This window comes from Alosa pseudoharengus, unplaced genomic scaffold (genome assembly GCF_046254945.1).
Source record: "Alosa pseudoharengus isolate Yale_2024_CS ecotype anadromous, Long Island Sound unplaced genomic scaffold, YU_APseudo_1.1 YU_APseudo_1.1_scf_24, whole genome shotgun sequence".
NCBI lineage: Eukaryota > Metazoa > Chordata > Actinopteri > Clupeiformes > Clupeidae > Alosa > Alosa pseudoharengus.
The window spans coordinates 8,503,538-8,575,626 of NW_027468689.1; the positions used below are offsets into that span (position 1 = coordinate 8,503,538).

Genomic DNA, 72,089 nt, shown 5'->3' on the forward strand with positions numbered 1-72,089 from the left:
CTTTGCTAGACTATTCATACACATCTTAATGGGCCAAGTTGAAGAGCTACTGTCCGTTATTGTTTGTGCAAATAATAGGCTGATTCATGTTCCCTTGCATTTTGCAATTATGAGGTCCATGGTTAGTCTGGCTTTCGCCAGACCAAGCTCAATCTTTTAAGAAGTCGAAAAAGAAATTGCCAGCAGATCAGGCTGAGTTCACCCAGCCTAGTCCAATAAGTCCATGGTAGGCGTCCAATAGAAATATTGTTTCATTTTGCGATTGAGATATCCACGCACTGGCGCCCCCCCTGCGACGTGTTCGCCCCCCGGTTTCAGAGCTATTCTAAATGCGAAAATGCATAGAGGGAGTTATGACAAAAACTGTTAACAAACTATATAAGGTAGGCACTAGGCCTATTACACAACATAAATGGTCACTAAGCTATGCTGGCGACCCAAATAAAATCTCCCTGGGAAACCAATGGCTTACAGTATCAAGCGGACTTAAGCTGCCATCTCTTGGCGAAAAGTTATATATTAATAGTTTTGCATATCAGTAGTAATACATTTCACGCAGCTGTGTGAATCACGGAAAGCGCAAATTAAGTGGACACTTCTAAATGGAACCCAATCCACTGTACAGTAGCTCAAGGTCTGTGGCTAAAGCAGCCACAATGAAAGCGTTATCATTGTTTGGATACTTCACACACACACACGTGTTGTTAATCGCATAGACTACAACTAACAGCATAATACTGTGTGTTTGTAATTGGGGATTTTTTTTTTTTGGGGGGGGGGGTCATCCTAGGCCCTACGGTTCTCAAGATATTCACAGAAAACTGTGTCTGCCCTACCCTCCTTTTGGGGGGGTCCAGTACAGCGGGGGGGCTACAGATCAAAACGAAAAACGATGGTTCCATGCTATCCATGTGGGGTTACATGCCCACCAAGTTTCGTGTACCCCGGTCTTTCAGTGTCCCGGGAATCCTTGATGGAAATTTGGACATGCGAAAAAGAAAAACAAAAAAGAAAATAAATAAATCTGACTAAACCTATATGACCGCCGCTTCGCTGCGCGGCGGTCATAATTATTTCTAGGCTATCTGATGATAGGCTTAAATTACACGTTATTCATTTAGTGTTAAGATGTTGTTCATTGAGTGTTAAGGCCTTTTCACACAGAGATCACGCAAAATTTGCGGGAAGAGGAGACGTCATTTTGCCGCAACATGTGTCAGAAAACGAGGTGAAAATTTGCCGGCCTTGCGATCTGTTCCCATGATGCAGCATTTTGGAGAGCCAGGAGGCAGGATCAGCTAGCAAATTAAAATGTGATGTGCAACAGGGGGCGTGTAGAGTGATAGTCGTAGGCCTTATTATGCGTGGGCCTTCAGATGCAGCAGGTGTGTGATTTCCAAAACCATGGCTGGAGAACCGACTGCACTTTGGTTAGCTTGCATTAGATTCTTGCGATCGATGTCTTCAGACAATAAAAGGTAATTTGGAAGAGAAATTGAAGAGAAGAGTTGCCCCCTGCGTTGGCCGTGATTTCCCTTTGAAAATTCACAGGAGGTTCACAGGCTACTGTGGCCTTGGTCAGTGGTGCCGCCAGCTGTAATCCTGTATGCACTGTGTGTACAATTTTTCAATGCTTTATTCATGAAATCATTCAATATTACAACAATACAAATAGCTTGTGTACTGTCTTAATTGAAACATGCTTTGCGCAAAAATAATAGCCTAGGGCAAAGAGAATGGACATCTCAACATAAGGATACATTAGGCTAGAAGATGATGATTGGTGTAAACTGGTGTAAACAGTTACAAACAAGTAATCTGTGAAGATAATATAACAGTAATGTGTTTATAACCTAAAAGATGTTAGATGCTTTGACATTATGTTTACATCCATAGATAAAGGCTATGCTTTCAAAGCTGTATAAAGCTTATTCCTGTTTCTGACTGGTGACTTAATTTAGTGCTAAAATAAAATATGTTGAAAGTAAGACGATGTTGTAAGCTATACAAATCAACTTTGACTGGCAATTATATGTGAATTACCTATAATCTCGTTTATAGTAAATGTTCATGAGTAGGCCTATGTTTTTTAGTACTCCTTTTTTTAGTATTTTAGTACATTAGCACTCCTGAATTAAGAAGTACAGTGATTTCATTGGTTCTGTTGTCTCTGCTGCATCCACTTTAGTCGTTGAAGTTGCTTCAACAAACCACCCCTTACAGTTTGCTGACTCAAAAGTGTGCTCTTCACTCCTGTTCCCTTTCATGAAGAAGACAAATCCCATCTCCTTATCGCTCTTAGAGATACACTCCAGGTCTTTCTCGCATTCCTGTGGTATAAAACAAAATCATACACTTATACTGCAAGTAGTTTTCTGTCAGTTATACGACAAATTTGCCTTCAAACCACTTTACCAGTAACCTGACTCTTGCCAAATGAATTTCGTTCTGCCTAGCTCCACACACATCCATCTGGGATCGCTTCCGTTGTATGTGATTTTGGCACCAGATTTTATGGTAGAGCCAATCAGGACACAGGGCAGGAGTTTCATAGATGTGACGTAGCGGAGAAGCGACTGTGAGACTGTTTTAATTCTATGTTTTGATTCAGGCAACAATGGCGGCTCTCATCAGCGTCACGGGTTGGCTTCAATGTGAGTGGTTGAAGTAGCACGTCAAAAAAGATGACGGACAAGTGGCTTATCCAATCATATGCAAAGATTTTTGATAAGGCCCAGCCTTCTGAAACACCTCTCCAATGGAGCAATCCCAGATGGATGAGTGGAGCTAGGCGGAACGAAATTCATCTGGCGAGAGTCAGGTTACTTTACCAGGATGCTCTTACTGAAGTTACATGGTGCCTGAACAGGGGCGCTAAGAAAATTTGGGCCCTTGACAGCAGTGCCCCTGTGCCTGAATAATCATGATTACTACATACTGTATATGAACATCCATGAACTGTATATGAACATCCATTGGGTGGGCAGCCGTGGCCTACTGGTTAGCACTTCGGACTTGTAACCAGAGGGTTGCCGGTTCGAACACCGACCAGTAGGCACAGCTAAAGTGCCCTTGAGCAAGGCACCTAACCTCTCACTGCTCCCCGAGCGCTGCTGTTGTTGCAGGCAGCTCACTGCGCCGGGATTAGTGTGTGCTTCACCTCACTGTGTGTTCACTGTGTGCTGAGTGTGTTTCACTAATTCACGGATTGGGATAAATGCAGAGACCAAATTTCCGTCACGGGACTCAAAAGAGTATATACTTAAACTTATACTTATGAATACTTATTTGAAATATGGCGTTAGAAACCATAAAGGCTATATCCGTCAATGTTGGGACTAAATCTGTCAGCTGACAGAAAAGTTTCTTGAAATTTGGCTGTCATGACACCTGCAACAGCTGATTATTTACTGGCATAATGCTCATAACATGTCAGATCGGAGCAAAGGTGAACTTTTTAAAATGCAAATAGGCTTTCACATGTGTTTTATCAGCATAACGTCAATGCTCAAGAAATAAATGTTAATGAAGGGTGAGAATGGTTGAAATCAGTCTATATGGGGCTTGGGTTTGAAGACTTACCACAACACTCAAATGTACACCATCATAAGTTTTGGAGCATTGCAGGAACAGCTTAGTGTCCGTAAAGTTCAACACAACCGGTATTCCTTCATATGGTCCGACATTAATTTGCTCGTAGTAGTAAATGGTTATATCTGCTGAGAGGGTAAAGCAAATTATGGATATGAAATTAATTTAAATATCAATCAGATAATTATCAAGACATTTCCACAAATCCTAAAAGTAAATATTTGGTACATACCTTTTTTACCCTTCAAAATGGCCTTGTTTTGTGACTTAGTTGTTTTGTAACTTAAAAACCGTTCGTAAAGTAAGTTCACGATGGCCTTGGTCTCTGTGTCTTGTCTTTTAAGATCACAGGGCTCCACTAAAAAAAGTACACACAAATCAATTGTTACACATTTTAGTCACCTAATATTACACAATGCATGTGTAACCTGTGAGTGATGTGGTTTACGTCACTCACTGGTCAAGTTGCCATAACCTTAAAACTTTATTTACTTCCGGGGCGCCCGTGTTTACATTTTGGCCTAGTAAGACCTAAGCTTCCTGCTACACACACCTGACGACACTTACACTGATTAGAGTAATTGCAGCCACACACAATAAAACCAGGAAGTAGCCGTAACAGGGCTGCGTGTTCTGTCTTTCCACTTTACTCCGAGCTGTGGGGATTTAATGGAGATCCCGGCAAGGTTGGTCTGTTTGTGTATTAAGATTACCTTTTTATAACGTAACCTAACTGCATTGTACTTCCCTACAGTTGCGGGTATCCTCTGCGGTGTTCAGCTTCTGCGTGAGCGTTCACGGACATTGATAACGACTTGCTGTTATTCCGAGAGGGGCTACATATGTGCGTGTGCTGTGCGGATGTTAAATGTAGGTACGGAAATGCAAGTATGGCGAACTGGTTCTTGAGTGGCATGCACTATACATGATTAACATGTTGATTCTGATGTATTGAGGCTGTGCTGTACTAATCTGTTTGGCTGTGTGTTTCAGGAGTTGCCATTGCTGTTTTGCCTGTTTCTGTTTGTTTAGTTTTATTTTGTTTCTTTGTCAGTTATGGATGTGCGTCTTTATCTGTGATGCTAAGACAATGATTGGGCAATGATTGCTGTTTCTCTGCATAGGATTCCATCTGCACTCAGCTTGGGTACTGGCGGTCCAAATTCTTGGTTGCATTAGGCTAGTGTCATCTCTATTCTCTCTCTCTTTGTGTTAACAGAGCCTGTGAACGTGGTACTGGTGTTGGGATGCTGGGTTGTTCCTTTTCCTGCACTGTATGAGGTGAACTAGGCATAGAGCTAATGAGCACCCCCATTCTATTTTGTAGTTTGCTGTGTAGCCGTATGTGTGTGTGTGTGTGTGTGTGTGTGTGTGTGTGTGTGTGTGTGTGTGACACATTTCAGATATTGGAGCACGTGGTGTGGTTGCTGTGTTGAACTTCCCCCATTCTCCCTACATCCAGGTAACCACTCTCGTTGGCTGTTAAACTAATTGTTGCTTAGCGTTGCTTATTATATGAGACCGCCAGTACTTCAGCCTTTACTATTGCTTGCTGCTTATTGTTGTGAGGCCTTGCTTTTATCTTTTCATACTGGAATAAAGTGATTGCTATTGATGAATTTATCTTGCTGAAGTGTTTTAATATAATCCTGGTTATTCTAAATAAACATTGCCCAGTCACTGGAATATCAGTCTTTGTCTTTCTGTTTCATACAACTGTACCTGTGTGGGAGTTCTCTACACTAATTACAAGTCTTAAGGGGCGGGGCCTTAAGTGGCGTAGTCTTTGAGGTCTTTTTACCTCAAATAGTAACCTGGGTTACACATGCATCACATACATCACAAAGAGCCTGAAGCAGTCTGAATGAAATACATAAAGACCTAAGTGTTGTCTAGGGGGGGCCCTGTAATACCTAAGTGTTCTCTAGGGGGGTCCCTGTAATACCTTAGTGTTCTCAAGGGGGAGTGTTCTCTACGGGCCCCTGTAATACCTAAGTGTTCTCAAGGGGGAGTGTTCTCTAGGGGGCCCCTGTAATACCTAAGTGTTCTCTAGGGGGGCCCCTTTAATACCTTAGTGTTCTCTAGGGGGAGTGTTCTCTAGGGGCCCCTGTAATACCTAAGTGTTCTCAAGGGGCCCCTGTAATACCTAAGTGTTCTCTAGGGGCCTCGTAATACCTAAGTGTTCTCTAGGGTGCCCCTGTCAGTGCTGCCCTCACCCCCTACCATCCACCCCTCCACCCCATTCCGGCACCCACTACCGAGAATGAAAACAGTCTCACCAGCTTCAACTCTGGCATCCTCGGACATCACTACTAAGTCTTTGAGGGAGCAGCTGGTGCTGCTGCATTTCTGGCAGGTCTCGCCATGTCCACAGCCCCGGCCCAACACCATCTCCACGCAGGTGCCCACCAGCTCCACCAGCAGACCAGCCTCCAGCTCATCCTGGTCACAGCCATCGTCCTCTACCTGCAAGTCTAGGTCCATGGCCATGTCCATGGAGAAGGTCAGGACTGTGTCCTCCTTAAAGACAGCCCTGAAGTCTCCTGTTTTCTCAGGGGCTTTCATAGGATGGTCTGCCCCAGCATGGTGGATTCTCTGATGGCAAGAAGAAATTCAACATCAGAGATAGACACGCCAAAAGGCCTCAATGATGAGCTTAACCTTAACATCATGTTATGAGAAATGTATGTTTTTCTCCTATTGTCTTTTCCTCAGAAATGTGTTTTTACGTGTATATGGACTTCTATAATGTAAATGAACTTTTTTGACTATGTTTAATATTTGAATGATAATGTATGGTTACCAACTGGCCTTTCATTTTATTAGTCTTATGATTCACTACTGTTTATCTTGCTATGTTAAAAAGTTAAATGACAATGTTGTTTTGCCTTCTTTTACTCACAGGACGTGATGGGAATGCCACTTTGTGAATGAATTGCATTATAGAGTAGGACCTGATTGGTCCTGGTTAGTCAACCAAACTATTTAAGAGTATGGTTAAATGGAATGTTTGAATTCACCTGATGAAAGTCTGAGACCGAAACATTGTGTTCTAATAAATAATTGAATGCGGAATGGACAGTGTGTGGGATCTCTTAAATTACTGATGTACGACCTTTGGTCATCTTTGACACACCTATCCCCATAAAGAGGTGTGCAAAAGCTTTGCCACTTTGTCCATGGTTATAACGAATGCATTGCTTTTTGTATTGGCCATTTTGAAGTTGTGGATGTGTCTATCAAATCTCATCCCTTCCATTATCACCAAACCACAATGCTGTATGACAATCACACATTTGGTGCAGAGTCAAGTTGTGAGGAAAGTGCTCGTTTGGGGAATACATTACATCCTTGTCATTACATCATGACAGCAGTCAGGTTATCAGGTACAGTACAGAGTCGTTCACATGTGAGATGGTTCAAATGTTTAAGGGTTTTGAGCAGTTGCAAACTTACCAGCATAGGATTGCCTGAAGACAACAGGTCTGCAAACTCTCTTGGAGTTAAATCCTGCATGTCCGAGTCATTAATCTTCAAGAGTTGATCTCCTTTTCTGGATGAGATGCAATTAATGTATTGTCATTTTATTTCATCAAAACATTCCATCATGTAAACATTTCACATGCAATGGCACACTACTTTCATGTGATATACAGTAGATGCATGGCAGAATTAGAGTAGGTCTAGAAATCAGTTTTCCATCTATGTTTTCAAAGCCTGTTATGCATATAACAGAGCAGATATTATTATTTGTCCCCCACCTCATAAAGAGCCCTGTGTTCTCATTAAAAACGGTGTCCACTTCATAGCGATGCTTCCCATCTTTGACTCTGTGAAGGATGCCAATGCCACCGGTAACTGGTGTCTTCTTCAAAACATAGAACAATATAGTCAGATCACAGAACCAGAATGGAAACAACAAAATTAGAGTCCAGAGGCCAGTGCATATGACTATTAGAGAGTGTCTGGATAATGAAGAGAATACAGAGACCCTATATACTATATAGTCTAAACTACGATGTGCCTTACCTGCATAGGACTATAGAGTGTCTGGATAATGAACAGAATACAGAGACTATATAGTCTAAACTACGATGTGCCTTACCTGCATAGGACTATAGAGAGTGTCTGGATAATGAAAAGAATACAGAGACTCTATATAGTCTAAACTACGATGTGCCTTACCTGCATAGGACTATAGAGTGTCTGGATAATGAAGAGAATACAGAGACTCTATATAGTCTAAACTACGATGTGCCTTACCTGCAGCTCCATGGTATCTCAAGCCCTGCCTGTGTGAAAGTGGCCTCCTGACCACACACTCAGTTTATATGTGCAGCTCATTTCCTTTGTGCATGTGTGTGGTTGGTTGATGGAATGGGTAGGTGGGGGATTTTCACTTCTTTGATAGATGTACTGTGACACACTTGTAATGACGCCACTTTTTTTTTAGGACCAGTGAGGGAACTGGAAGTGGTCGAAGGAAAATCGCGAAGCTTTCTGCGCGCTGTTGGAAATATAACAATTGATTATAAACCCTGACTCTGCTCAATTGTAGAAAAGTTTCGGTTCAATGTATGTAATATTGCTAGCCATAGTGGGTTGATATACCCACAATGACTGCTGAATAAAATGCCTTACTCGTTTTCTTATTACACTCACTCTAATCTAGTAATGCTTTAGGACTCTTCCACCAGTCGGTTAATTCGGGCGGTTTCTCAACATAACATGTACAGTACTAGTCTGAAAGTAGGTAAGAGGCTACATGCTGATCCGGACTGCGATACTCACCAGCGTGTTAAACAGTCAAACAAATTCCTATGCTACAGAGGGTCAGGCTGTGCTAGGTTTTCGCAACCAATCTAGACCAGTGTTTCCCGAACTTTTTTCTGGGGACCCACTTTTTAAAAATGACAGACCATTGTGACCCATCTTACTTCAGATCTAACATGCAACCTACATGCAATCATATTGTTTTAGGCCACAGGTTCTCAAACTTTTCTTGGGGGTATTCTTGCATGCTACGCAGTCGTCACTCTTCAGCATAGTAAGCTGTTCCTATATTTCTAAAGAGAGATGTTGTAGGCTACGTTGCGTTTCAGACAAATGGATCCATAACACCATCAATTCCTATGTAAACATAGCAAGTAACTCAAGTTGTTATATTGTAGCCTATTTGTGGAGGTTTCTTTATTTGGAAAGTTGAATCCTCATTTTCCTCTGGAGTTAAAAACGTTTGTTTGTAGGCCGTATACTAAGGCTGTGTATTGATGTTGTGGCAAGCTATGTTGTAAGAATGTGAAATTAATAAATATCAGAACAAGAGGCTTTTGCGCAATAGTCAAAAGATAATGCGCCTTTATTGTAGCCTAAAAAAAGATCTGTAAAATTTACGGTAGAATACTGGCAGCTGTGGTTGCCAGAACTTTACTGTAAGAAATACGGTGACAATGTAAAGGACATTACGGTAAGCTATATTCCCAGCTGTAAATTTTACAGTTTCAGACAGTTGCTTTTAAGGTAAATTACTATTAAAAACAAATATACTGTAAACCTGTTTAAGGTAATTTCCTGCTTAAAAAAATAAATAATGTGAAGCTGTTAACGGTAAACTACTGTTAAAAACAAAGTTTACTTTGTAAACCCCGTTACATTCTATCCACCATGATAACACGTCACAACTGTATCATATGTCACAGTATTTTACTGCAAAACAGCAATAATGTGAAGCTGTTTACAGTAAACTAATGTGAAATACCAAATATTCTGTGAACCCCATTACATCCTTTCACTATGAAAAACACATCACAATTGTATCATATATCACAGTATTTTATCGTAGTTTGATAGCCTACAGTAAATTACCGGCAGCTGTGGTTGCCAGAATATCACGGCATAAAATACAGTAGAACACATGAGAAAATACAGTTTACCAGCATTATTTGTCACACACAGCTACTAAATGGGAATACAACAAAACACAAAGTTCCTATTAATCAAGCCACACTTAAACAAACAAAGACATGGCTTTTGCATTTGTTTTGAATAATGCTATTTTTAACACCTCTAATTTTATTAAAGCTGTTGGTTACAGTCTGGAGAATGTTCAGAAAATCAAATTTCAGCACAGTAATTGAAAAGATGTCAGAATGCTAACATGAACTAACACAAACACTAACATGGCACTAGAATTTTCCATTTTCAAAATAATAAAGTTAGGCCATCAAAATGTACAAAATCTCACAGTTTAATTTGTCTCTCTCCACTCATGATCAGCGAGATCAGTGATGAGGGACTCTCTGGTTTACTGACAGCTGCTTCTTGTTCTTTTTTGTTGCAACTTTTGTGCCCCTCTCTGGGTTGATGTTGAAGAAACACCTTTGTGAACACAACAATTTAAATTAAAGGAGAATTCCGGTGTGTATTGAAACATGATACCGAGTGTGAACGTATGTCTCATAGCCCATCTCGGCTTGTCCCCTGCACTCCAAAATCTGGCGCTAGTTAGCCGATGCTACCAACAGCTTTTTCAATAGTGGTGCTTCGGCATCGGGCTAGCCATGCAAATAAATCAGTTTTACACCCATTTACGAGGCTCAATGTATCCAAAAATAATTCAGTGGAAATGCATGGATTCCAGTTTCTTCCAGTAGCAGCAACTGGAATCCATGCATTTCCACTGAATTATTTTTGGAATCTGATCCCTTATCATACCTGTTCATTCTTACTCGTCGCTCGACTTATCGTGACTAAATTCAAGATGGCTGCAAACGCTAAACTTCGTGAAGATACTGTCTGTATAAGTAAACTACCAGTGCTTTTTCAAAGTTCTCAATGTCTCGTTTTAAATGTCAGGGCCCTCGGAAGTCTACTAATGAAGTGTGGAGATACATTGAGCCTCGTAAATGGGTGTAAAACAGTGATTTATTTGCATGGCTAGCCCGATGCCGAAGCACCACTATTGAAAAAGCTGTTGGTAGCATCGGCTAACTAGTGCCAGATTTTGGAGTGCAGGGGACAAGCCAAGATGGGCTATGAGACATACGTTCACACTCGGTATCATGTTTCAATACACTTTAGGTCAATATCACACCGGAATTCTCCTTTAATATAGTGATTTGTTCTAAATAAGTTGGGTCATAAACCTCAATTGCCTGACAACTGATTTGACTTATATAACCCTTTCTAAAAAAAAATAGACAGCATAAAACATACTCTTTTGATCCCGTGAGGGAAATTTGGTCTCTGCATTTATCCCAATCCGTGAATTAGTGAAACACACTCAGCACACAGCAAGGTGAAGCACACGCTAATCCAGACGCCAGGGTCAGACTGGGAGCAAAATTCGGCCCTGGCAATTTTCTCCTGGACCGGCCCACCACTGGACCAACGACGCCCCCCCCAAGAAAAGAAATCCCCCCCCATAAATAACAAACACACAGTATTATGCTGTAGCAACACTTCATAAACTGAACCCAAACATTTAGATTTGGACCTATAGCCTAATCACAATAACACAGGGGTCCGGGGGTGTCTTTTTAAAAAAAAATCTGGTTGCTAATCACACCGTTTTAAAGTGATTTGAAATTGAGAGGGACAGGATTCAGGGATAGGCTAAAGACAGGCTCATCTTCTGTCTGTCTCACGTCATGTTACCCCATGCATTAAACCACATGTCAATGCTTGACTGTGAATGAAAAATATAGGCTACTGAACATGGACATCGTCAGAAATTACGTTTTGTGCCAACATGTTGTAGAAACACAAACAGCACAAACCTAACAGGACACCGTTCCATAGCAATGCTTATGAATGGTAACTATAACAACCATAGTAGGACGACGGTTGCAGCGCTCTAGAATCTTTTGGTTGCAGGCTTCCCAACAATGGAATCAACTGTAAACAAGCTAACTGTCCATGCTAAAGTTGTACAACAAGCTGAACTAGTGAGCTTCTTTTTAAACAGAACCGCGTGTTTACAGTGTTTACAGTGGCAACTGGGTGATAAGCGGGATAACGGCCTTCGAGGTGTGTCCAGTTATACGGAATTAATGGACTTGGGCGGAGGCAATTAAGGCGGAGTTTTTTGCCCCTCGCCCTCGTCCATTAATTCCGTAACAGGACACCTCGGCGGCCGTCATCCCTTACATAATGTCAATGTTCAAGAAATAAATGTTAATGAAGGGTGAGAATGTTTGGAATCAGCCTACATGGGGCTTAGGTTCGATGACTTACCACAACACTCAAATGTACACCAGCATCACTTTTGGAGCATTGCAGGAAGTTGTTAGTGCCCGTAAAGTTCAACACAACCTGCATTCCTTTATCTGATCCGCCTTTAGTCGTAGTAGTAAATGGTTATATTTGCTGAGAGGGTGAAGGAAATTATGGATATGAAATTAATTTAGATAATTATCAGATGAGTATCAAGACATTTCCACAAATCCTAAATGTACATTGTAAATATTTGGTACATAGGCTACTTTTAGTGTCCTTCAAAATGGCTTTGGGTGTTTTAGCACTTAGAAACTTGTCATAACGGCTGGACATCACTGCATCCACGTTCCGCTGCGCGTCGGGGAGTTTTTGCCCCTCGCCCTCGTCCATTAATTCCGTATAACAGGACACCTCGGCGGCCGTTATCCCTTACTTAATAGCCACCCCACCAGCCAATCAGAAAAGAGTATTTCTTATCTCCTGGTGAAAAGCTGATATAACACATGTGAAGGCCTATTTACATGTTTAAATGTTCACCTTGGCAATAAATGATCAGTTGTACAGGAGTCAAATGTCCAGCCCATTAAAGATAAGTGTCATGACAACCATATTTCAAGACCTGACATATTTCAACATTTACTGATGTAGCCTTTATGGTTCCTCATGCCATATTTTAAATAAGTATTCATGGATGTAGTCTTTATGGTTTCTAACGCCATACAGTATAGTCTTCATGGATGTTTATATGCAGTATGCAGTAATCATGATTATTCAGGCACCATGTAACTTCAGTAAGAGCATCCTGGTGAAGTGGTTTGAAGGCAAATGTGTGATATAATCGGAAAAAAAAACTACTTTCAGTATAACTGTATGATTTTGTTTTACACCACAGATGTAAGAAAGAAGAAAGTCATTCTCTAAGAAAGTCAATCTCTAAGAAAGATCTGCCATTTGTCTTTTTCATCAAGCGAACAAGGGTGGAGAGCCCACTTTAGAGTCAGCATGTGAGGGGTGTGAGGGCTGGTTTGTTAAAGTGGAAGCGACTTCAGACACCAAAGTGGATGCAGGGCCTGCGCCGAAGAACACAGAACCAATGGACTCACTGTACTTCTTCATTAAGTATCCTAAATAATGAGGATACTAAAAAAGGAGTACTAAAAGACACGCTCACAAACATTTACTAAACAAGATTATGGGCTATTTACATGTAATTTCCACTCAACGTTGATTTGTACAACTTACAACATCGTCTTACTTTCAACATATTTTATTTTAGCACCCAATTAAGTCACCAGTCAGAAACAAGAATAAGCTTCATACAGCATTGAAAGCATACTGTAGCATTTATTTATGGATGTAGACATCATTTCAAAGCATCTAACATCTTTCAGGTTACAAACACATTACTGTCATATTATCTTCACAGATTTACTTTCATTTTAATTTATTGATTTCATTATGTTTCTCAGTATTTGACAATGTGCCTTTATTCAAATAAAAACAAATGAACAAATGAAATTAGTTATTTATATCTTCTTGTAATTTGTATTTATGTATTTATGTACCTGTATGTACCTGTACCTGTCTTCCTGTCATTTTTATTCCATTCATTGTTTCTATTAAAACAGTCTATAATGACCATTTTATAAACAATTTCCTTCATGAAGAGTGTAGTGTGTTGTCTGTGTCGTAGTGGTAGACTTTAAGGATCGCTACATAAAATATTTCCTTCACGTGTTATTCATCAGTGAAGTTACATGACTGTTTGATAATCATGGTCTTCGTTCTCAAATCCTCTGTTTGCGATGCCATTTGCGCTGTCAGCATAAGGGTTAGTAACAGACTTTGTCTCTTCTACCCGCTTGGATTTCCTAGATGAAGCAGGTTATCCACACGTGCCGTTAATTTGTTTGCTTTACACATTTGATGTTTGATTTATTTATTTGAGAGACACTATACACAGGAACGGACTGGGGGGAAAAAATCAGGTCAATATCTCAAACGATTTGCCTGTGGCGTCCATTTGAATTTCGGGTGCCACGGCCCTAATCGACACATTGGAATTTCACATTTCATCTTTTGCCATTTTCGGAAGCCCATAATGTCTGTTCTAATAGTGGTAGAGGGCTGGAAACTGGTGTGGTAGTTCATTGTAGCCTGTACTACACAATTCTGCAGAATCAACATTCCTTACTGTTTGGGTGAGAGGTGGGTCACCAAAGTCCTAAAAATGTTGACGGCATGTGTGATTTTTCACTTTTTGGGTGGCCCTAGCACCACAATTAATTATCATATTTATTAACAGGATTATTTGTTATATGTGGGAATATAACAAATATGATCATTAATTGTGGTGCTACGACCACCCAAAAATTGAAAAATCACACATGCCGTCAACATTTTTTAGGACTTTGGTGACCCACCTCTCACCCAAACAGTAAGGAATGTTGATTCTGCCTCCAGAATTGTGTAGTACAGGCTACAATGAACTACAGTACCACACCAGTTTCCAGCCTTCTACCACTATTAGAACAGACGTTATGGGTTTCCAAAAATGGCAAAGGATGAAATGTGAAATTCCAATGTGTCAATTAGGCCCGTGGCACCCGAAATTCAAATGGACGCCACGGGCAAACCGTTTGAGATATTGACCTGAAACTTCAGATTCTCTCGTTTGGTAACATAAGGCATATTTTCACCGCTTTTCAGCAAAATCTGAGAGGTACCATGGACATGATACCCCGATATTGGCTGTTTTCACGTGGAATGACCCTATTCCCCTTACCTTCCGTGCATAAGATCCAATAACGTCGTTTAGACACTCTTGCTGTCCAGGTTTGCAAATCATTCATTAAGGAAACGTATGTGCGCTATTTTGTTATTATGATCACAGCACGGCCTTACTATGTTATCATGACATTATCAATTACAGTTGTCAGCATGTCATGTCACACCTACCTGCTTCAACGCTGAGTTCTTGTTACCAACTAGGCCTCAACTAGGCTACACTCTCCACCTGCTGCTCAGTGTCTATCTGCTCTGCTTGCTTGCATCTACATCTCGTTCAAATTCAATGAACTTCAACCTGTTGCTGACATAGGCTAGTTTACTTGCAATATTCAATAATAAAGGGTGGTCGCCCAGGGCGTCATATAAGGTAAGACCGCCACTGCTGATGGGACAGGTAAAGATTGGCTGGAGAAAACCCGCGAATATACCGCAAACCAAGACGACGTACTGAAGGAAAATTAAATTGAACGGAAGTACTTAGAGGGGCGGAGCCTGGCTATATTCTATCGGCTCAAAAGGGACAATGCCCGGTATGCCAGATGGCCAGTCCGCTCCTGAATACACTGCCAGCTTAGACTATATTTGCTGCATATCACTCATCACCCTTACCTTCGCCTGTCTACAATGCCCATGCTGATGAGGTAGATGCCCAGGAGAACAGACACACCCATGACCACCCCGAACACCACCAGCCACACTGTAAACGGCTGTTCTGCAGGGGGCGCCAGTGTGGCAAGGAGACCCTCAAACTCAAGGGTGTCATCGCTCAGCTGGAAAGCGCTGTTGAGGCGCCCTCTGGACAGTCTAGATAGATAGATAGATAGATAAATAGAAAGATAGATAGATAGGTAGATAGATAGATAGATAATTTTTCATCCCGAGGGAAATTTTAGGCATCCAGTAGCTTATACAACCATACAAAACAAACACATATATCTCACATACATAAAAATCACTCACAGTAATGTAAAAATTTAAGACATTGAAAAGTTGGATGGCCCTGGGGACAAAGGACCTCCTCAACCTGTCTGTTGAGCATGACAGTGACAGAAGTCTGCCACTGAACATGCTCCTCTGTTTATTGAGTATGCGATGTAGTGGGTGGCTGTCATTGTCCATGATAGCCAGCATCGCCGCCAAACGTGCAAAATGTATCCTAGGGTGTGAGGGATCGAGCTGTCGACACAGGGAGCCAGGATTGCAAATTCCGCAAAAATGGTTTTATTACCAAAAATCAATAAATTACTTTTCTAAATACATTTCTGTGCCCAAAATAAGGGTCTCTAAACAGAACAAACATTAACCTCCGATGCAAACCTCCGACATGAACACACAGCAAGAACTAACAAAAGGAGACAAAGGGGAACTTAAATACAGACTGGACAGACCATGAATAACTAAAAGGGGGACACGACAAAATCAATTAACTTTCAGACATTACCAAAACATTCAAAAAGATAACCACACATAATGCTAGCAATAAACAAACTACACAAAGACATCTGGGCATAAACACAAAATAATGCAACCAGAAAGCTCCCGTCAATAAACACGAAAGGCTTCCCCTTCCCCCATGTCAAAGACGTGAAATGGATGTGATCATTTAAACCAGCGGAACTTGCCGCTCCGTCTTGACAGTCGGGAAGTCCGCCCGGACCAAATACCATGACGCACACAGCTCCCGGAGTCGGCCGCACCAGAGCCCTTCTAAGGAGAGCCTCCCCACTCTCTATTAATCCCATACAAACCGAATTTGGCTGCAGTTCACCCGAGTTCACCTAGATGGCGATCGCGGGCGAGTCCAAAATACATGGCGTCCTATGGAGCTACATGGCTACATTTGTTGTTTTCACCTATTTAACAACTGAAACCCTCCGATTTTATTTTATTTTTCGCAAAATGGATATGGATTTTCAATCAAAAGTGAAATAATCCGGGAGTCATGTCCTTTCGTTTTCTTACAGGTTGGGTCGTTGTTGCCCATAACACGCTAGCATTGATGCTATGCTATGCTATGATCATGCTAATGAATGACGTCATTGGCACGTTTGAAAGGCTTTTTAGAACAATTAAGTGACTTTAAAAAATATAATACTCAACCAAGTGTTTTGTCTTTGCCTCCCCTTTCAAATACAATATTCAAATTACTTGAAAAAAAATTATATCCCGAGAAAAGTGGATTTTGAGGGGTACAGCTCCATAGACCTCCATTCATTCTGGACTCGCCCGTGAGCGCCCCTAGATGCAGTACCACACCGGAAGATTTCCGAGAGTGAAGGTTCTCCCCTTATTAGACATTCTCTGGCCGCACTCAAAACAGAAACGCCACAAACATGATACATGGTAAATCAACAAAATGCATTAAATAACAAACTTAAACTAATTAGTAACGGAACACAATTGATAAGTCGCGTGCACTCAACCACACAATCACATACCATTGAACTAAGCAATAAAGTCTGTATGTTGTATGAAATCAAAAGTCTATGTGTTGCGTTTTACTTGGTTGCCACGTAGTGTTGCTAAACGTAGAGTGTGCGTGAATATGAATGTAAATATGTAGACATCAAAGTGTGAGCATATAATTAAGATTTAATGAAAAAGGGAGAGTTAGTGCATTTGGTGTGTGGCCGCTATGGCGACCATCACATAGGGCTACAACACATTTCAATGAAGTACATAGCAAAAATAGTCCATTAACTATGTTCAGTTCACGTGTAACAGTGTAGGAGTGTAAACAATGTTTAGCTCATAGATTATTGCTTAAACTTGAAGTGTTTTGGAGTTTAATTCCATGTCGACTGAGCCGACACCAGCTACATGAGTGCACTGTCATTGAGGACAAGAAACTGTGCATCAAAGGGTCAAAATAGTAGCAGCAAAAGAGGATTGTTGATAACAGAACAAGTGACTGTGTAAAACGAAAATGTTTGGTGGCACTCGATTTAAAAAAATGAACACGTTATGCTTGGTCCTTAATCGTATCGCAATAGGGCGTGGGATCCGCGTTGCATTGTGGGACGTGGCGGCCATGTTGATGGCTACGCGAACGTTAAAATAACTCTGACATAACGTTGTTGAATGAAGAGATGTAGCTAGAAGTAGAGTTGAGAAAGAATAGATAGAAAAATAGATAGAAGAAATATGTTAAAATCCCGAAAAGGATCTGGAATAATCCCGAAAAGGATCTGGAATTTACCGGGACGCATTCAATAGAGAAGCCAGGTACCGGTATGTTGACAAAATCAGCATTATTAACGGCTGAGAGGGAGTACATTACGCAGTAGTCATAGGCAGTAGTCTGAGTAGCGGTAAAGGAGGCAATCAACATGGCAGAGTAATTACGTCATGACGCCCACACCCTATTAACGTGTTAACGCTGACAGCCCTAGTATTCATGTCGGGAAGTAGCATGCAATTTAAACTAAGAGCTGTCTAGTGCACCCAGGCAGTAACTTGGCAGACATTGCCCATTTTTCAGATTTTATATCCCCTCGTACCCATACTTGTTGACCGTACGTTTGTCATGATTTTCAAGAATCACAATTACGAGTTTTAAAGGTGTAATGTTTTTAGTTGTTTGTTAACAAAATCAACATTTCCAATTCATAAATGTGGCCCCATTCATGTTTAATTACCACCACCACCAATTCAAAGCATACCTATTGGCTTAGAAATCCTCATTTACATCTACATAGCGCGGGGGCAACTCTCATCGCCCTTTTGAAATAACGGTGGCCAGCAAGGGACATATGCGAAATACAGCTTTACAGTCTTTACAGTCTGCATGCATAGAAAAAATATTATCTTTCATCTATTCATCTGCAGAATTTCCCTACATTCAGCAATGTAAGTTACGAACCCATTTTCTACAAGCCACGTCTTCCCAACATTCCGACATTGAAATTATATTTTCCAACAAAATAAATAAAGAGAAAAATAACTTTGTTTGTGATCTGTCACTGTGTCACTTGATCTCTAGTCTCTAGACCCAGACAGTTGAAAAAAACTAACCTAGTTAATACACAAAATTATATTAATATTTTGTTATTGCTTATTCAGAGAAAGGTTTATGTTTTCACACGCGTAGGAGAACTAGTGCCAGTTTTTGATGTGCAACGGCTACCGTAGTTCTAAACGAGGCAGCGCTTGAGAGGTGGGTTGCAATATAACACCTACCTACCGGTACTAGATGGGAGAAATTCTTACACAGGGGGGCTTTAATGCAGGTTTTTAACACGGCATGGCCATTGTTTATCTGACCTAGCAACAGTAACATAGGGGATGTGGGATTTGACAAATTGTGAATGGTCATGAGATTTGCGTATCAATGGTAATAATGTGGACGCACAATGGATCTACTTGCTGAGCTAAAATGGTTTTTGTGGATGCAGAATGGATTTGTTCCTAAAATCCGTATTAAAACGAATGTGCTGTAGTGTAGCCAGAGCCTAAGTGACTGGGTTAGGTAAGTGGTAGAGACGGTACAGTTGACTGTCAGCGTTGTCCTACATGCTCTGATTTTGCCGTCTAAGTGACTGGGTTGGGTGAGGGACTAGAGACAGTGGAGTTGATTGTTTGTATAATCTCACCGTATGGCAGCCTCCACCTCATGTTTTGGTATGATCCTTGCTGAGTCAGTGGGATGTGTCACAACAAAGTAGAAAGACACTCTTTTGGTCTCTTTATACACGTGCACGTTGTCTGCCCTGAAAAGAACAAAGTGTAGGTCATCTGGCCTGGAAGCAATTGCAATCAGTGGAAATATATTTTTCCACAACAGCCATCTTTGCCCATATAAGGAGATCCGGGTGTTAATTGAAGCTAAATACCTATGGCAAGTTGCATTGCAAGTTAGCTTTGGGTTAGCAAAAATCTAAGTTTGCCGTCTTAACGTACCGAAGACCACAGTACCCACTCAAAGGAAGAGGACAAAAGTGAGTTGAGCAAAACATCTGCATTTCAGAAATTTCAGTAATCTATCCCTGCCCACATTGGCAACCTTGCAACCTACAATAATCTTTAGCCCCACTTTCTCTTTCCTACTACATGTCAACCACATCACAAAAACTGCCTCCAGACTCACTCGACCACTGTAATAGCATTCTATTAGCAATGACTACTGCAATAGCATTCTACTATGACTACTGCAATGGCATTCTCTTAGTACTACTGTAATAACATTCTCTTAGCACTACTGCAATAGCATTCTCTTACCACTACTGCAATAATATTCTATTAGCACTACTGCAATAGCATTCTCTTACCACTACTGCAATAACATTCTATTAGCAATGACTACTGCAATAGCATTCTCTTAGCACTACTGCAATAGCATTCTATAAGCAATGACTACTGTAATGGCATTCTCTTAGCACTACTGTAATAGCATTATCTTAGGAATAGCATTCTGGAAATGTATTTGCTCTATTGTCTACAGTTTGTATTAAAGATATTTTAGTATTTTGATAAGACTTGGTTTTGCTGTTTATTCAGAGTGGGAACCTGCACACTTCTACCTCTAAAATTCTGAGATGAAATGACATGCTATGAACTGATCTTGATTAAGAAAACAACAGTAGCCCTATCTCTCCATCATCATTTCTCAGGTGGAATGTAATTGTGAAATACTTACACAAACTTGAGCTCCTCGCCCTTCTGTGAGTAGTACCGTCGCATGGCATAGGCTATGGTGGTCTTAAAGAGGAACATCTCATCGGTGCTCCAGGCATACTGGGGAGCAAGTGATTAGTGATATCAGTACAAACTAAGAGCTAGTGATGTAGAAGTGGTGTATCTTTCCCTCTCATTGAATTTGGGATTGGTGACTTACAGCCTGCTCCCCTAAAGCAGCCTTCAAACTCAGCCTCACTTTGAAAGCGTTCTCAGAATCTGGACAGTCACAAATAGCATATCTGTTAGTTTTTGTTTCAGTATTTCAGTGTCCCCAACACATTTAAGGGTCAGTAAGGGTCGGCCTTCTGGACCCTTTCAAGAGAGTTCCATTATCAGCATCATAGTTGGCCCCACAAGGCTTCTGTTTTAACATTCCATATGTTATCTTAATGCAGAGGAAGTAGATTGGGAACCAAATAGAACGTTCAAGCATTGCTTTTGTTTTTATTGTTGAAAAGGTCTATACTTACATGGGTCCATATTTTGGTTCCATCCTCGTGTTCTGTTGTTAGCATCATTATCCTTCTTCAGCCAGTCATAGAGATCTTTAAAGTAGTCTAGAAGGGGCTGGGAATTCATCTTGGTTTCTCCAGAAATTTGTTCCAAAGCTTTGGTCCAAGACTTTGATCTCCCCAACTCCAACATCGACCTATTTTTTGTTAAGGCCACTGTTTTTCACATGTTTTTCCATGTGTGTGTACACATACTATTTTCCTATGATAATTTAAGTTTGACCAATTCTCTCTTTTGTTTTTTAATTAATATGATACTGAAACTTAGATGATTCTACAAAATTAATTTGACCATCTCGTCATGGAAAAGTGAGATATGCATAACATATCCTACGTTGTGTACCTAAGTTTGTTGCCTGCCTCTGTTGAATTAGTGATGTCACACTTGAATAGAGGACCAACATGCCCAGAAGCATTACACAGAGCTGCCTGGAACTGGAACTGGTAGATGGTCCTTGTGAAGTATCTAAATGACAGGGCATCAAGAAAATGAAGACCGTTAGAATCCAGACAGCTTTATAATATTTGAAGAGGTGATGCATTTTCCTCTTTATTATGTTATCCCCGAGAGCAATTCTGTTTCACCGGATGAAGGAGTAGTCTCCAGAGACATGAAACAGAGCTGGAGGATCACAATATGTCTCATCCCTGGGAAGAGGCTCAACAACACCGACCAACTCTCTCCTGTGAGGTGGACAGAGAAGAGAAACTCAGGTCACCACGGATAACATCAAACACTGGGAGAAATGCAATCGGTTTCTCAGAGCTCTGTCAATTTTTTTCAGACATACATATTTGTTCACTGCTTATGAGACTATCAGGGCATTCAGTCAGTACATGAAATGCGCTCAAGGGTGATGTAAGTGGTTTATATGGACCTCCCCAAATGGACCACAATGGAAATAAGTCTTAGATCATTATTATGTTATCCCGACCTTTTGTTGTAATTTGTATTGTGCAATGCTGTATTGTGTCTGAAAAAGAGATGGTGAAATAAAATCAATCAATCAATCAATCAACCAGAGAGGAGCAGCTCACTTCATGCTCCACCACCGCAGCATCCATTCGTCCTTCGGTATGGTCCCCTGAAATGCCTGCCACCTCCACTCCTCCAGCATGTAGGTGAATGGCAGCGTAGCCACGATGGTGAGAGCCTGCTTCAACAGGAAGTTGATCTCAGTGTCTGGAGGAGCAAAACCAGTTATTCCTCTAATGTGCTATTTCAAAACTTCAAGTAAAGTTAGCCAACCTGTGCAAATACATGCTTAGTCATGTCATGACAAGAACAGGATTGCTTATAGCAGATACATTTACAAAAAGGTACAGGAAAAAGTGGGAGTATCGCGCAAAAACTAGGAGGATGGATTCAATATGGTTCAGAGGATGGATGTCTGTTTGTTAAAGGGGCCATATTATGCAAAACACACTTTTGCTGTGCTTTTGTACTTCGATTTGGGTCTCTGATGCTTCTACAAACACTCCAGGTGTGAACAAATTGTGCATTGAGTTTTTGTGGGTTAGTTGAGAGAGGTTGATGTCAGAAACTATGGGAAATTTGAATGTTACATCATATCCACCGCCCAGTCCACCACCACCTCACATTTGCCTCACTGACATGAAATCATGGATGCAACAGAGTTTTCCTCAACTTTACCAGCCTGGCAAAGCAAGACATGAAATGAATAGAGTCTGGTCACTCATGATTGGGATCTGTTTACAAGCCGTTAACTTTGAAATCATTGATGTTTGCGGGCGCTTCTCCTACCGCTCACCGTTTCGAATCTATAGCGTCAAGCCACTGCTGATTGGGCAGGTAATCTACCGACTGATTGAAACGCTAGTCAGCTAGTGACCTGGTGTGGGCGTGGCTAGGCTACAACTCTACTGCAATACATTTGAAATACTCTTCACTGGCCCAAAACACCCTCACGTCCAGACCCTCTCACTCAACATCAGTGGCACCAATGTCATTCCCTCCATGTCCATGCATGGGTTATGAGCCCCTGGGCACATATGTGAAAAGCTTGGGCTTCAGAGGCCCCTAAGCCTCTTAAACGATATCCCCGCGGATGTAATTCCACCGTAGGTACGAGGCCGAAGGCCATATAGCGTCGCCTAGCCTAATGTATGCTGGGCTACCACCCGGTAATAAACAGCCAATTTCACAAACGCTTCTAAACTTTTGAATAAGCTACATCAACTCTACTGGGCTTATATACCGACCCAAATAAAGTTTTGCCCATTGTCATTTAACATTGTTAGGCCATGTTGCATCATACATGCAGGTGTCTGAATTGATTCTGCTATGGTTATTGTATTTAGCAGACGTTTCGGCTGACCCAATAACTTGACTATTAGGCCAAAACCATCAATGACGTTTGTCACACATTCTTTATTACTCCTGCATAATAAATTGCATTTTATCACTGGCAGTTGGAGGCTTCCGAATCCTCCAACACCATATCATCGACATGACTTGTATTCCCTGGCTTCTCTTAGGACAATGAAAGAGTCTGAAAGAGACTGAAACTGGCAAGAAAGGAGTTGCTGATAACGTGTAATCTGAGGGGATTTTTTTTTGCAAACAGCTTCAGGGACATGTTTTGTGCAACCCATAGGCCTATTTTGACTTGTTGAAAAAAAGTATAATATGGGCACTTTAGTAGGAAGAGGGCCGCTGCACGTCAGACACATTTCTGGTGTGAATAGACGCCACGCAACAGACACACTACGCTCACGCCACACCGGCAGTCTACAGCCAGCCTAATAATATAACGTGTGTGCGACATTAAAGTGTATGTCGCAGTATCCTATATTCTATTTAAGTTTCAGCATTAGCATCAGCATTAGTTTCAAACACTTTATAAAGTATTTGGGTGAGAGTTAAAAATGTCTTGAAGTGGAGGAAACCGCACTTTCTGTTGTGTATTACACTTTTAAAAGGATTTATTGCACCATGCCCTTGACTACAAATGAGTTTCGGCGTCAAGCCGTCTTCAGTGTGCCTTCTATTTAACCTTTGTCCTCTTTGAAGTCAGCAGGCAGAAGACCCAGGGCCAGCAGATGTGATGGGGTGGCAGCAGACAGTGACATGATCTCCCCCACCGCCTCGTGGAAGCCCTCATTGGCTCCGTCTCGCAGGGGATAGGAGAGGTTACTGTAGGCCATCTGGTACTGGTTGTGCCCCATCTCGTGATGGACAGTCAGGAAGTCGTCCATGTTGATTTTTGTACACATTTTAATTCTGCAAGATATAGAAGAAGAAGAGAGCAGCATGGATGAGAGGATGTGAGAAAGGGAAAAGAAGAAAGGAAAAAAAGTGAGAAAACCACAAGTGACGCAGAACAAAAGAGGAGGTGTGAAACAGGAAAGGACGTATGGGGAGAAGTGGTGGTGTTAAAGATTAAAAGGTGTTAAAGCAACGACAAAGCACTTTTCCTCTGTCGCACACACGCTATTTGTTTATCCAGCACCGGCTTTGAAAATAACAATGTCCACAGACAAGGTAGAATATGTTGCATGATTTTATGAAAGTATGATGTATTGCGACATCAAAAGCAAGTCAAATGTGTAGTTTTTCATGTCTCATTCCATCGAACTATCCGCCACCCGATCTAGCAAACTTGCATAGTGCGGTTATAGTTGATGGAGGGTCGCGAAGCGCATGCAGAAGTGACTTTCACCCTGTTACGAGTTGATGAAACACTGAAACGATTTTGGAAACATTATTTTAAGGTACAAAAACTCTTTGGTGTTGCTTTAAAGAAGGTGTTAAAAAATGCAGTAAACAACATGTTCATTTGGGTGAGGGTGACAGAAAAGCTTTAAAAGACACTTTTGAGTGTCTACTGTACCTGAAATCCTTGCGATTGCCCATATCCCACGCTGTTGGGTGGCACACCACCCTCTTACCATCATCTGGCTTCTCAAGCATTGAGTCGTTCCAGAAATTGTCATTCATTTTGTAAAGGCCAACTGACATAAAGAATGACTCTGCCTCCTTGAACATCCTGTCAACAGTCCATTTCTAGACATTAAAGAAACGAAAGATAGACAAGGTGAAGTGAAGGACTAGGATGATTGCCTCCACCACACCACAACCCCACCAATGGAGAACATTTTGATATTGCCAAATCCCACTAAATGAGATGCAGTTGTTAGATAATGAAGCCATTAATTAGCATGGATGCTACCTACACTGTAAGATGAAGTTTATTACCTGTGCAACCATAGCATTACTGACGTCAATATCAGGTTTTTCAGGGTACGGGACACAGAGTGAGTACAAATTTGTCCAAAACCTTCCCCACATATCACCTAGAAGTACATCATACTTTGAAAACAAGCTGTTGCCATGGTCTGTTGTGTAAAACTATGATGCATCAAAATATATAACATACAGTATATTGCTAGCCAGCTCCAAGAGTTGTTCACATCAGGACACAGTTTTGCTCTAGTTAATACAAATGCACAGCATACTGTGATGATAACAACATGAATAGCAATACTTTTAGTGCAATTTTAAGACCAAAAAGGTGACAGCCAGTTAGAATCCATTGTTGGTCAGTGTGGACACTTATATTGTTGTTGGCCTATTTACTGTTGTCTTTATAGTTATCGTTCCTTTTGTGAACAGCCCTTAATTCTGGTGGATCATTCATACAGAGAGTATTCAAATTCAGCTCGACAGCTGCACTTCCTCTTGACCTGTTTCACTTAACACTTACCCAGGAGATGGGCAGGAAGGCCTCCATCTGAGCTGATATGGCCGGGGTATGTCTGCTGCAGCTTGGATCTCACGTACGCGTGCAGTTCCGTGTACAGGGGTAAGATCTAGATGAGGAAACCAATCAATCTAAAATAGATCCCCTTTACAAATAAACTCCCCGCAATTTTTGTACAAAGAGATTTGTACAAAAATCAAAAAAAATTTCTCTACTGAAAAAAACACAGAACCAACCTCTTTATAAATTTGACGGACGTCATCCATGAGCTCATCCCGTGTGTACTTATACTTGCCATCCTCAATGGTTTCATAGTTCCATCTCCAGTAATCGCCATAGTCCTTGAATCCTTTGATAGTATCAAAAGCAGCATTGTTGTCCATGTTTTAACACCACTCTGAATGAGTACAATTTATGGATGTAGACCTACTAAGCCATTTGTTGTCATCAGCGATTACATGTTTACACTCAGGTGCGCTGCTTTGGTAGTGCTGTTTGTAGTCAGTGTTGCTACCATTCTGTTGTCAGTAAACGGCACGAAGATAATGCTATTCAGATACTTCAATGTAGACATCTGGTCTTTTCAATGGAGTCAGTTCGACACATACTGTACAGTATGTACACGTTGGGGCTTTATAGAAAAACTTTCTCTAGTTCACCACTTACATCTTTAAAGGCTGGACTGCACTTTGTCACAATGATTATCATTTCTGTTTCATTCATGGTGAAACCTGAGTTAGTGTACCGCTCATTATGGCTATGTGTGGCTGAACTGAGCTGGCTCAGCTGACTGCAGTGGCACCGTTGAGCCTGGGGTATAGGGTTAGGGTGGTTGATAGGGTTGCCACATGTACTGGATTTTTGAGTGACTGTCCTGGATAATTAATAATATTTTCCAGGACATGAATTGTCCCGTTTTTTGGTAAAAATGAACATTTGATTATAATTTGTGCTAGTTTCAAATGAAACAGCTATTCGGTTTTGTTCTTGGTTGTGTTTATCATACATCAAATCCTGTGTAGCCTACATAAACAGACATAAAAGGCATGTTTTTTGTTGATTGGCAGCAGAAATAGGGTTTACCTTATTATCTAGCAACTGTCGCGCAACCATAGTTGACCCTGTGACCCCAGTTCCCACAATGTAGTTACATGTGCGTGTCTAGTCTAGCCTAGTTGCTCTGTAATGTAGAAAGTGACAGCAGCAGGGAAAGGAGTCCAATTTTGTAAAATGATGCACTATTTAGTACAATAATACATACATCTACAGTACTGAAGTGTATTACCCAACCCCCCCCCCCCCCTTCCTTATTTTCATATCAGAAAGTTGCCAACCCTACGTAGCAGTCACTTGCTACCGAAGCTGCATGGGGAGCCCAACCTGCATAATTAAGGTCATTTTTGCTAAAATTGTTGCATAGTGCTTCTTTAATATAAAGAACTGCTTGTAACTTAGTATTATGCATAGTGTAGGAGCCTATTGTTTATATTGTTTATATATTAATATTGTATATAATATTGTTTATAATAATATGTATTGTTTATAGTAATATGTTTGTATATAATATACTTATATACAAACAAGGTTAGAGTTTATAGCCTTATATCTGATATCTGAGAGCTGATGAAAGGGCTTTATGAGAACCATTTAGACTAAGCAACCTTAAAGTGACAAAGCACCATATAAGTTAAACAGCATAATAACTTAAATTTATAACTTTTTTTTGTTGGGGGGTGTGGGGGGGGATGTCCCAGAAGTTCTCGAATCAAATGTGGCAACCCTAGTGGTTGAACTCAGCTGACTGGAGTTAGGGTTAGGGTGATCGAACTCAGCTGACTGGGGTTAGGGTTAGGGTGATCGAACTTAGCTGACTGGGGTTAGGGTTAGGGTGATCAAACTCAGCTGACTGGTGTTAGGGTTAGGGTGATCGAACTTAGCTGACTGGGGTTAGGGTTAGGGTGATCGAACTTAGCTGACTGGAGTTAGGGTTAGGGTGATTGGGGTGGTACCGTTTAGCCTGGACGCCTCGTTCTTCAGGTCCACATAGTCCTCATACAGCGGCCTCATCTTCTTCCCAACCTCCACTCGCCAGCCCTCCCAAACTTGCAGTCGCTCATAGTAGTCTCTGCTGTTGGCCATCACATGCTCCAGGCCTGTGGAATAAACATGTCACTCTGGGCTTCCCCTACTAGGGCTCATACAGATGTCTGTATGTGTACCTGCTAAACTAAATATGCTGGCTGGTTAAAAGACATACTGTTGTCCAGTCTCATTGATAATACAGAATATCGCATCACTGATGTTCAGTAAGCATTTCTCTCAGTGTACGCTTTCAGCACAGATAATATGTGTCTCAGAAAGGCATTAACTGTGGCGTGAAGTGCACATTCTAATGAATTTCTAATGTGACCTCCCATTGAATGGGCAATGTTCACCTCTTAGGTGCTGTCTGCCTGGTTCATTTCAAATCACTGTTCTCTGAGACAGACCCCATAAAAATCCATCCACTATCTTCTCATTCCTATCAGCCAAGCCATATTTACACCCTTCATGAGTCACAACCTTAAAAGGCCCTCAGTGTTGCAGGGTTGTGTGTGATAGCCACTTTCCCACAAGGAAACGATATATTATTTCCTCCTCATTACGAAGCATAACCGATAATCACAGAAAAAATTATCAAGACCTTGATCGTCATGATCACTAGAACTGTGTTTACCTGGCTCTAGAGTCATGATCATGAATGCTGTGTTTACCTGGCTCTAGAGTCATGATCATGAACGCTGTGTTTACCTGGCTCTAGAGTCATGATCACTAGAGCTGTGTTTACCTGGCTCTAGAGTCATGATCATGAACGCTGTGTTTACCTGGCTGTAGAGTCATGATCATGAACGCTGTGCTTACCTGGCTCTAGAGTCATGATCACTAGAGCTGTGTTAACCTGGCTCTAGAGTCATGATCATGAACGCTGTGTTTACCTGGCTCTAGAGTCATGATCACTAGAGCTGTGTTTACCTGGCTCTAGAGTCATGATCATGAACGCTGTGTTTACCTGGCTCTAGAGTCATGATCATGAACGCTGTGCTTACCTGGCTCTAGAGTCATGATCACTAGAGCTGTGTTTACCTGGCTCTAGAGTCATGATGATGAGAGAGCTGTGTTTACCTGGCTCTAGAGTCATGATCATGAACGCTGTGTTTACCTGGCTCTAGAGTCATGATCATGAACGCTGTGTTTACCTGGCTGTAGAGTCATGATGATGAGAGCTGTGTTTACCTGGCTCTAGAGTCATGATCACTAGAGCTGTGTTTACCTGGCTCTAGAGTCATGATGATGAGAGCTGTGTTTACCTGGCTCTAGAGTCATGATCACTAGAGCTGTGTTTACCTGGCTCTAGAGTCATGATCATGAACGCTGTGTTTACCTGGCTCTAGAGTCATGATCATGAACGCTGTGTTTACCTGACTCTAGAGTCATGATCATGAACGCTGTGTTTACCTGGCTCTAGAGTCATGATCACTAGAGCTGTGTTTACCTGGCTCTAGAGTCTGGCAGTCAAAGGAATCGTCCACTTTACACACCGTGGCCGTGCTGTAGATGGTGCTCATCTCACTCATCACCTTACTCAGCTGTGAGAGAGAAGGATAAGATCATCTCCTTACTCAGCTGTGAGAGAGGGGGATAAGATCATCTCCTTACTCAGCTGTGAGAGAGGGGATAAGATGTTACGTTTCTAAAAGTAATTTATGTCAAATGTCCTATACTTTGCTTATATAGCAGTCTCCAAATACTAGCCTGGGAGAAGGGTCTGGTTTCAACCGGGCTATCCAAATACAGTATTTGCTTACAAAACAGTCAGATAACCAGAACATCATATGTCACAACACAGACATGTAGGGCCCTATCTTGGCGATCAGAAACGGATGGTCAGAGGCGCAAAGTTTATAGACATTAAAGGCGTGGCCAGTCCACATTCACTAATTTAATGGCGTGATTTTGTGATCATCACTGGGCGCAAAAGGGTTGTTCTTATGTTTCTTATTCAGTCATGGGTGTGTTTTGGGCGTAACATCCTTTAAACCAATGAGAATGACATCTGTCATTCCCTTTAACAGCAAGCAGTGCAACTTCAAACAGCACATCAGTATTTTGATAGTCAGCGGTGCATTTGAAGGAATCTGCTTGCATGCATGACCATATGGAACAGGGATTCACCTAAACTTTGCTTTACTGAAACCTGTGTGTCACTAGCAGAGTATAGCCTACATGCATCTGCACTCGCCTATGATTTCAATTCATAGGCAAAGTGAAACTAACTTCACGTGGTCTCATTGTCAACGATGTATATACAATAATGTTTCGAATGACTGTGATGAATGACACTACTGACTTACAAGGTGTTACCATCGAAAACATAGCCTGAAAAAAGCAACACTTACCCTAATAATATTTTGAATGACTGAATAAAAATGCTAAGGATATTTATACTGCAGAGGAGTTGCTGCTTACATCTCATGACAGTGCGTCTTCAGCTGTGCTTTATATGCACCTTTTGCTATACACCAGGTTTTTCGTGGTCAGTGGCATCATCATTTTTAGAGGGTGTAAGATAGCGATTTTTGGATCATTCGCCAGACGACACCTTATGTTGTTAATTGTCACACCTCTGGGCGTAATGCTTAATAAAAGTGGAGCGCACGGTGAAACATTCCTCACTTTGAGTGTAAGATAGGAATAAGCCTTGCGTCGCGCTTTGCGCCACCTTGCGCTGGGTGCACGATGGGCCCCTGTAAACTCACCCATATGACATTGCAATATGTCACAACACAAGCATGTAAACACAAACATATGACAAACATTGCAATAGATCTTACACTGCAGGCATGCAAACTCACACATAACATTGCAATATATGTCACATCGCAGGCATGCAAACTCACACATAACATTGCAATATATGTCACATCGCAGGCATGCAAACTCACACATAACATTGCAATATATGTCACATCGCAGGCATGTAAACTCACCAATATGATATTGCAATATCTCACACCACAAGTATGTAAACTCACCCATATGACATTGCAATATATCACATACCGCACACATATAAATTCACACATAACATTGCAATATATGTCACATCGCAGGCATGTAAACTCACACATACTGTAACATTGCAATATATGTCACATCGCAGGTATGTAAACTCACACATAACATTGCGAATATATGTCACATCGTAGGCATGTAAACTCACACATATGACTAGCATTGCGAATATATGTCACATTGCAGGCATGTACTGTAAACTCACACATATGACTAACATTGCGAATAATGTCACATCCCAGGTATGTAAACTCACACATATGACTAACATTGCGAATATATGTCACATTGCAGGCATTTAAACTCACACATATGACTAACATTGTGAATATATGACACATTGCAGGTATTTAAACTCACGTGAGCCCCCTTGTCTGCGTCCAGCGCTCCTGAGCCTTTGTCCTGAAGCGTCATGAGCTGTAGTTTAGTCTCCAGATTACTGATCTGATCGAGGGGGAATAACTGAGCTTCCTCTGAGACTGTGCTGTAGAAGGCCCCCCAGATGGCCCCCTGTTCGGACTAAAGAGGGAAACAACATTTGTGTATGCCACACATATGCCGCTGTGTATGATGTTTTAGTAAGAATATTGATAGAATAGAATAGAGTGCATATTAAATATTCTTTGCACTTTCAGAAAGAGTGAGTTGAGAGTAAGTGGCACTGAAGTTGAAGTTGAATTTGAAGTGCACAGTCCTGCTGGAGCACTCGTTTTACAATTAAATGTATTTATTTAGCAGATGCTTGATCACCCTCAAGCACATTGGACTTTCTTAATTTAACTTATATAATGTATTTAGTATTTAGTTTTGTTAGTTTTCTTATCTGTCTTATCTTCTACTGTCTTTATTGTACAGTGGAGTTTAGTTATATGTTTATACTTATACTTATGTTTACCATTTCTGCTGTAAGTGCATGTTGTGTGTTATGTCTGTATGCTACTGAGACACTTGAATTTCCCCTTGAGGATCAATAAAGTATCTATCTATATATCTATCTATCAGATGCTTTAATCCCAAACGATTTACAGACAGAACTCACAGACAGGACCAATCAGCCCACATGTCTAAATTCTGCCATGTCGGTCTGCCGTGACTGGCAGATGCCGTCTGCACTCACCAGCTTCTGTGAGTTTTCGTCAGTGATGTCGGTGTTGTAGGCCCAGGAGGCCAGTGAGTACTGGTACATCAGCTCCGTGGCGTTCTGGTCAAACCTCTTCAGGAACTCTTCAGCCCGCAGCTCGAGCTCAGACTGGGCTGCCACCCCCATGGCCACGGCCAACACCAACAGAACCCTCGCAGACATCTTACAGAATAACATCCACAGCGGCGTACTGATGGAGCAGAGTTCCCAGCAGAGAGTTTTATTAGCGACCCCTCGACTACTTTACCCTTTGGTCAAAGTCACAATCGGCCATAAAGGCACAGCCTTTGGAGATTGCTTTGATTAGAGAGCGCAGTACACTTGTAGTCAAACACGCACTGTTGCGGCTTTGCCTGTCTATGGAGCGTCTAAGTGCCTACACTCAGCACTGCCATTAGTAATGTGATTACTCAGAAATATATGGTATTCAGAAATATTCAAAACACGTTCAGTGTTCTACTGTCATGTTGGCTTTGTACTGGAATGTCTGCACACACGTGAGCACATAATGGATCATAAAATCATAAAAATGTTACATTGTTATTATCCTAAGATAACAGCCTCTGTTCCCCTGTCACCATGCAGCAAGATGGCTATACCTCAGCCAGGTCTACACCTTTAGATGTTAAGAGCTCACGAGCATGTGATGTACCCTTTTATATCACTCTCAACATGTCCTTCTTGGACAGATAAGAGGACAAGAATTCGGAAAATGTCCAAAGTGACAAACAGTGTTTTCCTGCTCTATTCCTGTTCACTTGTTTTGATTGTTATTCTCTCTTTATTGCCAGTGTTGCTTAACTCAATCTGTGCCATGCACAATCCTGGTTGGGAGATTTTGGTTTCTTTCCACTCCGAGTCAGGGCATTTCCAACCATTACAGGCCAGTGTTTTTGGAGGGGTTTACCTGTGGTTTTGAACCAGGTCATGGCAGTCCTGAAGTGTCTGATGTTTCCCTACCATGTGGTCATTTTTAAAAGGTGAAAATGACATGAAGGTGAGGTGAGGTGGAATACAACCGGCTTTTCAAACTTAGTGGTTTGAGAACTTTCCAAAAAGCAAGTGTGATGTGTGATGATTCATACAGGGAAAGTAAACCACCCACGTGCCCCCAACTATAAGGTTTCAGTTTGGTGTGATTACTACTACGGCTTCCAGTGCTAAGCAAGACAGTCACGTAATTCACCAGAACTGTTCAGACTAAGTTTTTTAGAATTGTTCTAATCAGTGGCTTATTGTGTCTACCTGAGATATTTGTTATTTGTACATGTTTAATCAATGAAATATGCTATGAAATTGTCTGTGTCAATCTGGCGAACATGCAACAGACATGAACAAGGCCTGTTTTCCTTCCTTCAGACCAAACTGTTCTCAGATGCTTCCTGCACATTAATCAAATGCATTTTCTGTTGATCAGATGTACATATTTTTTTATTATTCTATTTTATGCACTTTTTAAAAACCTATTGCCCTTTTGTGCTTACTTTAATTACTATTCTTTGCTTTGGTTTATGTAAAGCACATTGAATTACCCATGTTTGAAATGCGCTATAAGGTTCCCAAAATTCCATGACTTTTCCCTGACTTAATTTCCCTGACAAAAATCCTGAATTTGGGAAATGAGTAAAAGGGCATTGAAAACACAAAGTAGGGCTAATAGTAGAGCGGCTACAAGGCCAATTTGGCAAGAATCGTGCAAATTATGATACAAGCATGAAACTTGGTAGGTATGTGCTTATGACCAATACAATCAAATCTACCTGATTGGCCACTTGAAATGGCGGCTATTTTCCAAGATGGCCGCCAAAAAAGACCCCAGAAATTGATTTATTGCATAGAATTGACCTAGCAAATTATGATACAAGCACGAAACTCAACATGTATGTGCTCAAGAGCAATACAATGAAATCTACCTGATTGGCCACTTGAAATGGTGGCCATTTTCCAAGATGGCTGCCAAAAAAGACCCTAGAAATTGATTTATTGCACAGAATGATGGACGCATGAAATTTGGCATGGATGTGATCAAGACCAATACAATCAAATCCACTTGATTTGCTACTTGAAATGCTGGCCATTTTCCAAGATGGCGTCCAAAAACACCCGAGAAATTTGCAAATTTCAAATGTGCAAATTGCAAATGTGGTGTAAATAATTGTTCACTCTCCTTAAAGGAATTATCCGGAGTAAAATGCACTTCAGATCAATTTACGGATGATTGGGAGTACATACGTTGAGTTGACATCCAAATCATGTCATTAGGATGTGTTTTGAGAAAGTTCGATGTTACCGTTTTTAGTCAAAACTCGTTAGCCTGGAAGTGACGCGGGCATGTCATTTCGCCGCTACAAAACGCTATTTTTATACCTCTTCTACAGTTCCAAACAACATTACACTTACGTGGTAGTGAGTAGAGGGTCCCTAAAGCCAAACTGAAGTATCCCGAGGTCTTTATGTGGTCGGATAGAGAGTCCAGAATGAATTTCATCAAGCCAGTACCTTTCCGGAAATGTTGCCATCTTTGCTGCCATCTTCAGGGGAAAGTCCGTAGGAGTCGATTGCTGAGTGTGGAGTAACACGCTCTGGAAATTCACAATTTCGTCGCCGTTTAAAAAAAAAAAAAAAAAAACATAGTCCAGTCCATACAACTTCATTTCAATTTCGAAAAAAATACTGGACTATGTTTTAAAAAAAAAAAACGGCGACGAAATTGTGAATTTCCAGAGCGTGTTACGGTCACACAACATGAAACGTGGCAATTTTCCAAGCGAATAAACAGGAGAACTACAATGTGTGGCGCAATATCACTGGGAGTACTTCGACCTAGTGTAGTAATATTAATTAACACCTAATTGTAGATCCTATCCACCACATTAGAATCCATGCTTGATCGACCTCTCCGCCTCCCCCTCCCTCTGAGCGAGAGAGATGCACACACACTAGAGATGCGGATTCATGGATTCTAAACTCTGTTGATAGGATCTACAATTAGGTGTTAATTAATATTACTACGCTAGGTCGAAGTACTCCCAGTGCTATTGCCCCACACATTGTAGTTCTCCTGTTTATTCGCTTGGAAAATCGCCACGTTTCATGTTGTGTGACCGTAGACATTTTTATTAACTACTCGTGCAACTGTATTTAAGTCGGGAAAATGTGGATGTTTTTGATTACTTCTACGTCTGAGCCCGATAGCGTAGCGCACCAGAGCGTTTGAGTGCACGTACCGACACGGGAGAGGTATGACTCAACTTGTGAAAGTTAAGGTAAGAACATATATTACTACTGACATTGGTTGGCGTGTTCCTTTAAGCACATACCTGCCAAATTTCATGGCTGTATCATAATTTCCTTTGTCAAATCTGTACAACAAATCCATTTTTAGAGTTTTTCATGGTGGCCATTTTGGAAAATGGCCGCCATTAAAAATGGCAAATCAGGCCGATTTTATTGTATTGATCTTGAGCACATACATGCCTAATTTCATGCTTGTATCATAATATCTTTGGTCAATTCTGAGCAATAAATCAATTTCTGGGGTCTTTTTTGGCAGCCATCTTGGAAAATGGCCGCCATTTCAAGTGGCCAATCAGGTAGATTTGATTGTATTGGTCTTGAGCACATACCTGCCGAATTCCACGCTTGTATCATAATTTGCACGATTTTTCCTGTAGCCGCTCTACTATAACCACAGCCACTCAAGCAAGCAGTAATTCAAAAAGCAAATAACCCTAAACACCAATGTTCCTTGGACATATATTTGTATTAATGTATTTTGGCAAGTATATTTTAAACAGGTACAACACAATTCCATGGTATTCCTACAGTATTAAATCTGCATTGAGACTAGGGTTGCCACATTTGATTTGAGGGGAAAAAAAAGTTCTAAATTGTATTTTGCTGTTTAAAGGTTATATCAGTGATAGCGGGGATACGTCACTTCTGTTGATGTTCAAACAAAACAGAGAGCTAGCTCACTAGTCCCTCCCCCTCCCTCCCGTTTTGTGTACAGATCTCGGAGCCTAGGCTGCCTACAGAGACACTTTTTTTGACGGCCTGCTTATGGGGCAGATAGCTAGCGGATCGTTTAGATGAATGTGATCATTCGCTTTAAGGTCGCTTAGTCTAAATGGTTCTCATAAAGCCCTTTCATCAGCTCTTCCATAAACTCTAGCCTTGTTTGTTTGTGCTACACTGATAACACAATATTAACAATACTATGCATAATATTAAGTTGTTACAAGCAGTTATGCATTTCTTATATTAAAAAGGAGATATCAACAATGAAAAGCCACCTGGAACCTGCCAGCCTCTCTCTATCTCTCTCTCTCATTTCCTGTACGAAGCTGAAGTTGGCCGCACATTCAGAATGTGGTGTAGTCAAGTTTCCATTCCACCTTAAATATTGCCATTTTCTACCGACAGGGGGCAGTGCTGACTGCAAATACGCGATGACACTGGCATTTGCCTAGTAGCAGACGAACATGTAGGCTACTCCTCACAGACGAATAAAAGCCGTTTTTTCTGGTTACTCCATTGTCGACCAATCTTTAAGTAAATGATACAACATGCTTTCTGTCAAAAAATCGGTTCATATTGCACTTGTTTGGGGGGGGGGGGGGTTACCGTCTCAAAGCGTTCATATGACACCTTGCATGCCAAATTCCATCGTGGAAAATGGCCCTTTTTCATAGATTTCATTTACATGAGCTATATTTCATATTCCACAATTTATGCACTAGATTTGATACCTATGGCCCATACATTATTTGCCGTGAAATATTACACCACATCCCGAAACTACAGTCTCTGAGCTTTCATATGACACCTTGCATGCCAAATTCCATCGTGGAAAATGGCCATTTTTCTTACATTTAAATTACATGAGCTATATTTCATATTCCACAATGTATGCACTAGATTTGATACCTATGGCCCATACATCATTTGCCGTGAAATATTACACCACATCCCGAAACTACAGTCTCTGAGCTTACACCCTGCATGCCAAATTTCGTCGTGGAAAATGGCCTTTTTTCTTACATTTATATTACATGAGATATATTTCATACTCACCACATCCCAATACTACAGTCTCTCAGCTTTCATATGACATCATGCATGACCAAATTCGTCGTGAAAATTGACCCTTTTCTTACATTTATAGCCTATTACATGAGCTATATTTCATACTCCACAATTAATGCACAAGATTTAATACCTATTGCTCACACATCATTTGCCATGAAATATTACACCACATCCCGATACTACAGTCTCTCAGCTTTCATATGACCCCCTGCATGCCAAATTTCGTCGTGGAAAATTGCCATTTTCCATAGATTTAACTTGCATAAGCTATATTTCATATTTTACAATTTATGCACTAGATTTGATACCTATTGCCCACACATAATTTGCCGTGAAATATTACACCACATCCCGATACTACAGTCTCTGAGCTTTCATTTGACACCATGCATGGCCAATTTCGTCGTGGAAAATGGGCATATTTCATAGATTTAATTTACATGAGCTATATTATATATTCCACAATTTATGCACTAGATTTGATACCTGGCCCATACATTATTTGCCGTGAAATATTACACCGCATCCCGATACTACAGTCTCTGAGCTTTCATATGACACCATGCATGGCCAATTTCGTTGTGGAAAATGGGCATATTTCATAGATTTAATTTACATGAGCTATATTTCATATTCCACAATTTATGCACTATATGTGATACCTATGGCCCATACATTATTTGCCGTGAAATATTACACCCATATTTTATAGATTTACTTTACATAAGCTATATTTCATATTTTACCATTTGTGCACTTGATTTGATGCCTATTGCCCAAACATAATTTGCCGTAAAATATTACTCCACATCCCGATACTACCGTCCCACAGCGTTCATATGACACCCTGCATACCAAATTTCTTCGTAGAAAATGGCCATTTTTCTTACATTTAAGTTACATGAGCTATATTTCAGAAAAAAAGAATAACTGCACAATGGATGTAATTACACGCTCCTCGTGATCATTGTCAGATTTTGTTGGATTCTCTGTATTGAAGATGGTCAATAAAGCTTGACGGCGGGATCAGGATAGGCGATTAGATGATGATTTATTGTAGACGGTACAACAATGAATAACAGAACACGGGCTAAGTCTCAAACAGTAAAACTGTGCAAAGTCTAACAGAACTGTTAATGGTAATGAGACTTATGAAGACTCATGAAACTCTAACTCATTTCAATATAACTTGATATTTGCCTTTAACCCTTGAACAGATTGTGTAAACAAAATAGCTATTACAACCCCCCCAGCAGGGGTCACTAATTTTTCATTTTCATGTAGTGCTTCCACAAAAAACTGTGTGAATGCAGCACAGGCCACCTACTATAAATGTAATATTATTTAATATTAACTCATTTTACTGTGAAACAACGTGTTTTTATTTTTTTTTTACGAGATGTTACATTCAAGATGGCTATTGTGTATTTTTTTTTACAGGCAAGCATCAGTTGAAAAGAAAAGGGCATCAGCGAAAGACAGGCTGGCAAAGCAACATAAAGATATACAGCGGTCCAGTGTTACTTGAGGAGTACAGAAGAAAGACAGGCTGGCAAAGCAACATAAAGATATACAGCAATCCAGTGTTACTTGAGGAGTACAGAAGAAAGACAGGCTGGCAAAGCATAGGGAAAAGATATACAGCAATCCAGTGTTACTTGAGGAGTACAGAAGAAAGGAGAGAGAGAGAGGTTAGGGGACAGGGTGATAATAGGGAAAACTTGGATTCATTGTTTTGACCAACACTTGCACTCACACTCACGGACACATGCACGCGCACATACACAGAAACACAAGTACACACACAAACATGCATGCATGTGCGTACATGCACACACACACACACACACACACACACACACACACACACACACACACACACTGATTCTGACATGCAAACATAAAGGCTGACATAATTATTATATATTATACACACACTCTTTTTCACACAGTCAAATACTCTCTCACTCTCTTTCACACACAGACATGTTTATGTGCGTGTTTACACTCACACACTCTTGTATTTATGTCAGTGCTTACTGCATTTCACCTTTCATTAATTTTTTCTTTTCCAGGTATCGGAAGCGTAAAGAAAATGGTAAAATTAAGACTACTCAGACACTAACACAACTTAAAATTGTTAAAATTTGAAAATAAATTGACAAATTATTTTCAAATATCATTTTCATCAAACCCTAATCTTAAAGTTTTGGATTTATTACATTTTGAGAGAGTGTTAACTGAATTTGGGTAAAAATGTCAATACAGTGTATCCACAAAAACATGAACCAAATAATTACACTTGCTGAAAAAAATGTGAAATTCTCTCCAAAATCCCTTCTAAAATAATCTGGCATGATCTTGCACAAGAACTTTTCTATATTGAACAGAAGTAATGAAACCCCATTGTTCTGAATGTTTTTAATTAATATGGGGAATCATGTCTGTCACATCAACCACTTGAAATTTCAAGTGGTGTAACCACCATTTAGGGAGCCATTTTGTAAGTATTATGTAACAGGATCATGTGACAGAAAATTATGTCAGAGAAGGACCCTTGAAGACCCACACTGCTATGAGTCAAGGTTATTAACTCTCTTTAAAAAGTAACAAAATAGTGTTTTAAGCCATGGTCAGGCAAGCTTAGGTTACATGTCAAATGGTATGAATTTAATGTAAAAACTGTGTTTAATGTAAAAACCAGTTTGATCAGATTCAGGGCCAAGAGTATATAATTTTAGGTGCCAATTATATTATTTTTATAATTTAAACCGTTGATTAACCGTTTAGCATGAACAGTAGCTTTAAAAGGGTTTAATCAGATTGTAATTTAATTTTTTATTTTAAATTTAAACTTCCATAATAATTGTTTTATATTTTATTATGATATATATAAATAGTATGTTTAAATTATAAATAAATAATATAAATACATTTATTAGAAATAAAGTGTACTTCTTGTCCCCCAATAGATGCCACTTTCAAGCAAGGAAAACGTGTCTCGCCACAGAGCGCAAATGAATGCAGATCCTGCTGTTAGTTGGTTGTTACGATGATGATAATCATACCCACTCTTTCACTCTCTTATTTTCTCTCTCACACACTTTGGGCCCTATTTTAGCGATCTCAAACGCATGGTCACTAGCGAATAGCGTAAATACATTTAGGGGTTTGTTCAGGCCACATTCAGGGTGGTTTTGTTATCAAATGTCAGGCACCTGGCACAAAAAGGCAGGTCTTATGCTTCTTAATCAGTCATGGGTGTGTTTGGGGTGTAACATCTTTTAAACCAATGAGAATGACATCGGTCATTCCATTTAACAGCAAGCAGTGCAACTTCAAACACCGCATCAGTATTTTTATAGTCAGCAAAGCATTTGAAGGAATCTGCTTGCATGCAAGACCGTATGAAACAGGTATTACACTGAACCATGCCTTACTAAAACCTAGCAGATTATAGGCTTCACACTCGTCTGTTATCTGAACGCATAGGCAAAGTGAAACTAACTTCATCGTGGTGTCATAGTCAACGACAAAACAGTTATACACAGTTAATTACTTTCACTATTGACCGACAATCGGTTACCATCGAAAACTTAGCTTGACAAAATAAACACTTGCCCCAATAATGTTCAAATAACTGAATAAAAAACCTAAGGGACCGTTCGTTATTTATAATCGGGATCACCGGAGGGATTTTAAGTGCTTCGATCAAAAGTTGCACGACCCTCCCCTGCCTGTTATATAATTTTCTACGACCCTCCAGCAGCATTTTTAAAATTGACATGACCCTCCCCGGCCAATTGTCATTGTCTTCCGCCGACGCTCTTACGCTATGAAAACACATCAACACATACTACAGCCCTAAATCCAACCTCTGCTTTCTGATCTTACACATCACACTTCACCAAGACGGTGGCCATTTCAGTAGATTTACTCACTAACATTGTTGTGGAAACACAATGGAAACTAAATGCACACTTCCTGCAACTGCATTAGCCTATTTGAAAAGTTACTCCTCTAGTAATTATTCACATGAAATAAAACAATAAAGCATTGAGACCATTCAACAAAGCACACTGGGTAATAACAAATTCAACACATGAACTTGTTGCTATGGACTCCTCTCTAGGCTTCCTCAGTCATTGTAAAGCTGCCGAAGCTGAACATTATCCAAAACTCAATTTCTCAGACAAGCGTCAATTTGGGAGCTTGCTACACTCCTTCCTTCTCAAATGACTTGAAAAGGCCGTTTGCACAATTTCACAAATAATCACAGGGACCGAAAAATACCTAACATGCCAACTTTTTCCGGGTTTATCATTTTAACGTTTCCCCGCTGTCCTGCCGTTTTAATATAGCCTATTTTCCCGTAGAATATCCCATATTAGTGTAATAGCCAGGGGTGAAAGTAGTTTTTATTTCTTGGTGGTACTATGATATAGAGTTATAATGCCGAAAATTTCACTTAGCCTAATTATTTATTATTTATTTGTTTGTTTATTTACTGTATTATAGTCTACTTATCAAGCATTCACTAGGACTTCTTATCACTCTAGTATCACTAGATATCTTTAACCCACCTGTATCTGTTTTTGATTATGAATAAATTGCAAACACTTAATTTCAACATTTATTTATTTATTTAACCTAGTTACTCTGCTCGCTCCCACTTCCAATCGTTTTTTTATATAGGCTACTGTATATCATGAAACACGTTTCTTTGAGTCATGCCTTTTTATTTGGGAGACTGCAACATACTGTAGCGTTTCACTATCATGAACTGGTTTATTGTCACAAAGCACACAATGCAGCATATAACACAGCGGGCCGTGTCAGGCCCAGAACCGAAAGAGGCAGAACTTTCTCGAACAGTAGCCTATATTCTCCGGGGGTCCCGCCCCTCTCTCGCCAGGCTGCCAACCATGAGCGTGCCCGGGGTTATGCATAGCGCGGGCACTCCCTGATTGACAGCCGGTCGCTACAATACTTCTGTCCGCTAAAACACTTTCATTATTGCTGCGCACGATCTGGTTAAACCGTACACGCGCTGTCTGTCTCTTGTCTCTCCAGCGAAACACTGCACACATAAAACCAGAATAGGCTATTGAAACATCAACATATTTTTCTTTAGCCTGTATGTTTTTTTTATTTATTTCGGAGACTTTCCAAGAAACGTCAGTCTGCTAAAACACTTTGGATACCAGTGCACGTTGGCGCAATTAGGCTACTGTACGCGCGCTATAGCTTGCTCGTTGTCTGTCCAGCTGCACGGGAGGTTTAGACACAATTTAGATACAGTTCAGAACGATGAATATGAAATATATTTCGGGGGAAACGTGTTGCTTCTGGTAATTTCACGTTAGCAGTTGTGTTGTCATGCTGAAAGTGCAATATTTTTCAGAGACCGTATAGTTTTCTTTCCGGTACGGCGTACCCTCTCCAAATATTTTAGTGGTACTCCGTACCGGCCAGTACCGGCTTACTTTCACCCCTGGTAATAGCCTACTCTGATAACATTAGTCCTGCATTAGGCCTGTCTCTGTGTTGTCCTGTTGTTACCCATTGCCCTTCCAGAGAAACAGATGTATTCAAATCATCGTTTTGCTTGCTTGAATGCGAACTCAGAGTGATGTTAACCTAGGCCTATTTAAGTTAACAACGTGGTTGTCGTGAGAGAACGAATTATTAGCGCTTGCAGTGTTCGGCCGTAGGCTATGCCTACGTGCGCACCTGCCAGGCTACTCAGCTAGACAAAGAATTCCCCCTGTATATCCACTCCAAGTTGGCCTACCATAACTTACCAACTACACTGTAGACCATAAACTGGCTATTTATATGACCAAATGTATTTGTTCAACTTTATGAAGAAGAATTACGCACTGCTACTTGGAACGTAACACATTTTGTTGGCAGGAGAGAGAATGACAGCGAATAACAAATTGCACTGTTGCTGGTTACCAATAAATACTATATATTTTTTTGCAAACAACAAAAACAGAAAGGATGGAGACAGCAAAGCTAGAGATGGGCAGGAACAAGGTCAATTGGTAGAAATGCTTGTCAAAACGTTAGGAGCTGGATGTGTGGATGAATGAAGCACAAGTAGCCTATGCTTTAGGCTATGTTAAGCATGCACACTGTTTAAAGTTAGGCTACACGGTAAACTAGGCCTACAAGTAAACCAAAGTTAAATTTAGCTTTTTTAGGGCTGGATAAAGTTGACCAATTGGATATAGGCTGTTAGGCGTGAATAAAGTCTACTTTGTTGCTCCAACCCTTCCAACTTTAATGGGGACGAATGTTGACATTTTCCGTATTTTGCGTGAGAAACCCGGGAAATCACCCTTATTTTCATTGTTCAATGTTGACAGAGCTTTGGAACGAAAGTGAACGTTATATGGCGACAGAAATCAACAATCAAACAAGCCACTTTGATTTTTTGCTGTTTTCATTAATACAAAAGATGGGTGACCCTCCCTTCTAGACAAAAAAAAGTTAGGTGACCCTCCCTTCAACAAAGAATAAAAAGACATGACCCTCCCCTATTTTCCTCCGGTGACCCCGTTTATAAATAACGAACGGTCCCTAAGGGCATTTATCCTGCAAAGGAGTTGCTGCTTACATCTCGTAACAGTGCGTCTTCAGCTGTGCTTCATATGCACCTTTCGCTGTAGGCAAGGTTTTCCCTGGTCAGTGGCGTAATGTTTTTTAGATGGTGTAAGAACGATTTTTAGATCATGTGTCAGACCACACCCCACAGGCCTTTTATCTCTCTTATCTGTATGAGAACTGAACAGAAATCCAATAGAACACAGGTTAATCCTGTTTCTTCATTGATGTTATGAAATTATTTTTGAAATGGAATATGATGATATGAATATATATTAAAATATCCAATTCAGTTTACCTTGATGCCTATTTTCTGTGTCAATTCCTTGTCCTATTGCTGTAGATGTTTTATGGTCAGTTGGTGTAACTGATTTATGTCAATTGCAGTATTTTGTCTAAAATACTACAATTGTACAAAAAAACGTATATGGATAATGATTTAATACTCTACCATACTGTAATAATGGCTGTTTAAACCATTTTTACTCAAATGGTCAAAGAATAGACATAAAACAAGATGTTTTCAGCATATGGACTTGCTCAGTATATGAAAACCCCATATGAACACACAGTGAGGTGAAGCACACACTGATCCCGGTGCAGTGAGCTGCCTGCTACAACAGCGGCGCTCGAGGAGCAGTGAGGGGTTAGGTGCTTTGCTCAAGGGCACTTCAGCCGTGCCTACTGGTAAGGGCTCGAACCGGCAACCCTCTGGTTACAAGTCCGAAGTGCTAACCAGTGGCCACGGCTGCCCCAATTTTGTCAACAGTGAATGTATTGAACTAATTCTCATTTCCGAAACATTGATCCTCATTCCCGAAATGGCTCTCTCATTACCGAAACATCTATCTTCTTTACAAATTAAGTAATAATTAGATGATCATATTTTGTTTTAAAATGTATATACATATTATACAACACTACTTATTTAAGGTGTGCTACATAAAAAATGTGTATGTTATCTTTTAGTAAAACAATTAAATAAAAGAAGTTGTAAATCATCATGTATGTTTCGGTAATGAGAGAAAATAAGGAAATTACAAAAAATAATAATTATGAAAAAGTAATCTCTCCAGAGTTTTACATAGCTTTGAGCATTAGTAATAAGAGTCTACTTTAACATTAGCCAAAAATACACATTTTTAACCATATAATTAATGTAAGGTCATGTTGCGGTAATGATATTTTTTATGGACTTCATCTAAAAATATAAATAAATATATAGGAAATATTTTTTTAAATCTTCTGAAAATAATGGTTAAATTAAGTTCATACCTTAATCTTATATGTGCAAAAAGAAAATTGGCTTCAAGGGCATTTTAAAAATTCTGATTTTGGACCCCTTTTAAATCTGGATTTCGTGAGAATCACCCAGTTGTGGTTGTTATTAGAAGCGGCTGCTGAGCCTTCCGACAGAAGATGCTCCTCGGGTTGCTTTCTCGATCCGTCTCCATGTCAAAACCTAAGACAAAGCCTGTTATACTAAAACATACAAACGTCAATCATGCCAACGTGGCAGGTGCCAACCAGTGTTCAAAACCCGGCCCTGGCCAGATGGAGATACTAGCCCGAATAGGCAGACATGCTGTCTCCCTCGGCCCATGTTATCACTGATGTTCCTTGGATGTTCCTAAACATTGGCCTGTATGACCTTCCTGCTGGTACACAGGCCTAAGGCACAGTTATGTACAATAATATGGACCTCTCCCTGTTGTATACTACACACAGAAGTAACATATGAACCCATCAGAATACAGTAAGAATACCCCAGAATTCTACAATTTCAACAGTTATGACTGACAGCAGGAGTGTCAAATAAGAGACCTACAAGTAGCGCAGCCTAGGCTATATGCAGAGTAATTCTCATTTATGATATACTTGAGCACACATAGAATTTGTGAGATTTTTTAAGTAGTGCAAAGTCTGTTGTATCTGGATGTGCTGTAGGGGAGAGTGGGGTGAGTTGTGCCAGTTTTTACTTAAAGTGACTTTAAAGGGAGGCCATGATAGTAATGCTTCCAACTACAATATGAACATATATTTCAGGATGTGGTGCATCTCTGGGAACAATCACTTTCAATCTGAAATATAGTATTTAAGAGATAAAGCTTTCTGAAAAAAAGTGGTCTTGTGGCACAACTTGCCCCCGGTGCGGGGTAAGTTGTGCCTTTGAAGAGAATGCATTGGGGTAAATTGTGCCATCGATTATTGAAGTAAAACAGTATATTTTGATCTTAGACACTGTAATGCTTTATAAAAGCTAGACAAATTCAATACAAAATTACTCATTTAAGGTTTATTTAAAGTTATTTTACAACATCAAAGGCCAATTTTCTACAAGCCTACTGCGCCACCAAAGCTCACCAAAGGTCATTTTCCATTGTCACACCAGTTTCATCCATGTTGTAGATCTTGTGTGGAGGGAAGTCATACCTGAAATGAGATTAAAGTTTTGTTGATCAGAGAAGTTTACAGCAGATTTAGGTGGTTGGATGTGGTTGTGTAGGTGTCTCTGTCACTGCTACTACCTAGAGATGATGTTCCCCCTCTCCTTCCCAGGCTTCCTGGTCAGTGTGTGTGTGTGTGTGTGTGTGTGAAGTTTACAGCATTTCATGGGACTTAGACCGTGAAACATTACTCATAGTGCCTTTATATGTTCTGCCAGATCCTTCTCCGTACAGTATGCCCTGCCTGTCTTCCTCTTATAACTCTGTGGTATGATGGTATATTTCTATTTTTGGTCTAAAATTAAGAATGTCACATAGTTTTAGTGATAAAATGTAAGAATAAAATGCACAATTACAATAAAATAATATGTTTAAAACATTATTTATAAGTGGGGCCACTGGCACAACTTAACCCAGGCCCTTTGGCATAAATCACCCCGACCCCACCATTTTGGAAGAAATGCATCATCCATCAGATTTGAGCTAACATCATGCTAGCTGTATAGACTCATAATGTAGCTTACCAAAGCACTAAAACATGTGTGAAATGTTTCAAACTTGTCTATAACTGTTTTGACACAACAATCAAAAAAACATGATCATAGAATTTTTACTTTGAAAGGCAAAAAACAGTTCTTTTAACTTAAATGTGCTTACCTCTCATGCAATGAGGCTCTCTTCTCTGCAGGATGATTGAAATGGCTGAGTCTTCAAAAATGTGTGGTCACATGACCAATTTCTTCTATAGTTTCCTAGAAATAGGGGGTGGCACAACTTCCCCACTGGCACCAATCACCCCACTCTCCCCTATGTCACGCCAAATAGGGATCACATCTGCATAAATCGTAAAACATGAAATATAGCTCATAGAATTTCAATTGTAATGAAATGGGGATTTTCCATGACGGAATTGGCCATGCATGGTGGCAAATGAAAGCTGAGAGACTGTAGTATCGGGATATGGTGTAATTTCTCAAGGCAAATGATGTATGGGCAATAGGTATCAAATCTAGTGAATAAATTGTAAAATATGAAATATAGCTCATATAAATTACATGTATGAAAATAGCCATTTTCCACGATAGAATTTGGCATGCAGGGTGTCATATGAAAGCTCAAAGACTGTATCGGGATGAGGTGTAATATTTCACGGCAAATGATGTGTGGGCAATAGGTATTAAGTATGGTAAAATATGAAATATAGCTCATGTAAAGTAAATCTATAAAATATGGCCATTTTCCACGACTAAATTTGGCATGCAGGGTGTCATATGAAAGGTCAGAGACTGCAGTATCGGGATGTGATGCCTAATATCTCACGGCAAATGTTGTGTGGGCAATAGGTATCAAGTCTAGTGCATACTTTGTGGAATATGAAAAACAGCTCATATAATTTCAATTGTAATAAAAGGGTGAATTTCCACGACGAAATTGGCCATGCATGGTGTCAAATGAAAGCTCAGAGACTGTAGTTTCGGGATGTGGTGTAATATTTCACCAAATGATGTGTGGGCAATAGGCATCAAATCAAGTGCACAAATGGTAAAATATGAAATATAGCTCATGTAAAGTAAATCTATAAAATATGGCCATTTTCCACGACGAAATTTGGCATGCAGGGGGTCATATGAAAGCTCAACGACTGTAGTTTCGGGATGTGGTGTAATATTTCACGGCAAATAATGTATGGGCCATACGTATCAAATCTAGTGCATAAATTGTGGAATATGAAATATAGCTCATATAAATTAAATCTATGAAAAAGGGCCATTTTCCACGATGGAATTTGGCATGCAAGGTGTCATATGAAAGCACAGAGACTGTAGTTTCGGGATGTGGTGTAATATTTCACGGCAAATGTAAGAAAAATGGCCATTTTCCACGACGAAATTTGGCATGCTGGGTGTCATATAACGCTGTGAGACGGTAGTATCGGGACGTGGTGTAATATTTCACGGCAAATGTTGTGTGGGCAATAGGTATCAAGTCTAGTGCATACATTGTGGAATATGAAAAACAGCTCATGGAATTTCAATTGTAATAAAAGGGTGAATTTTCACGACGAAATTTGCCATACATGGTGTCAAATGAAAGCTCAGAGACTGTATCGCGATGTGGTGTAATATCTCACGGCAAATCATGTGTGATCAATGGGTATCAAATCTAGTGCATCAATTGTAAAATATGAAATATAGCTCATGTAAAGAAGAAACAGAAAAGCTTCAAAATCTGTAAATCTGCAAAACAAGTGCAATATGAACCGATTTATTTGACAGAAAGCATGTTGTATCATTTACTTAAAGATTGGTCGACAATGGAGTCACCAGAAAAAAAGGCTTTTATTCGTCTGTGAGGAGTAGCCTACATGTTCGTCTGCTACTAGGCAAATGCCAGTGTCATCGCGTATTTGCAGTCAGCACTGCCCCCTGTCGGTAGAAAATTGCAATATTTAAGGTGGAATGGAAACTTGACTACACCGCATTCTGAATGTGCGGCCAACTTCAGCTTCGTGGCTTACGACTCCTTTCCCTGCTGCTGTCCCTTTCTACCATACAAAGCAACTAGGCTAGACACGCACGTGTAACTACAACGTGGGATCTGGGGTCATAGCTGTGGTTGCGCGGCAGTTGCTATAAGGTAAACCCTATTTCTGCTGCCAAACAACAAAAAGCATGCCTTTTACTGTATGTCTGTATTTAGGCTACACAGGATCTGATGTATGATAAACAGTGTTGGGGATAACACGTTACAAGTATTAGAGTACTCTTATTCGTTTTTTTTCAGTTACGAGTAATCTAACGCGTTAGTTTTGCGAATTCAGTAATCAGTAACTCCGTTATTTTCCAAAATAAGCACTCATTACTCCGTTACTTTAAGAATTTCCCTCGATAAGGAAAGTAAAGAGACACGTTTTGCATCCACGCTGGATAGCAAAGAGGCTCTGCTGGCTGCAGTGACTGCAGGAACTGCCGCCCGCACCTGTCAGCGGACGAGAAGACGAGTCCGACTTTTTTTCATTTACAGAGGACAAAGAGGACTCAAATTCGGTAGAGACTGAAATTGCTGATTATCTTAAGTCAGGAGTCGAGATCGACACATTAAACAAGTTCCCAATGATCAAGGCATTATTTTTGCGCTTCAATAGGCTACCCTAACACCCTCCAGTGCGCCTGTGGAGAGGCTGTTCAGTTAATGATGCCTTAATTGGCAGGGTTCTCTGCTTTTTACCTCATAGGCCTAATAAAATATTCACTTAGCAAAGATAATGTCAAACTATTCTGGCAACGTCTCGTTTCATAACTTGATTGCATTTTTGTCCGCTTTTCATCACATTATTATGACCATTAAATGTAGGCTATTTTGCACGCTAAAATCTGATTCATCACAGGTAAACACAATAAAGAATGGGAACGTAAGTTGGATTATGTATTCTAAGTTGTAATTCCTCTGTATGTCCTGTTGGTGACCTCAGTGAGAAGTACTGTTAAGACGCTCTTAGTCGGTAACGAGTACTCTGGAGCACTCGTAGATCTACGAGTGTTTTCACGATGCTCTTAAGCTACGATGGTTTCGGTAAACAGTCGGCAAATCTTAAGACGTTCGTAAGAGGGACTTTACGACGCTCTTAGGCTTAAGATGCTTTCGGGGAAGTGGGCCCAGAGCTGTTAGGGCCAATCAAATTGGGTTTTGTACGATGATGGACAGATGTGCAACAGTGCCTCGTCTATCAGGTCATCTGAGCACGCTTAGGTTGATTCTGTTTGCAACAAAAACACTGTGGCTAGAATATAGACAGATGGCTTCTAAGACCCCATTGGAAAATGCCTATTTCCATGCGGTTTGGCCTTTCATTTACATGGAAATGGATATTTTTATCACTGAAGATGATTATTTATGAAAACTCCTGCCAAAGTGGGAATGTGAGAAATCTCCATTTTCACTTTCATCAAGGGAAAACAGTGTTTTTGCATTGTGACATGTTGTTCCCTCGTTTGTTTGAAATCTTTGATTGGCCACCTGTTTGCTCAAGGGGTTTGTGACACCTTTCCTCAGCAGTTTATAGCATGTTTAGCATCAGTGTGAACGGAATTATTTTTAAAAACGGATGGGAAATATGCGCTTTTCCGAATAGCCTATATTACTTTGTCTTAGATTTCTCAGTATCAGACTCGACGAAGTCAGGCTAGGCACTCAACATGCTTTTGCAAACCACAACCTTCATTGAAATAAGATTAATTGTGGTCACTTTCACATTCCAGTCGACGTGAACACAGACTGGGCCTAAGTGGTCAGAAAAAAGTATTGAAGCCGAGTAGTATGTGACCTAGTTACAGACCCCAACCACATCCTGTGGAAAGGACAACATCCTGTCTGTCATTCTGCAGATTGGTAGAATGTAACAAAAAAAGTTCTAAATTGTATGGTGCATTGTCACTTTAAGGTCGCTTAGTCTAAATGGTTCTCATAAAGACCTTTCATCAACTTTTGTAAAATATAAGGCTAATCCATAAACTCTAGCCTTGTTTGTTTGTGCTACATTGGTAACACAATATTAACAATATTTAATATTTGATATTTGATTTAGTTTTTATAGTATATTTAGCATTTAGTATTTTAGTATCATGTTTATCTTCTACTGTCTATTATTGTACAGTGGAGTTTTTTTATACGTATATTACTTTTTCTGCTGTATAAGTGCATGTTGTGTGTGATGTCTGTATGCTACTGAGACCTTGAATTTCCCCTTGGGGATCAATAAAGTATCTATCTATCTATCTATCTATCTATCTATCTAAAATACTATGCATTATATTAAGTTGTTACAAGCAGTTATGCATTTCTTATATTAAAAAGGAGATATCAACAATGATAAGCCACCTGGAACCTGCCAACCTCTCTCTATCTCTCTCTCTCATTTCCTGTTACCAATATTTGACCTGATGCACTCATTGATGCAGACACACACACACTCACTTTGGACTTTCCCTGCTGCTGTCCCTTTCTATATTACAGAGCAACTAGACACGCACGTGTAACTACAACGTGGGATTGCATGGCTTTTATGTCTGTGTATGTAGGCTACACAGGATCTGATGTATGATAAACACAACCAAGAACAAAACCGAAATAGTTTCATTTAAAACTAGAACAAATTATAATCAAAAGTTTGTTTTAACCAAAAACCGGGACAATTCGTGTCCCAGAAAATATTATTAATTATCCGGGACAGTCACTCAAAAAAGAGAACAATCCCGGGAAATCCACTAGCCTGTCCAGTACATGTGGCAACCCTACTCACAATTGAGATTATGCATAAATATAAGCATAGTATGGAAAAGGTATGAAGTTTTAGCATCTGACCCCACTACACAATTTCTAAAAGAAATGAATTTACACCAAAAAAAGCCCATTCCTCGTTGTTAATCTTTGACAAAGAGTCTTCTTTTAAATACCTCCCATTAGGCTGGTTTTCTACAGACCCTTTCAGTCTGTTCCATTTTCAGTTGACACAATTTAGAATTAAAGCAGATACTGAAATGAAAATTAATCCGACTTTAGCGTAATGCTCTTCAAAATGTTAACTTTAAAACCTTTTGTTTGTTTGTTTTCAAGTTACTATTAGCTCAATGTTGTTTTTTTGTGCCACTGGACATGCATATATTCAAAATTAAGTCAAGTCAACTTTATTTATATAGCGCATTTCATACACAGAGGTCATTCAACATGCTTTACATAAACACAAGCAAACAGGAATAGCTAATAAAAGCATAGAAGGGTGATAGTCAAAGAATAGTTTAAAAATTAAAGAATAATAAAAAAGAAAACATAAAACTCACAAGTTAAAAGCATAAAAGGGCAATCGTTTAAAAGTGTTTAAAAGGTAATAATTAAAACACATAAAAACAACATAGAATGATTATACTAGTCAAGCACCCAGTGAACAGCAGCACTCTATGGAGATTCTTGTTATCCCAGTGTAATTCCAGAGTAATCCCAAACTGTGCGCGCACACATTTATTTCCTTTCAGGGCCAAAATGCACGACCCAGGGCTCGATAGTTTTAAAAATTGTGAATTTTGGATCCTTGCAATGCTACCATCTAGTGGCAAAGGAGGTGATGTTGACTGAAATAAATGTAGCAAATTCTGATTCAACACCACATCCAGTTCTGTCCATCCACCACATGTCCTGCTACACCTGCCACTGTCTTCTCTCTTCTTTTCTGGGTATAGTCAAGTCAAGTCAACTTTATTTATATAGCGCATTTCGTACACAGAGGTCATTTAATGTGCTTTACATAAACAAAAGCAAACAGGAACAGCTGATAAAAGCATAGAAGAGCAATAGTCAAAGAATAAAATAATAATAATAAGAAGAAAACATAAAACACACAAGGTGATAGTACATAAAAGCATAAAAGGGCAATAAAAGTGTTTAAAAAGTAATAATTAAAACAAAAAAAAAACAACAACATAGAAACTATTAACATTTTAGCTGAAAGACTTTCCCAGATTTAGAAATGTAAAAAATATGCGATCAGTTAGCAGAAAGCATCTGAGAAAAGTTTGGTCTTAAGTCTAGATTTGAAAACTGGCTACAGTTGGGGCAACTTTGATCTCATCTGAAAGTTGGTTCCGGACTGAACTGCATAGCAACTAAGCGCTGCTTCACCATGTTTAGTTCTAACAGTAGGTTTTACTAAAGAAGTATTTCTCCTGAGACCTGAGAGGTCTGGAAGGTGTGTACTGCTACTATGTGTGTGTGTGTGTGTGTGTGTGTGTGTGTGTGTGTGTGTGTGTGTGTGTGTGTGTAGCAGAGCCGTATAGAGAGATCGGACATCTCAAATGATGGGCGCCATGTTTAAGGCCAACATCAGATAACTCTACAGTGTAACCCCATGGGGCGAATATGCTATGTTGAAATAAATGCTTATTTTCACCATTAACAGGCCTATACATTATTATTATTATTATCAACGTTTACTTGTCATGTACTATTTTAAGGAATTGACATTAAGGAATTGTAAGTAATAAAACTCCTTGTGTTCAAGAGCCAGCTCAACTTTAAAGAATAAATTAAAAGTAGCCTAGTAATTAAAAAGGTATATTGTGTGTGTACATAGGGGGGTACGGTGTGTGTGTGTGTGTGTGTGAGGGGGGTGTAATGGGGTGTGTGAGAGTGGGATGATGAAATGGTATGTGTGTGTGGGGGGGGGGGATTGGTGGTGGGGGTATTGGTGAGTGTGTGTGTGGGGAGCAATAATGTGATTGATGTGTGGGTATGGTGTGTTGTGTGTTTGATATATATATATATATATATATATATATATATATTATATGGTATATATATGGTATATATGTATAAAATCTACCATTCTATCTTTCAGTAAAGTCTGAAACATATTGAGATGCTATAGGATCTGAGTTCTCTTGTTCATGTCAGTGCACTTCAAATTTCAGCAAGGATATCTAGAGATAGCCTAGACACAAAACATGTTCTCGACCACAAGATGGAGCCACATATCTTCATGTAAAACGGCGTTGAAGTTTGTTTTTCCAGCAAGAGTGATGATATTCCTTATAGGCTAGTTTTTGTTTATGTTTTAGCTTATTTTGTACTATTTTGTTGAATGTCGGTAGCTATTTCGCTAACTAGGCTTATTTTATTTCAAAGTGACGAATCAGATGGAGTTTGGGTCCACAAGTCCACAAGTAAAAAAAAGAAAGAAAGAAAGAAAGAAAGAAAGAAAGAAATAAAACTGGTGTGACATGAACAAAATAGGACTTGTAATGAACAAAGCCAGACAGTGACGAGATCCGGCCAATGTTAAGTCTGCAACCTTTGCATTTCCAGTGCCGGCATCAGCCACTGCATAGGAACCGTTAAATCCTGTCATTCTAAACGGTAGGCTACTGACAACAGCAGCTGGGATTTAGAGAAATACTCAATCAGCGATTGTGAGAGATGTGTCGGAGTAAGCGTCTCTCATTCAGCAACCTAAATGCGAACTGATCCCAACATCCCATTAGAATAGCCTATGTTAGGTTTAAGAATGTATTTCACACATCTTAATCTGAAATTAGGACATTAAACCACACGGCAGATCCATGGACCACTCACTATGCCTAGGCTATACTCCTAAATAACCTTACAAAGGGGTATCGGTGACCAGACACTACTGACTTCACTGTTGATGCTTTGAATGAAATCTTAGCTGCCACTCCCTTTGCTAACGTAGCCTAGTGTAATGCACTGACTAACCCAATCCACAAAATTGGACAAGGGAGCGTTCCAGATCCGTGGTTGGTGATAGCCAATCCATGTTTTACAATTCCCCCTGTTTAAAACCCCATTCCACCTCAACTTCAAGCGCTGGGAAAAAATACCACGGCAAGGCATCTGATGCTACGAGGAGCAAAGATCTCTAAGGGGAAGCTGCGTTACGCGCTCAGCGTGTGTGATCTCTATCGCTGGAGAGAAACGATGGAGGCTTGCAAGAATTCGGGAATCTGGGATTGAAGGAGGACCTACTGGACTCTCCTTTTGGATTTGGTTGATTTTTCTTTCCCCCCTTTTTTTTAGAATTCGGATATTATATTTTTCAAAATGCCATTTGCGAAACGGATCGTGGAGCCACCGCTTCTGTGTAGGCATCCAATTCCAAATGATGAGGGCTTGCTATTCGAGGATTTGTGTTCAATCAACAATGTGGTTCTTTCCCGGACCTTGCGGCAGCTTTCCGACCTGGCCAAACATGCCTGCTCCTTATTTGAAGAGTTGGAGAACGAGATAATTTCCACGAATCAACGGGTTTGGGTTCTACAGAATAAAATAGGCAAGATACAACAAACTGCTAGCGCGTTAGATCCCAAACAGGAGCCAGTGCGTAAGTACCCATCCATCCTCTTGATCATGTCTGTATATTGTCTGTGCTTCTTACAGGTGAAGGTAGGTAATGTTATGCGTTAAAAAACAAATACCTGATTGTATGCACTGAAGTTCGCCAGCGTAACATAAATTGAATTACAATGTGTCGCACGGCAGCATGCGCACCCCTGCTCATCAGCGTATTCATCAATCTTTTTTCGATCCCACAAATCGCACACGGACAAGACATTGCTTTTCGGCGAGTGCATATCAAGTAGCTAGCGCTGTGATAAGAATGTGCATGCATTCATTCCAAATATTACAAGCAATCGGTAATAGGAGGGAGATGGGCGTGGAGGCTGCAGTGGAAAGGGGCAATGTCTCCGGCAGTCACATCACTCCACGCTGATTAAGATGGGCGAATGCAAGGGCTAGCACTGCAGGTATGGGGTCTCAAGCAAGGACCACGGATCTTTTTCCTCCAATCTGGACGTTAGTATCGGCCGCTCCCCTCCGACAGACCAAGCAACTACTGTATAGGATGAAACGCACACCACGGCAGTAATTACATATTCAGATGTGAAGGACCATTGCAGTAAAAAACAGTTGACGGCCAATTCAGTCGATACAGAGACAGATAATTGAAGTAAAATAACCAGTTCCCAGGAAAGGAAAGGTGACATTTTCACAGTATCTGCTGGTCATAGCCTACCCTGTGTATGGCCTTGTGAATCAACCGCCTTAAAGAGCCTACATTGTGACCTATGCAGTACAAGTACGCGATATGAAATTGAAAAACAGAATCCTATAAGCAGACATGATTGTGTAATATTACATCGCATAATTTAGAATCAATAAGATGAAGCATCCTCGCTAAGCATGGCGTGTGCATATTTTTTCATATTCTTAGAAATATGGAGGTTATGTCTGAAATGTAGCGGAGGTGATGTGGAAGATCGCTCACTGACAGCGCGCTCAGAATGGGTGTAGCATTGCAGGCTCTGTTACATGGGTGCTCTGCAACTGGCCATTTATCGGGCAGTAAACTATACACACATCTATTATGTCTACTTTCTTCTGTCACTCTTTCAGGCTCCCCTGCCTACCACACCTCAGTGTAATATCAGCATTGACTGTGTATAATATATATTTCAGAATTAGCTCCAATCTCCTGTGAGACAGCAGGTCTAGCAGTTGGAACCTAGTCAGTCAGGAGGGGGGTGATGGCAGTGCAGTCTTGCTTTAATTGTAAGAGGATGCGAGATGCCATGTTCTACAAATCCGTTGCTGGGACAGTAGTTGATGGCTGGATTTGAGACCAGAAGGGTTTCCCCTCTGTGATTTGAGTTAAAGCGAGATGAAGCTTTGCTGAGCCGAGAGACATACCCTGACCTCAAGTCCAATGCAGTTGGAGGGGATATGCTGGGTGATTATGGCATTTCATTTTCACTGATCTGATCTGACATGTTTTGAACCCCTCCACATTTCACGACTGACACAAGTAGACGGATTTGACCAAAAAAGATTAAGCCATGTAGGTCACAGAAGTGCACACTCGAAAGAAAGCTCTTTTTCCCAGTGATTGTTTATTAGCAGCAGTCAAACTGTTTACTGAAAACTCTTCCCATGAGTCTTCATATAGCTGAGTCTCTTCCTGAAAGCTTTTGTAGGCCAAAGTCGAATTCCTGCTCTTGCTATCATCCACAAGCTAGGCCGTGCACTTCTTTCTTGCTTTGGAAACGTTCAGGGGCATAAGGATGTTGTCTATCCCAGCACAATTCAAAACTTTGTCACAGGGAGCACTCCAGGCCCTTTACATTTAGGTTTACATTTATTCATTTAGCAGACGCTTTTGTCCTAAACGACTTTCAGAAATGAGGAATAACATTCAAGTGTTATTCAAGCAACAGCTCAGGACCACCACACAACTGTGGCTACCTCGTCTTCCTTCCAAAAGTGAAAGAATTTCTGGTGATTACTACCAACAAGAGCAACTCCCTCTCCATCCTAAACACGCACACACACAGCACACAGACTTTGCCTGCCAAGGTATTGGAACTTGCTTCCATCTCTGAATAGAATCAAGAGTCCCTTGGGGACTAAGTACACAGATTGGTACTGAAGCTCACGCTGTGTACGCATACACATACAAATCACTGGTTGAGGCTGCTTTGAAAGGTCAGCCAGGTGAAGACATGCCCAGGGCAGCTCACCTCTCTGTTCTTCACCCTTGTAAGAGAAGAATAGAGCGATTGTTTGAAGATGGCCATTGATCTCAGCGGGGAGACTGGGCTCTGTGTAAGTGACTGGGCTCTGTGTAGTGTCCATGGTCTACAATCTCTACACACACAATGTGTGTGTGGGGGGCGCACACACACACTCTCTCTCTCTTTCTTTACATACACACACATACACGCACTCTCTCTCTTTCTTTATACACACACACACACACTCTCGCTCTCTTTCTTTATACACACACACACACACACACACACACACACTCTCGCTCTCTCTTTACACACACACAGACACACACACACATCTCTCTTCACACACACAGAAAGTGAATGGTATGGGGGGGCTCTCTCTATCTTTTTACACTCTCTGTCTCTCTCTTTACACTCTCTCTGTCACTTTACACACACACATTCTCTGTCTCTTTACACAGACACATACGCACACTCACACACATACACACTCTCACTCTCTCTCTCTCTCTCTCTTCACACACACACACACACACACAAACATATACATATATATACAAACATATAATACACACTCACACATACACACTAACACATAAACTACAGCAGGGAGGGAGTGTGTGCTCTTGAGAAATTCTGTATTCTGTTGGAGAATTTAACAGTGACATTCCAGCTTGAGTTGAAGTTACACATTGTTGTTGTATAAAGTCTGACTTGGAACCAAAGAAGCCAGGTCTTTGAACCCAGAACATTAGGTTCGGCTTGCTCTTTGCTGTCACTCAGTTTGTTGGAGAATTGTCTTTGCCAGACAACTATCTGTGATCTGTATGTATCTGTTTCAGTAACTTTATTCACAGTGGGATATAGAACCTGCAGTTGTCAGATGTGAAAACCCCTCAGGTCATCTGGCACCTAATTGTAAATTATCCTTATCTTCTAATGACCTTCTATTGTCACTTTGTTTTTTGGGAAGTGTTCGGCTTAAGCTTTGGGAGACACATGCGGAAGGGCTAAAGAGAGATCAACTCCCACACATATTGACTACTGAATATCAAAAGGTTGAGCCTTTGAAGTCATGGAGGCAAACCAAACCATTTTTAAAGAAGACAAATTGGTCCTAGAAATGCACATGGCAGATGAGTTATCCACTGTTTGCAGAGTCAAAGGTCTTTGTGACCATGTGAAGAGGAAAATGAAAACATTTTGTCATCAATCTCACTTTCTCTCTGCCATCTGCTGAAATGTGACCAGCACAAATGGTCAATACCCCCCCCCCCCCCAACACACACACACCAAGACCAGTGTATGCAGAAAGTGTTAATGGAACGCCCATGTACCCATTTTCCTCTGCACCAGAAATGGCCATGGAAGCATGGGAATGTTTTTCGAGTGTGATGGGTGTTCTGTGGTTAGTCTAGCATGGGATTGTTTTTTGGGGGTAGGTGCTCTCCCAGGTCCCAGCCTCAGTTCCGGCAGCTAAACAAGGCACTCCTTTCCCTGGGGGGCTGAGACCTCCCACACCCCCCTGATGGAGGGTCCATGTAGGGGAGCGATTAGACGACGTGCTCCTGGTTCTCTGTAATTAGAGAACGTGTCTCCCAGCTCTCTAATTAGGTAGAGTAGGGAGGGGAGAAACACCTTTTTGAAAAAGTGCTACGCATCATTCCTCACCTCCTTTTTGTGACGGTAAGACACACTTTTTCTGGGCGAGGGAGACAAAGAATAGATTTGTGCTCTCACATGAAATGAAAGTATGAGCAAGCAGGTCAATAAATATGTGTGAGAAGTCTCCACGCAAGACAACAAATTGATTTGCGCCGTCTCTTTAAAATGATGCACCTTAAAGAAGCAGGTCTTTGAATATATGTGTAAGCTAAATAATTGTTTTTCTTTTCCTACGGAGTCACAGTTAAACTACCACTGAAGATCTGCTGACCACTCAGGCTGCTTGTCAGTTTTTCATTACACACACATACACATGTACAGTACATACATACATACACACACACACACACACACACACACACACACATGGATTTTCGGGTCATGCTGTTCTGTAGATATAAGCAGGAACACATGTGTGCAACGTACACCCACACACTGTACATGCGCATCAACACAGCTTCTGTTATATAAGAGCCAAGGCCATGGAGGACGAGGGAGGAAAGGGTGGCTAGGCTATATGGTCATCCAAATATGAGCCGTGGTGGCCTGGAACTACAGCTGCTTTATTGGCAACACACACATATTCATGCCCACTTCTGGCCACAAGCAAGTCGTCCCCTTGGAATTATAGGGTTCTATCTACGTTCTTAGTAGTTCTGAGATATTGAGCTTCAAAGTTTTATGATTCCATGGAGTTATACTGATAAATAGAACAAACCTCTTTAGATATAATGTACAAAAAATGCATACAACTACAAGAATCACCTCACCCCACCCCACCTTCTTAAGTTGTCACAGAATATGAATATGTCAAAAACTAAATTTTGACAAAAATGTCAGATAGCAGTTATAATTCTAAGGGGACGCAGTGTCCATCCCTCCAGAATAAGCCTGGCAGTGACTGGCCTAGGTAGACTTTGTCAGCCATGAAAAAGATTTGAGGCCTCTGTTGTCCTTTGTGTGAGATTGAATCTCAGGAGTGTCTGTCTGTGAGGATCTCAGGAGTGTGTGTTTGTCTGTGCCTATCTCAGGAGTGTCTGTTTGTCTGTGAGGATCTCAGGAGTGTCTGTTTGTCTGTGAGGATCTCAGGAGTGTCTGTTTGTCCGTGCGTAGTAAGAAACAGCCCTCACAGCGTCCACTGGGCAGTGCTAGTTAGGAGAGGAGCGAGCTAGTTAGGAGAGAGGCGTGTTTCTAAAGTGAATGGCAGATTTGTCAGATTGTACGCCTCACCTGAGGAGTAATGCATTACTTGGAAAGCCATATCAGTATTTAATGGTCAAAGTTCTGTATGATTGCTCCGTGAGTCATTTCTGACTCTTCTCATGGTTATTAAGGAGTGGTTTCCAGTGAAGCCATTAACCGAAAGAGTCCCAGGGCTCCATAAACCGTACGAGTCCCAGGGCTGCTCCTGCTCCGTCCGTAAGAGTGCCAGGGCTCCATAAACCATAAGAGTCACAGGGCTGCTCCCTCCGTAAGGTGCAGTCTAACTGGTTAGTTCAACAGAGGCGCAGTCTGACTGATTGTAAAAGTTCATGTTGTTTGAGCTTGTCGGGGGGGGGGGGGGGGGTTGTAAGTGGTAGAACACATGCCAGCCATTTGCCTCATAGTTTGCTGTTTGCTGTGCCCCCTCTACTGCAACAAATGATTTAGCAGACAATCAGGCTGCTCAAGCCTTTCCCTTGCAGCTAACTGATCATATGGCATGGGCCAACTCTCAGCATAGTAACTAACTGATCCTATGGCATGGCCCAACTCTCAGCATAGTAATTAACTGATCATATGGCATGGCCCAACTGTCAGCATACAGTAGTAACTAACTGATCCTATGGCATGGGCCAAATCTCAGCATAGCAGCTTTTTTGGTTATTTTCAGTGCTTCAGATCATTGCATCTTCGTTGAGGTAAGACAACAACTGTGCTGTTTTTTCACCATCTCCACCATCCACCATCCATCCTTTCCTGTACTATACTACACATTGGTGGTGGTTAATAATTTTCCCTTTTCAGTGTAAAGGACTTTGAGTGCTTGATAAAGTGCCATATAAATACAAGTTGTTGTTGTAAACTAGGATATTGTACTTTAACGTCACTTGCTATGATGTGCCATTAAGAACCCTAGACCCTCATTGAACTGCCCTGTCTCTATCCTCTGCAAAAACATACAGGCATTAACACATGTATGACCATTAACACATGTATGACCATTAACATACGTGGTGACCACAGACCCCGAGAGAGACGGAACCCGATGCGTGAGGGGTCTTTGGTCTGTATATCTCTGGTGACCCCCAGTCCTTCTGGCCAGACCCAGCCAAGCAAAGACAAAGCCACAACCCCCAACAGCAGCACAAGCTGGAAGAATGAAAGGGGCGTTAGCATTTGACCTCATGAATAATTAGTTAAGACAGCAGGACTTGTGTGCCTTTCTCTTGGTCCCATTATATCTAGCAGATCTCCATGAAAGAAATATAAAATAGGTAAAAAATCTGAAAATAAACATTCAATATCTCACTCAAGTTACTATCATGAAGATGACTTGTTGAGGTTTTACACTGGCTTACTAATGCTATGTTTGTGGCCACTCTCAATAATAAAGTGAGTTATATGCAGAGATGCATCATGCCAGGAATCTGGCTGTCAGTTTGGTCTCCATCTTAAAGGACTAAAAAGCTAGACAAGACTTAAAAGCTCTGTGAGCTCCGTGAGACACTCATCTTTCGCTGTGTTTTGACTGCGGCGCGCAGACACACACACACACGCACACATATGCAGACACACACACACACACACACACAGACAAATATAAACACCTGGGAAATGGAGCTGCACTCAGCCCCTTATGGTGCATCCACTCAGAGAGCTGACCTCTGCGACCGCCACCCTGCCCCCACCCCTTCACACGCACGCACACATACAGACACACACCCCCCCCCCCCCCCCCCCCTACCCAGGCTTGGAAAGACACGCTTCCCAGATGCAGACCACCTCGGAGGCAGCGAGGGTGCATTGTGTGTCTGTGGGTGTGTGTGTGTGTGTGTGTGTTTGTGTGTCAGGTGCAGTGTAGACTAGAAGAGGCGTGTGGTGATGGGCTGGGAGGTGTTCATATATGCTTTCAGTTTTATGGTCACTTATTTGCTCGTCATCAGATCATTGGGCCTCATTCAATATCTTCCTGAGAATTTCCTTAACCGTGTTCTTAAGAAGGTCCTATGAAAACTCTTAAGCAGATTCACGAAGCTGTTCTTAAACCTCAGAATCGTTCGCAGTTTTGTTCTTATCATGCTGAATACCATTTCTTCTTAAGTTGGCACGGCGTAATTAGCATAGGTAGACGCCCTTAAATCACCATAAAAGGGCATGATACTGTAGGGCCGTGTGCACTGAAATTGAGGCTGAGGCACCAGCTTTCATTTGTACCATACCATATATTATAAACTACTTGAGCAAGACAATTTTAATTACCGTATATGACATATGCTTTGAAGTGAAAGCACTGCTGCAGGAATAGAACAGTAAATGAGTCGTTATATTCATATATACACACACAAAGACACAAAAACACACACACACATCACATCTGTGGAAGTGCAGAGGTTTAACCCCCCCCCCCCACACACACACACACACATGTGTGTGTGTGTCTGATTAAGTAGACAGTTTGCCGCCTCTTAGCAGTCTCTCTGCCCTACTTCTGGCTGCAGTTGATCTACTTCAGGGCCTTGACAGCCCTTTTAATGTTTAATGCACTTTGATTTCCATTGGAGACCCATCAAGCTGCCTTCATGAGGCCTGTCTGAAAAATGTGCACTCTGACGGAAGGGCCGTCCGCATCCTCCTGCTGCCCCCGACACGTCTAGAAGAGCACATGGAGAGGGCTGGAGGAGAGGGGAACCCATCTCTGGGACAGGTGAATCGAAATACGGTGGCCATTTTAGAATCTCACCGCAGACTAAGGTGCTGTTCCTTCTGGGTCTGGATTGGCTGAGATTTCTTTTCCCATGCTTCCTAGTCAGCAACCGCTTGTGTGGGGTTTGGGCTGTTACCAGGGGCAGTAGTGTCCAGTCCAACTGCCCAACTTTTGATCAAATAATCCAGCAACTGCCATCACACCTCTAAAAGTGACATTTCAGAGTAGAAATGACTTTCTGTTGGGAGACCCGGTGTATATTGGATGGTCTCTGTGCTTCTCATTTTGCTGCAATTGGCAGAATTCCCAGATTTCTTGGAACATCTGTGTACTGACCAGAGCATCTCTGGTTAACCCCCTTTACTAATTGACACAGGACCATGTCCAATTAAGCCCTAACCCAAGCCTCCCCTTTGCCCGACCACAGCCATTCTACCCTCACTCAATTAGCCTGCAGCATTCTGAGACATTAGCGTCCCTTTCCTTAGCTGCACATGGCTGGTCTGACCAGATTCTGGACGGCCAGTCAGACAAAGCAGGAATATTATGCTACACTGTAGGTTATATGTCTCTACTGTATAAAGCTATACAGTAGGCCTGCAAACGTCCATGAATGTGAACTGGATGATGGTGACAAACTCAGTTTAGTAATTCAGTGCAGTCGGAGGATTGTTTACCTTTTCATCTCTTTAATTTGACAATTAACAGTTATGAAACTGAGGACCATCTCAAGTGTTTTTTGTTTTTTTTCTTGGTGTGACAATAAAATGCAGACGTAATGAAGTTGACATCAGGGCTTCCCATCCCCACGAAGTGACCCCAGAGCTGTGTGTCTGCCATGACTTGGTCAGCCCTGTCCAAATGCGCTGTACTCCTCACTAACGTCATTATGCTGGCCTGGAAACGCACCAGCCTGACAGTGAGTGCATTAAACCCGGGATCCCCTCCTGTTACAAACCATCGTGTGCTCCTTTAACAATTTGATAAGAAATGCTATTGCACACAGGACAAAAACGTACACTTGCCACAGTAGAAAGAGTAGCCTATAGGATCTATAGGCAAAACGTGTGGCATGTATCCACTTGATAAGTGAACAATGGCACTCTAACACAGGGATGTCTGTGTTCCGCATGCACGGGTGTCTCTGTCGAGTGTGAATCCTATTTTTAGTAAAGAGGGCTTCCCTCTGCTGGTCGGGCATGTTCAGTTCTGTCCGACTGCAGCGGGCTGTCTGGAGTGGTTATTGTTATGAGATTTCAAGCAATCGTCGGTGGTCCATGTGACAAAGTCTAGACTGTTCCACATACCTCTCCAGGCTGGCTCCCTCGAGGCGTATGGTAGCGGCTTCGATAGGGGAATTCTGCCTTTTAACCTTTTTAGATTATAATCCACTTTGAATGGCTAGTCCACCATAGATCCATCTATTGAGTGACCTCAGAGACAAAAAAAATAAATAAATAAAGTAAGAAAATACCTGTTTTATGCAGATTCTCATGGAGATTCACTAAAATGTCAGCATACTTGGAATTAACCACTGTGTTTTCTCCGAGTATGATCAGCATTCATTCGGTATCAGGACTGAATTAGGGCATCTTCTTGTGTTAAAAATGAATCACACTGTTTGATTAATTTAAATACAGTTTGGATAGATGTCCCCTCCATTGGATTTGGATCCACAAGGAAGAAATGTCATAAAATACCAAGGCGTGGCATTCCACCTCAAAAGTGGGACTTTCTAATTTGCCATTCTGTATAGAGTGCTTTTAGCTGTGGTGTAGTAGTGAAATAAAGATGGTGCCTGATGAAATATTAACAGCCTAGAGCCTTCTCCCCTGTTCTCCCCAACCACCTCCAATCCCTACACAACCAACATGCCACTTCGTGGAACTCACAATTTTGTGTTTGTTCAATTAGATTTCATTGAAAATTTGTGTTTGGTTAAAAAAACGGATGGTGCAATCATGCATGGGGACACAGATGGGTTTTCCAGTAATTCTTTGAAATGAGAAAGGAATTCTGTCCCAGACCACTACCCTCCTGCAGTACAAAGGCAAGCCTCTTCTTTATCGCTCTTGCATCGCTGTTGTGACATGTGTGGCATGTTTAAGACCTCAAACCAGCCTTCCTGCGGGTTTCACCTGCAGGGAGTGACTCGGGTACACCTGAGACGCCCACACCTGAGCCCTCAAACCAGGCTCCTATCAGCACCACCAGACAGTTCAGGTAAAAACGTAAACGTTCCTAAATCATGAACAGGAAGTCGTCCACTGATCCCTTGGTCACATTCAGAGCAGATAACTTCAGTGAAATTGTCCTTCAAAAGAAAAAAACAACACTTCTGCTGAGGCCAGAGATGTTGGTCAGAGCTCCGACATTCTTCTGCAGAGAGACGCCCTAGCAGGGTTTTAATATGGAGCCCAGAGAGACTTCCTACCAGGGTTTTAATATGGAGTCGAGGCCACGGACTGCAGGAACATAGGAGCTCTGTGTCCACAAACCAGCCGGGTCTGGCTCAGTCATACATCTCCTGTAGTTAAGGGTCAGCCATCTCCTGTAGTTAAGGGTCAGCCATACATCCCTTTACGAAAATTAACCATGGCTTTACTATGACAAAATAACCATGGTTTTCGGTTTCATGTTTTTTTAGGTAACCATGAATATAGTTTGACCGTGTGTTTTTGTTTTCATGGGAAACCATGATAACCATTGTTTAGCCCAAACACACACACACACACACACAACTATTACTATGTGGTGTTCGGTTCTACTGGACTCAAGTGTTATACCTTAACTGTGTCATCCTCCAAACTGGGCCTGCTGTCTGTGTCTGTATGTGTGTGTGTTCGAGTGTAGGTGTCTGTGTGCGGGAATTTTATAATTGAATTTCCTGGTTTTTCTCACAAAAAAAAACGAAAATGATCATATGATCATAATATAAACCATAAAAGCATAATAATGTGGTGGGTCCACCAGACAAGGCTTAAACCCTAACATTACCATGATCATTAACCATGGTTTTCCTCAGAAGGTATAAACCATGGTTTTCCACAGAAGGTATAAACCATGGTTTTCCTCAAAGGGTATAAACCATGGTTTTCCTCAGAAGGTATAAACCATGTTTTTCCCTAACCAAACTTCATCGACTGTTAAAAAACATAGTAGTTACACGGTTACCATGTTAAAACCATAGTAGTACCATAGTCACCATGAAGTGCGATAGAGGAATCATGGTGGTGCCAAGGCTACTATGAAGAACTATGCATAAACCATAGTAGTACTATGGTTAGGAGCATGGTGATCATGACCACCATGGGGTACCATGGTAAAACCATAGTTACTGTATCAATACCATAGGAAACCATAGTGGATTTTCGTAAGGGATCTCCTGTAGTTAAGTGCAATGGGCAGATTGGAAGGCTGAAATGGTGGTCTTTTTTGCCATATTCACAGCTGGAACTTTCACACAGAAACAATTACGGAAACCCAAATGTAGTTATTTTTATAAAGTAAAGGTATTTGAACTAATACAAAGTCTGAGGTCATTCAGTCATTGAGGCATGTTTTTTGCATAACAATGTCAAGTCTGAGGCGGGTAGGAATACTGATCATTGCCATTCAACATGGAGGCTGGAGACGAGCCCCTCTAGGCCAAGCTGAGTAAAACAAACTGGCTTGGTGTACAACAAACACCACCCTCACATGCGCTCTCTGGAACATATATTGTATATCACGAAGCTAACATGCATAAAAGCTGATGGGGAACAAAAACAACTGAACGACTGGTCCTGCACAGCAAGCACATCACAGCTGATGCAGTCGCTGTCTTGCAAATGCAAATTACAAGGAAAAAATAAAGCAGGGCAATGTGATTATGGAAATGAAGGCCACTGTCTTCAGTGCCTTCGCCTGAGGCACACGAGAGCTTTTGTTGGATCGTAGTGGTAGAGGTGCAGAGCTGCTGCAGCAGCCGAGGTTTGGGTCTGTCAACTCTTCGCCAGGTGCTTTGACTACACAGAGACTCGTTTCCATTCATGGAGCTTGTGTACAATCTCTCCCCTCCTCCCTCTGTCTCTCTCTATCTGTCTCTCCCCTCCTCCCTCTGTCTCTTTCTATCTGCCTTTTATTCTCCTTTCTTTATGGCTCCTCTTTTATCAAAGGCCAGCACAACAGCCGCATGGAGATTTGACTGACTTCACCGAGAATATATGCCGATTTGTGACCTTAGGCCACAGAGTTATGTAAGAGCAGTCATTTATGGTCCACTTCACCACAGAAGTTCAAATGCCCAGTGCTCTCTGTCTGTGAGTGTTTTATGATCTTTGTTTATGCGTGTACCTCCTTTTGTGTTAGAAGTTGTTTTATGTGTGTATTTCATTCAGTCAACCTTTGGATTCTTCTTTTATCTAGTCTTTTTTCATCTATTCTTTTATTCTTTGATGCATTGCGTCACCATTCAGACAGATACGATCTCCTCCTCAGAAGATATACTCACATTGTATCTATAGGGTTGTTATGGGAGATATAGAACCTGGAGGTTTTCCCACTCTCCGTGTTTATCCTCGGCCTGTGTGCTGCGTGCTCTCTGTTCTGCGTTGGTATGAAAGGCATCTGCCAGTCATTCCCAGCATTAAAGTGCTCTGTTCTCTCCCTCTTCGGAATGTTTCCTAAACCACCAACCACAAACTGATCTGCGCTAACAATTACTGCAGTGAGGTTGGTTTGGTGGTCAAGACCATTGGAGGGAGGATTGTTGGTGTCCAGGCTAGGCAAGAATCAGAGGGGACAATGTTAGGAAGAGGCCTGGTGTCACACTATAGGATGGAGCTGTTTGCACTTGACTGCCAAGCTGTTCAACCACAAGTGGTCTGTCAGAAAATGAGAGAGGAATTGAGGTGTGGCTGTGTGTAACAGCAGAGATGGCTGTGATTTCAGCTTTAGCTGGATCTTCAAACGTGGTGAAGGCACTGAATGGGAACTCCGTAGCTGTGGCTAGTTTTGTCAGATTCACATGAAGGTCTTCTGAGAAGCATTTAACCGCTGATGTTTTCAATGTCATTAGATGTTTGCCATTGATTCAGTTTGGCAGCAATTTGTTTTTCTCCAAGTTGTTTGTGAATGACAAACTGAGTGACAGAATTATTTGCAAGTACAGCAGTGCATTTATGAAAAAAAGAGATTAATGTTAGGCAAGACCCAGGCCACTTTTCATCTCGTATTGATCAAATGTATGATTCTGTGGTTTGGATCAAGGAGCCATAAATAATGTCATGTTCCCAAAATAGTTTGGGCTTGTTTTCCCCTTCACTTCCACAATCTAATTGGAGGCCTTAATGCCAAACACATGCTGTTAGGGAGGGATGGAAATGAAGCCAAAACAAGGAGTCTGTGTTACGCAATTAGGCTTTCCCTTCATCTGCCAAATACGGCCACGCACTCCGACAGACCCCTGAACAGCACATATACCGTAGAATCACCTGAACGGGCTACCTAACAAGGCATCCAGATAAACTTACAAAACATGTTTACATTGTTGCTGAAATGAAAATAAGAAATATCTGAATCTCTGAAAGACGGTGGCTCCCATTCTGAAGCTCCTGGGAAGGTTTAGGAAAAGCACCATGAGGCAAATTTCACTTCTGGATGCTCATCAACAGATACCTCCCTTGGTCACCAACCCTCACTATAACCGAGAGCTATAACATATTTATATAATTTATAACTATAGCTTATTTTCCAACCACAGATACTGGTTCAGTGGTATGGCTTTACCCAAATGCCTTTATGTAGTTGCTGGATTTAACTATATAAGTATAGTATAAGTATATATACTCTTTTGATCCTGTGAGGGAAATTTAGTTTCTGCATTTATCCCAATCCGTGAATTAGTGAAACACACAGTGAGGTGAAGCACACACTAATCCCGGCGCAGTGAGCTGCCTGCAACAACCAGTAGGCCACGGCTGCCCCATAACTATGTGATGTTGGATGAAGAGTGACCGGCCCCATGTCCAGAGGCAAATTCTATACAGCACATCGCTGTCATGATGTAAACTTGCACACAAGGCTCTTCTTCTCTGTTTTTTGGAGATATCTAAACCCAACTGAATGAACCCTTTAACTGAAAGTGTATTAGCGATTCCCAGGACGGGAGCCACGGCCATCTGTACTGCTGCAGATGGCCGCCCGACTAAGCCCACTGCCATCGTAACAGTGTCACGACTGAAAGATGCTGCGCTGGAAACAGCCGGTGTTTGAAGTCATACCCGCCGAAGTTAGCTCAATATTGCCACTCCTTGGCTTTTCACTGCTGAAAGGGAACCACTACAAGAGTGTATATGACAATGATGGGAAAAACTCAAACAACATCTTTGCTGAGCTTAATGGAGTTTTTTTTTAAGGGGATTATATAAAGAAGATGAGATCCTTTCTTGGAAGTTCTTAATGCGAATCAACCTTGTCTCTTTGGCTCTGATTATGTTTAAAGACACGAGATTCCTGGACTGTTGATTTTTCACTATGTATGTTTGAAAATATGTACAGTATGTTTGTACATGTCAGGTAGCTTAGCTGCGTGTCCAGCTCTAGCTCAGCACAGTAGCATAGTAAATCAGTGTGTTTTAGTGGGTCAGCTAGAAATCCAATAGTGTGTTAGAGGGATCTGAAATACTTAAAGATTTCCCGTGTCGAGACAGATTGGCCCCTTAAGCACCTTACAAGACGCCCGTGAAACCACGCCAAACTAATTGGACAGTGAATCCTTGCTGTCACACAATGAGCACGGCAGTGTCTGGACAGATCAGCCCCCCCATCCCCCCCCCACACACACACACAGTCTCCCCTTTTCTATTTGTGTCGTTTTTTAATCTTTACATTTTATTTGTAAATGAAATTGTTTTCTTGGACTCCACGTGTCTCCCTTATCCATGTCATTTGTGTTTCTATCCGTGCCATTTTTGTCTATACACTAAACTGTTTCCCATACAACTGTGCTAAAGAGACACTCCCACTGACATGCGTGGACCTGCTGAGTGGCCCATTCCTTTACACTTAGCAGCGGAAGTGGTCGTATATAAGGATGCATCACACAGGCAGAGGGGGCCATGCCATGTGCACTGTTTTGTGTTGCTGTAAGACCTGATGTTGTTGTAAAGGGATATAGTCCCATTGAGCTTCTCTCCTGTGAGTGCTGTCCGTTGCCTGTGAGGGCTGTCCATTGTGCTTCCCACCTGTGACTGCTGTTATGCTTTCCGCCTGTGAGTGCTGTCCATTATGCTTGAGTGAATTCTGGACAGAGATGATGCAGTGTAGATTTGGACCAGGGCAACTGGGCTACTGGTAGACATGGCCAGGGCAACTGGGCTACTGGTAGTTTACAGGGCCAGGGCAACTGGGCTACTAGTAGCCTGGGTTTTCCCATGCTGCCTTACGCGCACGATTTTATTCACGCTGCTAGGCAGCCTGGATTCTATGGACTTCGTTTTCACCTCAACGAAGGAACCAATCACAGAACGGAGGGAGGGCAGCAAGACGATGACGACACACCGAAGTCGTTATGAGCTACATACGCATTTGATAGACATGATAGCTCTGGGCATTCGTAAACCACGTTTCAAATACAAGAAAATGAATGTCTAGTTCCCAGACCCCATCTCAATGAGATGAGGTCTGACGTTAGCCAGGCTAGTAGACTAGTGCATCGGATGGACATTTTTGTACACCCAGTATCCATAAATCATTATAACACATCCATTAAGGGTTATAATGCTTTGTTCTAATGTACAATGTATTGTTTATAAAGCTTCTGAAATGTAATTATTGATGTTATTATAGCTATTATTAAGAGCTAAAATAAACTTTATTACGCATTATGATATTAAAAGAAACTTTACTACACATTATGATATTTTAAGCTGCAAGGCCTTGTACTAAAACATTCGTATACTTAATGAGTGCATCCATCAGTATTATAAATATTTATATACACCTACGTCAATCATTATGAGGCATTATGAACACTTTATAATCCTTTCTGAATGTGTTTATAATGTTTTACAGACACTGACTTCAAACCAAATGTTTCTGGTGTTCCTCTGCGGCTCAGACGTGAACATTTCTCAAGTTGCATGGGTTGGCATTGGCCATGATGAAATTAGGTCTCTATACAGACTGGCAAAGTTCTGCTTTATTTCCGATTCATTCCGATGCATTATGTAGTTTATATCCGCCAGCTTTCTAGATCAAAGCCATTTTAGTCTTATGTAGTTTTTAATAAACAGTGACCTCCTTTAGTGAGAAAACAATAAGATATAGTCAGACAAGGCTGTCCACTAATGTCACAGAGAGAGAGAGAGAGAGAGAGAGAGAGAGAGAGAGAGAGAGAGAGAGAGAGACACACACACACACACACACACACACACACCATACTGAAGCCTGAGCATGTTTGTAGCTGGTTGGAGATGAAACCGGTCCAGTAAGTGAGAGTGGAGAGAGAGGGGCCAGTTCAATATTACGTGTGTTAAATCTTCATGTCGTCCAGTAAGGGGCCAGTTCGATATTACGTGTGTTAACTCTTCGTGCCGTCCAGTAAGAGGCCAGTTCGATATTACGTGTTTTAACTCTTCATGACCAGTTCGATATTACGTGTGTTAACTCTTCATGCCGTCCAGTAAGGGGCCAGTTCGATATTACGTGTGTTAACTCTTCATGCCGTCCAGTAAGGGGCCAGTTCGATATTACGTGCGTTAACTCTTCATGTCGTCCAGTAAGGGGCCAGTTCGATATTACGTGCGTTAACTCTTCATGCCGTCCAGTAAGGGGCCAGTTCAATATTACGTGTTAACTCTTCATGACGTCCAGTAAGGGGCCAGTTCGATATTACGTGCGTTAACTCTTCATGCCGTCCAATAAGGGGCCAGTTCAGTATAGCATGCGTTAACTCTTCAGACTCCATGGGCATGGGAGCAGGCACAGCCCAAATTAAAGCAATTTCCCCAGTTGCTGGTGAGGAGGGAAGCAGGGTCTGTGATGTATAATTAGCCTATTCTGTCAGTATTGATCCACTCACTTCACACACACACACACACACACACACACACACACACACACACACACACACACACACACACACACACACACACACTCATACAAAGGAACGTACCTCTTTGTCCAGCCTTGTTCTCCACTCCTGCTCTGGTTGATGAAAAGGGCTGATGTTGATAGGAGCAGGGCAGGTCGCTCTGTGTGTGTGTGTGTGTGTGTGTGTGTGTCTGTGTGTGTGTGTGTGTGTGTGTGTGTGTGTGTCTGTGTGTGTGTGTGTGTGTCTGTGTGTGTGTTGGTATGTGTGTGTATTTGTTGTGTGTGTGTGTGTCTCCCCGGCCTGATGAGCGCTATGACATGCCGAGTGCTGACAGCACTGAGAAGCGCTTGCGGGCTCCGGCTGAACACAGCTGCTCCACTGGACATTGTGCAGCACACAAAGACACACACACACACACACACACACACACACACACATACACACACACACACA

General features: G+C 41.2%; 3 protein-coding genes across 5 annotated transcripts in view; 1 reads left to right on the top strand and 2 right to left on the bottom strand.

Annotated features, from left to right (window-relative positions):
- Positions 1–1,618: 1,618 nt before the first annotated feature.
- LOC143141901 (uncharacterized) lies at positions 1,619–7,884 on the bottom strand. Of its 2 annotated transcripts, none has more exons than XM_076302581.1 (7): positions 7,855–7,884; positions 7,353–7,459; positions 7,048–7,144; positions 5,871–6,186; positions 3,824–3,949; positions 3,583–3,716; positions 1,619–2,330 (listed from the first exon to the last, which is right to left on the bottom strand). In XM_076302581.1, the coding sequence occupies exons 1-7, from the start codon at positions 7,864–7,866 to the stop codon at positions 2,121–2,123; spliced, it is 1,002 nt and encodes a 333-aa protein (XP_076158696.1). In that variant the 5' UTR covers positions 7,867–7,884; the 3' UTR covers positions 1,619–2,120. The 2 variants fall into 2 exon arrangements, with proteins under 2 accessions (XP_076158696.1, XP_076158695.1); XM_076302580.1 differs by having other exon boundaries at positions 3,583–3,719.
- A 5,259-nt stretch (positions 7,885–13,143) lies between these two features.
- ace2 (angiotensin I converting enzyme 2) lies at positions 13,144–31,925 on the bottom strand. Of its 2 annotated transcripts, none has more exons than XM_076302582.1 (18): positions 31,740–31,925; positions 30,983–31,141; positions 29,043–29,136; positions 27,520–27,663; positions 25,747–25,859; positions 25,514–25,619; positions 25,006–25,103; positions 24,641–24,813; positions 23,804–24,030; positions 21,825–21,969; positions 21,372–21,470; positions 21,130–21,252; positions 20,747–20,923; positions 20,432–20,531; positions 20,234–20,331; positions 19,191–19,307; positions 15,208–15,402; positions 13,144–13,679 (listed from the first exon to the last, which is right to left on the bottom strand). In XM_076302582.1, exons 1-18 carry the CDS (start codon positions 31,923–31,925, stop codon positions 13,562–13,564), a joined length of 2,472 nt encoding a protein of 823 aa, XP_076158697.1. In that variant the 3' UTR covers positions 13,144–13,561. The 2 variants fall into 2 exon arrangements, with proteins under 2 accessions (XP_076158697.1, XP_076158698.1); XM_076302583.1 differs by having other exon boundaries at positions 20,432–20,490; positions 20,745–20,923.
- A 22,595-nt stretch (positions 31,926–54,520) lies between these two features.
- nhsb (Nance-Horan syndrome b (congenital cataracts and dental anomalies)) overlaps positions 54,521–72,089 on the top strand; it is an 83,703-nt gene continuing 66,134 nt past the window's right edge. The window contains exon 1 of the mRNA XM_076302584.1: positions 54,521–54,800. Coding sequence (XP_076158699.1) covers positions 54,521–54,800 — 280 coding nt within the window. The remainder of the gene's footprint in view (positions 54,801–72,089) is intronic.

Coding starts and splice junctions, on each gene's coding strand:
- LOC143141901 (XM_076302580.1), bottom strand. Junction 3,720..3,823: donor CATTTTGAAGGGTAAAAAAG/GTATGTACCAAA, acceptor TTACCCTCTCAG/CAGATATAACCATTTACTAC. Junction 2,331..3,582: donor GTGTACATTTGAGTGTTGTG/GTAAGTCTTCAA, acceptor TTTATACCACAG/GAATGCGAGAAAGACCTGGA.
- ace2 (XM_076302582.1), bottom strand. CDS start 31,925: ATGTCTGCGAGGGTTCTGTTGGTGTTGGCCGTGGCCATGGGGGTGGCA. Junction 27,664..29,042: donor CTGCCAGACTCTAGAGCCAG/GTAAACACAGCT, acceptor TTTATTCCACAG/GCCTGGAGCATGTGATGGCC. Junction 20,532..20,746: donor TGGAACCAAAATATGGACCC/ATGTAAGTATAG, acceptor ACACTGAAATAC/TGAAACAAAAACTAACAGAT.